Here is a 72,089-nt window from a genome sequence, read left to right on the forward strand (position 1 = left end):
AGATAATCAATGTGCAAAGTATAAATGAGAGATCCAAATAAGGAAGGAAATAAATCATATATCATCAGAGTACGAAAGGTAACAATAATGTCAAAATCATAAAGTAAAGTGAGGCGGAAATCTCACTCTACCAACAGCAGAATAGTAGTTCAGAAAGAAAAGGAAAAGAGATCAAAACTAATCCCAATAACAAGTGCAATGAGTAACTAAATCGTTTTCAATCTTATAGAGGACATCTCTATGAGTGAAAATCTCAAAAATAGCCCAAGGGTGCTTCCATTCTATCGACAGACTAAGCATTGTACGTAGCATGACCACCCGCGGAATCTTCAATGTAATCGTGGTAACCGCAATCACCTTCTTGGAGATATGCCTCCTCTCCCTACGCTTCTTCATATGAGCAATGATAATATTCTGAGTTGTAGAGTAATCTAACAAGACATAGCACCAAAAGGAGTGAGTTTCAAAAGAAACTCAGTAAAGCAGTTAATCCATAATAACATAAATGGCAGGATTTCAAAGCAAAGTATGATGCAATGTGATATGAAACATATGAGGCATTATGATTCTAACTCTAGGTATGTTGGTCTCTATTGGCAGACATGCTTTAAGTCATAGCACCGTACTTCTTTAGGAAGGTCTCATCACACAACGCCGTTTGGTAGTGGGTCTGACATCCCCCGGGACATTCCATGGCTGGGGTATAGGTCACCACTCTCTCACATCACCATTGGTCTAAGTACTGGCGCATGTCAAGGTAAAGCCTAGCCAAATGCAAGTTTTCTACTTAGTTACATCAACTCAGATCCAGATATGTCCATTCCTCGCCCCTGACAATCCTTTCTGGGATCCTTCACACTAGAGTCCTCATAGTCCCTGACTATGGACTCATCAACCCTATTGGTCATCCACATATGGTAAACGGGAAGCTCTCACGTCCTCTCACGGGTTAGTTACCGGTCTTGAGCGCTCGTGAGCCCAAGTCTATCCATATGCAAACCTACCAATGAATGGCCTCGTTCGAGTATCCACAATGTGATCCATGTCCTCTCACGGGTTGGTTACCGGTCTTGAGCGCCCGTGAATCCCCATTGCTACCACGGGTCGTTCGGTCTCAATACCCTTCCAACTAGGGTCTGATATAATGGAACATCCTAGCCAAACACTACTAGACAGCCCTAGGTATGACAACCAATAGTTTAGGAAGGTGTCAAAGGGTATCTCCGGAAACATCCCATAATATTCCCGTTGATGTCCAAGGACAAAAGTGTCAAAAGGACACCTCTCCTTTCCAAACCATACCTAATCAGTTACAATCATCAATCAATCACATCACAGATATAGTAACTCCCCATATGGAAAGTAATCAAGAACATGATCCAACTCTATATATATATAATTGGCAAGTAAAGTCATGCATAAACTAAATAATGTAAACAAGTAATGCTACTGTAATTAGTGTAGTTGCATCAGTAGTACATCAATATAAGAATCTATTTATGGAAATAAATCAGAGAGATTCAAATATGGAAACTAAATCATGCAATCTATGTAATTAAAGAAATAACTATCCTTACCTTAAATAATTCGTAAAGAATCTTGAGAATCAAGGAAGATCTTTTCTAAACTTGGAAGGGAATCCTAGACAATGTACATACCTTATTAGAGATGATCTCCAGAAGATAGGAATCAAATCAACCAAAAATAAACCAAGACAGAGGCTACTGTCTTCATTGGTCGATTGATTGGTCTACTGACTCAGTCGACCAACAGAGTCAGTGACTGACAAAATCAGAGATTTCTGATCCGAAATCCGAATTTTGTGATTCGAATTGCCACCAAACAAGAGGGAATATACAATGATAGTGTATTGGTATATAGGGGACTTCAAAACCCTAATAGCATCAAGTCTTCAAATCACAAAATAGGAAATAAAAACTTACCATAAATAGGTCAGTCAAGGTTCTTGGAGAAATCATGGCAAATTCATGGAAAAGAAACTAAAGAATGATGGACTACTAATCTAATAAAGAAATCATGGAAAACATGTATAGAACTTTTAGAAAAACAGATCTAAGATTGAAGAACCTTGAATCTAAAAAGGGAAAGAAGATGAAGGATAGGTTCCTTCAAAAGCAAGTGATGATCTTGATTAAGATCATCCATCAAGCCGTAAATCCTTAGGAAAAAGAGAAGATGAGAAGAGTGATGGTTGCAACAGAGATGCAACATCAACTCCACTTTTCTCAGTCAGAAAAGGAAAGAAAACTACAGAATACTAAAGATGGAGAAGAGAGGAGGATGATCACATACCTTGTGATGCAAATGCAAGAGATTTGATGAAGATCCGACAAGAAAACCACCAAGGATGCAAAGGAGATGACTTGAGGAGAGATCTGGTTCGTTCCAGGAAGTTTGGAGGCACAAAAGACGAATTAGACTCAAAGTTGGGCTTAAATAGAGAAGCCAAGACCTAATTCAACAAAACAGATCTCATTGGTCGATTGATTGGTCGACTGGCCTAGTCGAACAAGCAGTCGACCAATCAGGATAGCAAGTCCAAAATAGGGAATTGAAGGGTCAGATCAAATCCAAACTTGAAGGGGTTTTGCACACACACCAAGTGGCTTACCTAGTATGTAGAAATGCCTTCAAACCAAGTCAGAAAGTACTCCAAGTCCATCAACTAATCACATCTTCATCAGGGTGCAGTTTCCTTTTCATTCCTGAACAAGTTTCCATAAATGGAACATTGTCATCAACTTCCATGGATTCTAAGCCAGACACCAAGTCTTCCACTGAGATGGCCCATAGTTGACTTCTTGCTTTACTTCGGGTTGTCGGACCTACAAACAACAGAGTTTCCTAGTCAAGGTTAGGGCTGGATTTCACACCAGTTGGAGTTTCAGAAGCCCGAACGACAACAGAAGGAATCACATCTTTCTTGGTGGGCCGAATGGTCTCCATCATGGAAGAAGAGGCAAACGAGGCATCAACAAAGGCTATGGGATATGAACTTTAGGAGAATCACCAACAACAACTGCTTCGCGCTGAACAACCTTGTTCACCACTATAGTAGTCTTCTTAGAAGATTTTCCCAAACAGCATCCAAGTTAACTGTTGGAGGCACTGCAAGGAAAGACAAACGTTGCCCATTATAAGAGGTCAGCCAACAAAAAAAAAAAAAGAGAAACCCTAGATGTTTGAAGTTTAGATATCAAAAAAGGAGTTTCCAGCAACGAGCTTCCGGAATGAATAACCCCCAAGTATACTACTTTGGAGTTATTTAGGGAGGAGAAGCCAACAAACCAGAAAGAAAAATAATGAGAAAACTTACTTGTTCAAGTTTTGTTCAGGGTATCGTCAGAGTATAGGAATGCAAAGGCAACAAAGGACGAAGACAAGTTTTGCTAATTGAAAAAGGAGAAGAGAAAGTTATTAGATAAACAACTACTCTTGCAAAGGATGAAAGCAAGTTTGAAGCACACCTAAGGGGTTTAAATAGCCCAGGGGGTGATGCGACGGTTTAAAGCTCGTACGAATCAAGGGTCAAGGACGAGGGACTATTCGAATTTCGAAAAACAAATCCAAGATCAACGGTCAAGAGATAATGACTTTTCAAATTCAAAACTTAAGAGCTAAGTTCGTCCCAAGTCTCCACGTGGAGCAATATGCACCTGATACGAGAATGCGCAGCAAAAAACCAACCGTCGCACCAATATTAAATGAAAAAAATATTTTCAATTTCTTGGGAAGGACAACTTATACACAAATACGAGGAAATGCTTGTATTTCATCATAATGAGGGTGCAACTTGGAGGGTGCAACCGAATCAACGCAAAGGCGGGGGTGCATCCCAAGGTTACCGAACGTCAATCCCTTTGAGGTTCCCGAACGTTAGCTTCGACCAAGGAACAAGGTTACTTTAGGAAAAAGTTTAGTTCATTCCCGAACGTGATTTTGAAAGAAGGAAAGGAGAAAATTCTCTAAGTATGAAGAAAGTTCTACCAGATCAACACAACAAATATTGCGAGAGTTCGAGAAAAAAAAAGTAAAAATTCATTTCATTTCCAAGGGCCATGGGGGCCCAACCCTTACAAATAAAAAATATATATATAAAAAAAAGGAGAGAAACAGTTTCCTATTTTTCTTGGATGGGTTTTGCAGAAGGATCCGCGACTGGAGCAGGCTGCTGAGGTTCCTCGGGAAGAGGTGGCAAATCATTGAGAAACTCCTCAATGTTCGGATCCATCGGAACAAGATCCTCTTCTCCTTGAGCCCAATAGGGGAAAGGTAGCTCGAGCTTTTCAAAGACTTCTTTGTGGCAAACACCCTGAAAAGGAGTCGTATCAAAAGTAGGGTTTGCCTCAAGGATAGCCTTCCAAACATCATTTTGTCCCACTCGATAGGCTTGAAGGTTGTATGGAGTCATTAGTTCGCTGAAGGGGACGTTGTTCAGGTACTTCCGAATGTAGTCCCTCCGAAGATCTTGGGAAAGATGTTCGGGTTTGCAGGGAACGATCGCCTTCTTAAGACGATCATTATCAAGGCCCAAAATTTCAACCCTATCCATACATTCGGAGGTGTACAGTTTTTGTTTCTTCACTTCACACTCCAGAGCTCCATCACAACTAATGGACAAGTCAAGTTCTTTCTTCAAGGTGTTGACTTTGTCATTTTCCTCCTTCAACACTATAGCTTCCTTCTTCAACCGATCCACTTCAGAATTTGCCTTTGCCAACTGCTCTTCAACCCTTTGGAAGTAGGGAGCCACCACGACCAATCCGGTTCAAAGCCTCGATATGCTGGTAGAAATTCACCACAGCAGTCCTGAGAAAACAAACAATTATCTAGAAATCATAGAAAGGATTACAAAGAAAGTGACAGAAGACCAAGGAAACACAGTACCTTGTTGAGAGACAAACGAGTGTATCGTCACTCAAAGACTCAAGAGCTTGACGGTCGGCTGGCATCAAGCTAAGAGAGCTCCACTCAGCAACTTTTTCATGATCTTGCGTGACCTAATCCGACACACTCAACGTCCATTATGGAACGAAAATCTCCTCAGAGTCTTGACTCTTCTGAGATTTCTTCGGGACAAAAGCTTTGGTTGGGTCATGCTTCCTTTTGGTTCAGGCTGGAGAGGGGACTTCTACCTCTTCTCCGATTGGCTTCTTCCCTCTCCCAGAGGCTTCAACCACTGGTTTCAAATTCCTTATACCTTTGTAAGAAGGGTTCGGAGGAGGCATAGCAGCTATCTCATCTGTCGTCAGTGCCCGAGGAGACCGTTGCTCTGTAGCTGCCTTGGGCGCCTTGACCTGAAGGTTCTCTGGGTTAACTGTGGGAGGCATTGCAAAGAAGGATAGAAGTCAGAAAATCAAATAAGGTTGCAATACATTATAAAGGACAAATGCAACAGTTTGGAAGCTCACAATGAGCTAGCCCCCAATATTGAAGAATCAGGGTGTACTCCATCTCAAAACCATGTATCTCTTGGTACCATGGAATTGACTTGATCTTCTTGGCAGCTACTTTTTTGGCCTTAGATAACGGGAGGACTTGGTTACCCTCAGAATATGAAGTAAGCAGCTTCTAGGTGATCGGGAAGTTAAGATTTGATTGAGGCGCTCGGCATAAAAAATACCATCTGTGCCACCCCTTGTGATTGGAAGTATAGGTTCCCCTAGCAGGATACTGCCCGACCATCCAAGCTCAACCTTGTTACGCTTGGAAAGAAAAACCCAACCCGAAGGGTGGGAAAGAGACAAAGCATGAAAATGTATAAAAAGAGGGAGAGAAGGTTTGATGCTAAGTTCAAAACACAAACCCAAAAAGCCAACGATGAGACGCCAGCTATTGGGAAGAAGCATTCCGAGACAAATGTCCTTCAAAACAACAGAAAACAAAGAATGGAAGAACGGAAAACGGACTCCACTCTCCAGAGTATCTATATACAAAGAGAACTCATCGAGCAAGTTTGAATTGGCCCTTTCATCAAGATTGGGAGCTCTAAGAAAGTAGGAAGGAGGAAAGTCAAAAGATTCAATTGCAGAAGGAAGTTCAACTTCAATGAATGAGGAAGGAACAAAGCCGGGTTCATCCTTGGGTCTGCTAGGTTGCTTAAATTGTCGAGGGGCATCGGCAGTCACCTTAAGAGTTCTGGACTGCCCAAACTTAGGAGGCGCGGATGAAACTTCAATAGTTTTCCCTACATTTTTCGGATAACTCACTTCTTCGAACTCACCCCAAATGGCAGTCAAAGTTTGCTTGTCACTATCTGATTGTTCGACGGGGACAGAGACAGAAGTCTCACCGCCTGAGTCGCCCTTACCGGCGCTATGTTCAGAAGGACCTTCATCAAAAGTCCTACCACTTTTCATTACTAGAAAAATCTTGTTATGGTTTTCAATGGAAGCGGAGACGAAAGCAAAAAGAAAGATCAAGAAAAATAAGGATACAAAAGTGTCAGTGAACTTATTGATTCACCGAAGCAGAGAGCGTGAAAGCGAGAAGACTGTTAGGGCGCAAGGAAGACGATGAAGTTTCAAACTCCAGACAAAGAGAATGAAACATACGAAGACAACGAACATCATTTATGCATGCAAATAATCGAGGACGTGTACGATCAGGATAACATCAGGATCGACGATCATGATCGGGAAACGTTTCAAAAAAGTTTGAACAAATCGAATCAGAACAAACGTTTTGTAAACCTTCGTTTCGATTTCCTGAGCAATGATGATTTCGGCTGCAGAGGACACGTGGCGTCACCCCCATGAAAAATGAAAGCATTCACGAAACTCGATGAAAAAGTGATGCAGCAGCATAAAATGCGATTCGACATTTAATAAGCGAAGGATCATTCAAAACCATCATTTGATAAACGGGACTAGTTCAAACCAAGCCCTCGGAATCGCCCGAACGCTTGGTCTGTGGGGCTCGTGATATGGGAAAAATAATTATCTAAACGGGTCTGCCCTTGGTTCAACCCTCGACCCTGGTCGGGTAGAAACGGACGGACTCGCATCCAAGCGGTTCGGGTTTAAAGATAGCTTGCTGAGGAAGAAACCTAACTCAATCAACAGGCACACCCGAATCCGTAATTATCGGAGTGGACGAATCGTCAAGGAGACGGTTAACAGCACTTACGGGAGCAAACGATTGTGCTTACTCAGATAACTGTCACGCTATGATCGTGCAGTTATTAATTATCCCACCAACAAATGGATCTATTATCAACGGATCTAATCGTTAAGATCGGACGGCCACCAGAAGAAGGTTCAAGTAAATCCAACGAAGGAGATTTGAAGGTAAACACTATATAAGACATGACCTACGTACAAGAGAGGTATCTGAATCGTATTCCATATATTCGTATTCATACTTTTGCTCTGTACTCAAATAGAGCCTTTTATGATCAGTTCATCAACTGACTTAGCCTTCGGAGGTGGACTCCCGACCCCGCGGTCGGGCCACATCTGATGATTGTTTTTGCAGGTCATTCATCCATGATCTAAGGGCTGAGCGGATTTTGGATGCATCAGTGGGGATCTTAAATCAATGGTGAAGAGAATTATCATAGCTATTGATTGTGTTTAAGTACTTACCAACTTTTGGACTTAGAATTTGCATTTTGAGTTGAATTGGAATTTTGGGTGTATATTTACTAGAAGCACCTGCAAGACAAAACTCGTCATTTATGGGTAACCTAGTGATTTAAAGGTTTGTTGCACATGCTAAGAGAAACCAAATTCCTATGAAAGTGACTGAGGATTTTATACGTCTCATTTTGAAAATAAAATATGAAGAGTTTTAGATATAGATTTTATTAGTGATTATTTATCATATTGCCATCAAAGAATTGTTGAGACAGTAATTCTTCAAATCTTACTAATCCAAGTTGCTTCATGCAATAATCAATACCAAATTCCATCTCATAAACATTGTGGCGCTGCTTAATCCATTCGTTCTACACACAGTCGTTGCGGTAAACCCATATGATGAAGGCCTTCAAGTTTCACACAAACAAATCATTGCAAGTGAAATAATCAATGACAACAGATACAATCAGAGAATTCCTTCACGAAGGATTTCTATACTTTACACTTGAGAAATGGAATCACAAATTTTATAGAGGAGAAAAATATGGATTCCCTAGGGGCTGAGGGGTATCAGAATACTGATTAGTAGGTGGACCAAAGTTCTCAATTCCACAGAACATCAGTTTTGCAAAGACATCAAATAAACCTAGATGAGAGATCAATAATTCATCTCAAGCAAATGCTAGCAAGGATGTTATCTGATTGAATTCCCACAATTTGAAACAAGTCAACATATAAATATGACATCATAAGTCAAAAGTCTAAGAGGAAATATTAACCAATTGTTTTGGGGCTAAGACAACAAGTTTTTGTTCAGAGGTAACTCGTTTTGTGCACTTAATAACCACTATCTCTACCAACTCTGCATTTCCTCCACCTCCTACGTCAGTCCATTTTGTAGTCCACCTTATTATTGTGCCTTCTAGCCGTCACGTGATTCATCAAATCCATAAGAAACCCATATAATACTTCTCTCTAGCAAACATAATCAAAAAGAAAGCCAAGAAATAAAATTTTCTCCTTGTTTTTGAGAAGAAGAAAATTGTGAGATGCTAAAAAAAAAAGCAACAATAGCAATAATTAAAAAGAAAACCACGGGAGACAATATTGATGGTACCAAACTCATATCATTGAATTGGTGTTCCACCTGCACTTTGTATAGATATTCTTTTTTGGATCATATAGTTCAATTGCAACATAAATGACCATAGATTCAAAACAATATCTGGGAGCCTGACAAAGAACTATATGACATAATTAAAAACTGATGTGAAACCAATGTAAGAAGAATTTGAGACCTAGCAGAAAGAAAATGTACATAAATAAAATAAAATAAAATAAAAATCCACCGGATCTCATTTATCAAGCTTAGTTTTAATGTTTTTTTTTTTGGTAAATAAAATATAATATGAGTGAAATGCGCTAGAAGAAGGGCTTGAACCTTCGACCTTGTGGTTAACAGCCACACGCTCTAACCAACTGAGCTACTCCAGCAGGATGTTTTAATTTTCAAGCATCTCGTGTAGAGACAGCAAATTCTTAATTAAAACAAACAATCGATGACCTTCGTGCTTGATTTAGTTGATGTGCCATGCTTAGAATGGAGAAGGGAAGGCTCTAATTGACAAAGGAGCATAAGGAGAGGTGCTTAAAGTCTGAGATGAAATGCTTCTCAAGATAAACCAGTGAAGATGAAGAAGAGATTGCAGCACAAAACCTCTATCGTTGACAATGTTTCTTCTTCTTTTTTTTTTCCTCATTAGAGAATCACTAAACTCATAGATAGTGCTTTCAATAGTAGGCTTCAAGTTAGTCATTTTTCAATCTTGATTATTAGTGGGATCAGCAGAGGAGTCCAGGGTATTAGAAGGAGTACCAACCAACATTGAACTCTTTTCCTTATTTGAAGTCTTTTGAATTTGAAATGGATCACTTTCTATAGAGAGAGAAATATCAAGAGAAGAGATCTCGCCAGACTCAATCACCACATTAGAAGGAATCGACATTTTGGATTTGAATTTGAAGTTGAATTTGTTGAACCCTCATTGGTGAAATGGAGTCCTCCAATCCTGCATCCTCTAGAGCCACACGAATATGGTGTTGGAGCGAGCTAGGAGTCTGCACTCTCACACCTTTAGTGGGGTTCCCATTCACAATAGGATTTTCTACTGGAACAATTGGAGACTGAACCTGCAAGCCACCCACAAAAACATTTGAAGCAAACATACAATGAAGCCCCAAGTGTCCTTCCCAATTGCACAGTGAGCACCGCTGAATACCATCCTCAAAAATTACCTTTTGAATGAAATTAAAAACTCGATGAGTCCCTGGTTCAAGACGCTCAATCTGAACCTCATTTACTCTAACGACTTCAACCTCCAATTCGACCAAAATTCAAGCATAATGACCAACAGTGCCTTGACGAGTTCTTCTATCAAGAGAGACAGGTCTCTCGATAGACTTTGCAATAGAAAGAAGCACTTTTTCATGCCAATACTAGAGAGGTAAATCGGGGAAGCGAGCCCAGACCAACTTACCCGTTGGTTGAGGAGAGTGGATATTAGAATCCAACCTTTGTTGCTAAAAACGATACACTTGAGAAATGGAATCACAAATTTTAAGAGGAGAAAAATATGCATTCCCTAGGGGCTGAGGGGTATCAGAATACTGATTAGCAGGTGGACCAAAGTTCTCAATTTCACAGAAACATCGTTTTGCAAAGACATCAAATAAACCTAGAAGAGAGATCAATAATTCATCTCAAGCAAATGCTAGCAAGGATGTTCAGAGGTAAGACTCATTTTGTGCACTTAATAATCACTAACTATCTCTACCAACTCTGCATTTCCTCCACCTCCTACATCAGTACATGTAATACCCCCCGTATTTCTAACCCGAGATCCGTATTTCAGGTCCGAGAACTCGAAGGTCTAGTCGGGTGAACTTGTGAAGTATCCGGATTGAAGCCCATGATCCCTACCCAGGACCCATGGATCTGGATCCTTTATCTGAAGAGCCTGCCTGGTTGAAGCTGGGAATTTCCAGAAGTCAGATGTTGTTCAGAGATGTCCGGAATGAAGGTTAGATCTCCCCCATCTCTTAATTAGGGCTGAGTTGGCCTTGGGTATCAAGCCCCTAGTAAAAGCACCCTTGTATGGCAAATTACATGGGGGCGGTTACTAGTGGCGATCGCTCAACCTAAGCGACCGGCCCAAGCGACCGCCCGGTCTGTTTTCTAGGATTTTGCTCTATTTTGCCCCCTGACTTCTATATAAGGTAACCTCCGTCTAATTAACGAATACTTTATTCGTGGTTGCTTATTTGGGAGGTTAGACGGCTGCGGGGAAGATCCGAAAGAGTCTCTGGAGTACTGACAGTGACTTGGAAGAACAGTTCTTTTCTTCTCTAGCTTCCTAGTGTGAGGTATTGAACTAACCATTCGTTCTTTACTCTCTTTTTTCCGTTAGATTGGTTTTACCCTTTTTCCCTCGTCTCTGTGATTACCCCTTGGATATTTTTACCCTCTTTTCTAATCTACTTGAGATGGAATAACCGTAAACGGAACCCTCCTTTCGTGAGATGGTTAATCCAATCAAGGAGAGGGTTATGGGTAATCTATTGATGGTAATGGTTAATTTTCTCTCACCCTTTTGGCTTAGGGAGTGTTTAATTCGAGACTTAGGTCAAGATTACTCAAAATCCGAATTGAAATTGAGTGATCAGAAGCCTGAGTTTCGGATTGAAACTCACTGTTTTTGGGGCGGTCACTAGTGGCGGTCGCTTAACCTAAGTGACCGGCACAAGCGATCGGCTAGTAAACAATGACCAATTGGATTTCGGTTCTGATTCAAATTGATTCATGTGACTTATATATTCTAATAACCCTGTGTTTAGGTGATTACTGTTTAAAAGAAAAGTCTACTAATAGTTACTAGATTCCATTTTACGGACGTTTCAGTTATATGCAAGTAAGGACGGTCTATCTTATCTATCTACATATACTTGAACATGTTAATTTGATAGTTGTTAGTCTTAATTTCTATTGTTATATGCTGCTGTAGTTGTATTTATTTCTAATATACTACTGCTGTTTGCTTTGATTTCATAATTACCTGGTGAATTGTGAATGTTATATGATTATGGTAATTGGTATATGATTATGATAGTTGGGGTGTTCCTTTTGGGATATTTTGGCTGATAATATCAGAAGGCTGTGGAATGGGACACATGCCTGTTGATACCTTTAGCACTATCATGATTAATTGATGACATTGTTAGGATGAGTCTAGATTGCATGGCTAGGTACCCCACATGCTACTACCCTTTCGGTAAGGGGATTGAAACCGAGTGACCCGTGATGACAGTGATGTGACTTGGTGGTCCACTGTTGGTCATGAAATGGTAGGGTTGCATATGTTAGGGTTGGGCTCATGGATGTCCAAGGACCGGACCGGGTGTCGTGAGGAATCATGAGAGCATCCGCCCCAATAATATGTGGATGACCATAGGGTTAAGGAGTAGAGTCCAACAGAGGTAGCCAGTCCGTGAGGATTCTGACTCCTAGGTTGCGAAGGATACTAAACCGAGTTGGTTGGTGCCATAGGGGATGTATCTGGACTTCATGTAGACATGTAACCATTATGACCTTGCATTGGATTAGAAACCCCGACATGCGCCAGTACTCATTACCAATGGTCGTGGTGAGAGAGTGTGGACTTAACCCCTAACCATGGTTTGTGAGCCAGGTGTGGACTTTCCCTTTTTCCCTGGATCCCTACAAAGGTAACCAGTCCTTGCCGGATCGGGATCGATGAGACTTACCCGGAGGAGGGCTGGTGTTTATCTTAAAGCATGTCAACTATTAGAGACTTGCATAGTTAGAAATCATAGCATCATTCATATTTTGCATTCATTCATATTACTGTTGTATCATGGCATTTTTGGATGATGGATGAGATATATGATTATTTCTTACTGAGTTCTTTAGAACTCATTCCTTTATTCTTTGTATGTTTTTAGCCTATACAGAAGAAGGATTTATATCTGAAGATGGGCTTGTTTCCTATGAAGGAACCATCCCGTTTGAAGAAGATGTGGCATCGCCAGTGGGAGATGGAAATAGCATTTGCGGGAGTTCCTGCGGGTGCATGGAGTGCGCTTATCGCACCGGTTGATGGTCAGAGGCGAAAGGTGGTCAGACAGTTCGCACAGAGACTGGAGAAGAATTGGAGAACCCCTCACCTTATTAAACTGGGTCTAAGTTCATTGACTTAGAGAAACAAACTGGAAAGAAACTGATATAAATACTTTTGAATTATTCCGCTGCCCTCATTTTTGTTTTATCCTTTATTCTTTATTTCTTTCCTTTGATATTGGAGTATTTTGGGCTCCTGTAATTCATTTAATTCAGTTATTGAATATTCTTTGCTCATGATTATCTATATTTGTCTTAAATATTGTTGATAGACTAAAACCTTGGATCTTGTGACGGATCGCAACCACGGGTTGTAGGGCGGGTAACCGAGACCGACGGGTGGGGTGTGACAGAGTGGTATCAGAGCCTTGGTTTTATGAAGTCAATAATAATTAATACAAGAGTTAGATGAGCAATTTGAGTCATAGATCCAGAAGTGATTCAAAAGAATTAGAGTGAGTAATAGAACATCTTTCGTTAGAAACAAACTGATAAAGTAAGTGGACCTTATTTTGAATAACTTACAATAAGTCAAGTGAAATACATTCTCACATTGTAATTATCAAGAAAATGCATAAGAGACAATAATACAAGTGCAATAAACATAACTATATTTCATTAATAAGATAAAGCTTTACATAACTTGGAGCGTACTCTACGCTTTACAAAACATTAGGGAATGAAAATGTGCTGAATAAAAACTACAATAAACATATCTAAACCCTAAGGTCAGTACTGAATCAAAGTGAATCAAAACCTAGACCTATCTACTGCTGTGGTGGTGGTGGTGGAGCTAGTCTCATCGGCGGAGTATGTCAAGGCACTCGCTATCCGGCCCCTCATCTCTACCGCCCTCGCTCGAACTGGTCCATCCGAGTGAACAGACCCCTAGCCCAAGGTGGTGCGACCTCTGAAGTATCCTGAGTCCCGGATGTGCCTCCTGTCTCGAACTGGGAAGGTGGTGGCGAGTCTGCATGATCCTCATCATCAGTCTCTACATCGATGTCCTCTTGCTCGGCTGGCATCTCTGGTGAGTTTGGTCCACCCGTTAAGTGCATCTGAGCAACCAATCTGTGCCCTATCGTATCACCATGCCCAACTGGGACAGCCTCCTCTCCCTCGAAGTCGACCCCGAAGTGCTCAAAGATCCGTGTCAGAAGCCGCCCGTATCCAAGGTTTGCTCCCCCCGGATGTGTCACTCGGTAGATCATGGCATTTTGGATTATGTAAGCCAAGTCTATCTGGTAGCGAGTGTACACTGAAAAGGTCATCATAGCCTGCATGAGTGAAATCTCACTCTGATGACCTACCTTAGGCAGCAAGTTCCGTGCTATGATCCTGGAGATGATCCTGCATGAGGGATACAGCTCGGTCACTGACTCTACCTCGCTGCACTCCTGTGGACAAATGCTTAAGAAGACGAGAGCTCTCTCCTCCCAGTGTATGACATCGTCTGACTCAGCCCCCGGCTCGAACCATCTCCTGTCGCCGTGGATGTACGGCACGGCTAGGATGTGAGCCAGCTCCTCTGTGGTGAAGCGTATGTCTGTGGTCTTCACCCGACTCTCAATCACTAGCCTAGTGTCGTGCTCTCCATCCATCTCTCTATGGAAGGTCAGGTTGCTGTAGAATAACCTGACTAGCTTGGGATAGGCATCCTCGTTCAAAAACAAGGTACTTCTCCAACCCACAGCCTCAAATCTACTCTCGATCTGGAATTGTGCTACCTCTGAAGTCACTACTGATCGACCATACTCGATCGTACGATGACTGAAGTGGCCAAAGTATAGCTCCTGTGCCTCCAGTGATCTAAAGTAGTCTGGATGGACTGGGTCATGTGCATCACCTCTACCTCGACCACGACCTCGGCCGCGAATGGGTACTCTCCTACCTCCGCGGGCAGCCATCTAGTGAGAAAATCTGTTTTTAGGCGAAAAAGATGCAAAATGAGAAGCCATGAGATGTCTAATAATTACCTATTTGTCTAAAAATGCATAGTGAATAGTAGATCTATGCCTAGACATGTTATGAGATGTAAAAGAAACATTTTTGCACAAGAGAAAACCTAAAAACAGTTACACATTGTAGTTCTATCATGCAAACCATAGAAATGAAGGGTTTCATGAGATGATTACCTGTGTAGCGTGTATGCGTCGCGTGGGAAGTAGATCCGAAGCCAACGGAGTCTCCAAAATACCTTCCTAACCCTTTGCACGAAATCCCCAGAGCCCAAAATGCGTTTTGAGAAGTGTAGAAATGAAATGAGACCCAAAAACCGTATTTGAAACGTTGCTGTCGCGGGTATTTTGGGGCGGTCGCTACTGGCGGTCGATTGATTTAAGCGACCGGTCCAGTTACTGTTGCATAGAATTTTGGATTTTGGCTCTGTTTTGTTGATTTTTGGAATTTGTGCTTGTTGCTTCTTCTGTTTGTGAATGTTGGCCATGTTGTGGAGTAATTTTGACTTGTGGAATCTTTTCCGGACTTAATCATTGAGTGTTGCTAATCTCTGGAAATCTTTCGCAGAATGGTTCAATTAAGGAATCATGCTGTTAATGGTCAAGATGAAGAAGAAGGTAGTGGGAATCAGAACCGTGTTGAGATACCTACAGTAAACACTGGAACTAAGCCTCCCCGAGTTGAAATTCCTTCCACCAGTGGGAATCCTCCACTGGCACCGCAAGTAGTCTTTATTCAGGATGTGATGAACATTCTGGGAAATATGATGCATCAGCAGCATAATAAGTTTACTACTATGATGCAAGGTTTTGCGGTTACTCAGCAGAATGCCCAGGCAGCTCTTAATCCTAATGGAGCTGGTACTTCCGCAGCTAGTACTTTTGTGGACGGTTTTGCCCCTGGTCCGCTTGCAAGGTTGATGGAGCATTTCTTGAAGCTTCAGATCCCTGCTTTTACTGGTATTTCATCGGATGCACTGTTCCCTAATAAGTGGATCCGAGAGATGGAGAAAGCTTTTCGCAACCTCCATTGCAATGAAGCTCAGAAGATTCTTTGTGCAGAACAGAGACTGCAGCATGAAGCTGATGCGTGGTGGAATGCTACCAGACCTATTTTGGAAGCTTCACACCCGGTTCTTACTTGGGAAATTTTCAAGGATGCATTTTGCAAGAATTACTTTCCTGAGTCTGTGAGAGATGCTAAGGAAGCGGAGTTCATGGCCCTCACTCAAGGACCTAGTATTGTTCTGGAATACCAGAAGAAGTTTAAAGAATTGTTCTACTTTGCCCCTGATGCTTTCAAAGGTGACCGTGAGAAGGCAAAGAAGTTCTTCAAAGGTTTGAGGCCATCACTAAAGACTTACCTGGCAATTCATCCTATTGTGGATTATGCTGAGATGGTACAGAATGTGAAGAAGGTAGAAGATAATGAGAGAGAGAATTATCTGCTCCAGCATTCTGTTTCGAACAAGAATCATTTGGGTGACCGTAACCGGAGATTCTCTAGGCTTGCTCCTTATACTGCCCCTTTGTTTCAGCCTAGAGGAGCTAGTTCCAGTTTCAGCTCTGCTTTGAGCTATGGTTCTAATGGTGAACCGGTGCGTCCTGTTGCAGGTAGTTAGGGTACTGGACCGATCTATGCTAACCCTCGTCCAATGGCTAATAACCAGAGGCCTGCATATCCTTCTTCAGCAGCTCCTGTGAGTGGTAGGGATTTGATCTGCTTTAACTGTGGGAAACAAGGTCATTATTCTCGCAACTACACTCAGAAGCCGAATTCTCAGGTGTCAGCTTTGAAGCCTGTTTCGAGTGTTCCCTCTGGTAAAGTATTCAGTGTTGTCGGTTCTGAGTCTAAGATGGATCACGATGTTGTGACAGGTATTATTTCAGTATCATCTACCTCTGCTTTCGTATTATTTGATACTGGTGCATCGCATTCATTCATAGCATCTTCATTTGTGAGTCGTATTCCTGTTACACTTGCGAAGTTGGAAAGAGGACTAGTAATTAATACTCCAACCAGATCTATTGTTAGATTAGATGAAGTGGTTGAATCTTGTCCAGTGGTTATTGCTGGTAGAACCCTTGAAGCTCGTTTGATCAAGTTAGACATGTCTGATTTTGATGTGATATTTGGAATAGATTGGTTATCTAAGTATGGTGCAGTTATCCTTTGTTCGGAAAGGAAGGTATTGTTTCATCCTACGAATGATAGTCCGTTTGAGTATCAATGTAGTCAAGAGAAGTTGAGTAAGAAGATAGTGGCTGCGACTGTGAAAGTCAAGCAGTGGACTAAGAATGTTGGACTTCTTTCCTCTTCTGTGGATGTTTCGGAAGGTGTGAAACGGTTGTCTGATATCGAAGTTGTCAGGGACTTTCCTGATGTTTTCCCCAATGATTTGTCTGGTTTGCCTCCAGAGAGGGAGTTAGAATTTTCAATTGATCTAATTCCTGGAGCAGCTCCTGTGTCGAAAGCTCCGTATCCGATGGCTTCGACTGAGTTGAAGGAACTTTAGACTCAGTTAAATGATTTGTCAAGCAAAGGGTTTATCCAACCCAGTGTTTCACCGTGGGGAGCCCCGGTGTTGTTTGTGAAGAAGAAGGACGGTAGTATGCGAATGTGCATAGACTATCGGGAATTGAACAAGTTGACGATAAAAAATAAATATCCTCTCCCTAGGATCGACGACTTGTTTGATCAGTTGAAAGGTGCCTTGGTGTTCACGAAGATTGATCTGAGATCTGGGTATCATCAGTTAAGAGTAAAGTCCAGTGATGTGTGCAGGACTGCATTTAGGACTAGATATGGGCATTATGAATTCCGAGTTATGCCTTTTGGTCTTACTAATGCACCGGCAGCGTTCATGGATTTGATGAACCGAGTATTTCAGGATGTCTTAGATAAATTTATCATTGTATTTATTGATGACATTCAAAGGGCGAAGAAGAACATGTTGGGCATCTGAGTTTTGCCTTGTAGCGTTTGAGAGAGAAGAAGTTGTATGCCAAGTTCAGCAAATGTGACTTTTGGTTACCTAAAGTTATGTTCCTAGGTCACATCGTTTCTGCTGACGGAATTAAGGTTGATCCTGCAAAAGTTCAAGCTGTGACTGATTGGGACCAACCTAAGTCAATCACGGAGATTCGAAGTTTTCTTGGTATGGTAGGTTATTATAGGCGCTTCATTGAGAATTTCTCCTGAATCTCAGCACCTATGACAAAGCTTACCAGAAAAGGAGTCAAGTTTGAGTGGAGGGAAGCCTGTGAAGAGAGTTTTCAAGAACTCAAGAAAAGGTTAACTAACACTCCTGTGTTGACAATACCAGATGACTCTGGAGGTTTGACAGTGTATACCGATGCCTCTAAAGTTGGTTTGGGTTGCGTTTTGATGCAGCATGGGAAGGTTGTAGCTTATGCTTCTAGGCAGTTGAAGAACTACGAGCATAATTATCCTACTCATGACTTGGAGCTGGCAGCTGTGGTTTTTGCTCTGAAGATTTGGCGTCACTATCTTTATGGTGAAAAGATATCTATTTTCATTTACCACAAGAGTCTCAAGTATTTCTTTACTCAGAAGGAGTTGAATATGAGACAGAGAAGATGGCTAGAATTGGTGAAGGATTATGATTGTGATATTCAGTATCATCCAGGAAAAGCTAATGTGGTTGCTGATGCCTTAAGTAGAAAGAGTAATAGAGGAAGTGTGGTTCTGACGTGTCTCAGTAAGCCCTTATTGTTCTCCATTGTAAGGTTTGGACTTGAGATTTTGTCAGAAAGTTCTGGTACTATTTTGGCAGCTGTATCAGTTCGACCAAGTTTGAGGGGTCGAATTGTTGCTCTACAGTCGACTGATCCAGAATTGAAGAAGAAGATTGACTTGATCACTTCAAGGACTAAGGACGTGGAAGATTTCTTCCTAGCCTTTGATGGTGCTCTTGTTTTTAGAGGAAGAGTTTGTGTTCCTACGGTGGAAGACCTCAGAAGCGAAATCTTGACTGATGCTCATTAGTCCATCTTTACTATTCATCCTGGAAGCGTGAAGGTGTACCATGATAAGAAAGGGTATTTTTGGTGGTCTGGCATGAAGAATGATGTGGAAGATTTCATTGCTAAATGTGGGACTTGTCAACGTGTGAAAGCTGTCTGGCAACCTTCGTCTGGCCTTCTGCAACCTCTTCCAGTACCTAGTTGGAAATGGGAAGACATTGCTATGGATTTTGTCACTGGTCTGCCCCGGTCTGAAAAAGGGAATGACTCGGTGTGGGTGGTGGTGGACCGATTAACCAAATCAGCACACTTCATTTCGATTAAGATCACCTATTCTATGGATAAGTTGGCCCAACTCTATGTTGATAATGTGGTGAGATTGCATGGTGTTCCGGTTAGCATTGTGTCAGATAGAGACCCGAGGTTTACGACGCGTTTCTGGAATAGTCTGCAGAAAGCTCTAGGTACTCAGCTGAATTTGAGTACTGCTCATCATCCTCAGACCGATGGCCAATCGGAAAGGACCATACAGATTTTGGAAGATATGCTTAAAGCGTGTGTCATAGATATGAGTGGTAACTGGGATGACCACCTAGCCTTGGTGGAGTTTGCTTCTAACAACAGTTATTAGTCTACTATTGGAATGGCCCCGTTTAAAGCTATGTATGGAAAGACTTGTAGAACTCCTCTGTATTGGGATGAGGTTGGGGAAAGGCGTGTTCTTGGCCCTGATCTAATCGAAACCACCGGCACTATGGTGGATATGATTAGAGAAAGGATCAAAACTGTTTAGTCTCGACAGAAATCCTATGCGGATAAAAGAAGGTCTGACCTTGAGTTTCAAGCGTGCGTTTTTGAAAGTTTTGCCGATGAAAGGAGTCATGCATTTCAATGTTAAAGGAAAGCTCAGCCCTAGGTATATTGGTCCCTTTGACATTATTGAGAAGGTTGGACCAGTAGCTTATCGGTTGGCTCTGCCGCCGTCTCTTGCTGGTGTGCATGATGTTTTCCATGTATCTATGCTAAGGCAATGCTTGACAAGTGCAGAACAGCTGCTTCAGCATGAACCGGAAGGGTTGAGTGCGGATTTGACGTATGATGAAGAACCGGCTGAGATTTTGGATCAGAAAGACAAGCAGTTGAGAAATCGGACTATACCTTTGGTGAAGATCAGATGGAAGAATCACTCTTTTGAGGAAGCATCTTGGGAGAAAGAAGATGAGATGCAGTCCAAGTATCCTCATCTTTTTGGACCTTCAGGTACGTTGTAATTTCGGGGACGAAATTTCTTTTAAGGAGGGAGGAATGTAATACCCCCCGTATTTCTAACCCGAGATCCGTATTTCAGGTCCGAGAACTCGAAGGTCTAGTCGGGTGAACTTGTGGAGTATCCGGATTGAAGCCCATGATCCATACCCAGGACCCATGGATCTGGATCCTTTATCTGAAGAGCCTGCCTTGGTTGAAGCTGGGAATTTCCGGAAGTCAGATGTTGTTCAGAGATGTCCGGAATGAAGGTTAGATCACCCCCATCTCTTAATTAGGGCTGGGTTGGCCTTGGGTATCAAGCCCCTAGTAAAAGCACCCTTGTATGGCAAATTACATGGGGGTGGTTACTAGTGGCGGTCGCTCAACCTAAGCGATCGCCCGATCTGTTTTCGGGGATTTTGCCCTATTTTGACCCCTGACTTCTATATAAGGTAACCTCCGTCTAATTAACGAATACTTTATTCGTGGTTGCTTATTTGGGAGGTTAGACGGCTGTGGGGAAGATTCGTGGTTGCTTATTTGGGATATCTTGGCTGATGATATCAGAAGGCTGTGGAATGGGACACATGCCTGCTGATACCTTCAGCACTATCATGATTAATTGATGACATTGTTAGGATGAGTCTAGATTGCATGGCTAGGTACCCCACATGCTACTACCCTTTCGGTAGGGGGATTGAAACCGAGTGACCCGTGATGACAGTGATGTGACTTGGTGGTCCACTGTTAGTCATGAAATGGTAGGGTTGCATATGTTAGGGTTGGGCTCATGGAAGTCCAAGGACAGGACCGGGCGTCGTGAGGAATCATGAGAGCATCCGCCCCAATAATATGTGGATGACCATAGGGTTAAGGAGTAGAGTCCAACAGAGGTAGCCAGTCCATGAGGATTCTTACTCCTAGGTTGCGAAGGATACTGAACCGAGTTGGTTGGTGCCATAGGGGATGTATCTAGACTTCATGTAGACATGTAACCATTATGACCTTGCATTGGATTAGAAACCCCGACATGCGCCAGTACTCATTACCAATAGTCATGGTGAGAGAGTGTGGACTTAACCCCTAACCATGGTTTGTGAGCCAAGTGTGGACTTTCCCTTTTTCCCTGGATCCCTATAGAGGTAACCAATCCTTGCCGGATCAGAGTGATGAGACTTACCCAGAGGAGGGCTGGTGTTTATCTTAAAGCATGTCAACTATTAGAGACTTGCATAGTTAGAAATCATAGGATCATTCATATTTTGCATTCATTCATATTACTGTTGTATCATGGCATTTTTGGATGATGGATGAGATATATGATTATTTCTTACTGAGTTCTTTAGAACTCATTCCTTTATTCTTTGTATGTTTTTAGCCTATACAGAAGAAGGATTTATATCTGAAGATGGGTTGGTTTCCTATGAAGGAACCATCCCGTTTGAAGAAGATGTTGCACAGCCAGTGGGAGATGGAAATAGCATGTGCGGGAGTTCCTGCGGGTGCATGGAGTGCGCTTATCGCACCGCTTGATGGTCAAAGGCGAACGGTGGTCAGACAGTTCGCACAGAGACTGGAGAAGAATATGAGAACCCCTCACCTTATTAATTTGGGTCTAAGTTCATTGACTTAGAGAAACAAACTGGAAAGAAACTGATATAAATACTTTTGAATTATTCCGCTGCCCTCATTTTTGTTTTATCCTTTATTCTTTATTTCTTTCCTTTGATATTGGAGTATTTTGGGCTCCTATAATTCATTTAATTCAGTTATTGAATATTCTTTGCTCATGATTATCTATATTTGTCTTAAATATTGTTGATAGACTAAAACCTTGGATCTTGTGACGGATCGCACCCATGGGTTGTTGGGCGGGTAATCAAGACCGACGAGTGGGGTGTGACAGTACATGTTGTAGTCCACCTTATTATTGCGCCTTTTAGCCGTCACGCGATTCATCAAATCCATAAGAAACCCGTATAATACTTCTCTCTAGCAAACATTATAAAAAAGAAAGCCAAGAAAGAAAATTTTCTCCTTGTTTTTGAGAAAAAGAAAATTGTGAGATGCTAAATAAAAAAGCACATATCATTGAAAACCACGGGAGACAATATTGATGGTACCAAACTCATATCATTGAATTGGTGTTCCACCTGCACTGTGTATAGATTTTTTTTTTTTTGGGGGGAGGAGATCATATAGATCAATTGCAACATAAATGACCATAGATTCAAAACTATATCTGGGAGCCTGACAAAGAACTATATGACATAATTAAAAACTGATGTGAAACCAATGTAAGAATTTGAGACCTAGCAGAAAGAAAATGTACATAAATAAAATAAAAGGATCTCATTTATCAAGCTTAGTTTTAATGTTCTTTTTTTTTTTTTGGTAAATAAATTATAATATGGGTGAAGCGCGCTAGAAGAAGGGCTTGAACCTTCAACCTTGTGGTTAACAGCCACACGCTCTAACCAACTAAGCTACTCCAGCGAGATGTTTTAATGTTCAAGCATCTCAAGTAAAGACAACAAATTCTTAATTAAAAAAAACAATCGATGACCTTGGTGCATGATTTAGTTGATGTGCCATGCTTAGAATGGAGAAGGGAAGGGTCTAATTGACAAAGCAGCATAAGGAGAGGTGCTTAAATTCAGAGATGAAATGCTTCTCAAGATAAACCAGTGAAGATGAAGAAGAGATTGCAGCACAAAACCTCTATCGTTGACAACGTTTCTTCTTCTTTTTTTCCACATTAGAGAATCACTAAATTCATAGATAGTGCTTTCAATAGTAGGCTTCAAGTTAGTTATTTTTACCAGCAATATTGGAATTTTAGGAAAGTGTTCAATTAATATCTGAAATTATTTTTGTCAAGTGTTATTTATTTAACTTTAATTTAATTTTCTTAATTTTGGAGGTCGGTCAACCTCCATGTATTGGTGATCTAATTTCCAATCTTGCAACTCCCAAGTGTGCAAGTGAGAGCCAGGGATTCGTTTTTTGTTTTTTTTGAATCCGAAGAGTTTATATAGGGTGGGGAGAATATTACTAATATCGGTGCAGCCAGATGGGCGCGAACCTAGGACTTCCCCATGGGAGATTTGACTTTTAACCACTATACTAATAATAGTTTCAATCTTGATTATTAGTGATTTGATATTCCAATCTTGTGATTGTCAAGGGTGCCAAGTGAAACAAGATTTGTTTCATCTTTCTATATAACGATTTAAAAAAAAAAAGAAAAGAATATCAATGATTTTGATGAGATTTTACAAAAAATAATTTCCCTCTTTTTTCTTTTCCAATAAGTGGTTTTTTGGGGAATCAGGACTTCACAAATTCTTAAGATCAATTAGTAAATATCAATTAATAAAAATTATTTTATTATTTCTCTTAATTAGTATTGTTAATGACTAAAATGGTCATTTTATATCTCCCGGTCTGAACCAGCAGTTGCACGATCCGACCAGGTTCGCTACCTTGTAAAGTTCGACCAGGCGGTTCATGGTAGGACCGACCATAGTGACAAACACATCCGCCTAGCAGGATGAGGAAACCTCACAAGGGTAGAGTCCTACCGTCCAACAACTGGAGAAGAGAGTCAGCTAGGTAAAAGAACTCTTTTAATGAGTTACTTTCCTAGAACAACTCATATTAGAGTCACATCCCGAATAAACTCATATTAAAGTCATATTCCGAACATAACTCCATTATCATACGCTATATAAACACCTTAGGAAACACTATGGGGTAAGTATTCATATTCGGGTGATCAATTACTTGAATTCTCTATTGAGTAGTTGATATCATATCATTGGTACTGACTTGCTCGTCGGAGACGTACCTTGACACACAAGGTCGAGCTCGTATTCTAAATGTTCGGGACAGGGAAGGACGAGCGAGATTCCGTATCAACAAGTATTATATTTCTGAACGATAAATTATAGTCTTGGAAATAGTGATTAATTATATGTTTCTTAATTTTGGTTTAGGCTTCATTTTACTTTTTCCATAGGAAGGGGAAGAGTTAGGAGAAGATAAATACCTCAATGGACAATTTGGAGGTGAATTGAATTATTTATTGGTGATTTACTATTCTAATTTTGTGATAAGGATGCCAAGTGAAAGTCCCCCAAGATTCATTTTCATCTTCAATATAACAATTTTAATGAAAGGAATATCAATGATTTAGACGGGATATTACACTTTTTTCTCTCCTTTTTTTTGCCCAAAAGTGGATTCTTTGGGAATCAGTACTCGCAAAATCTTTTGAAGATCAATTAGTAAATATCAATTAATAAAAATTATTATATTGTTCTATTAATTAGTATTATATTTATGAATGATAAATTACAATCTTGGACATAATGATTAATAAATGATAATTATTATATTATTCTACTAATTAATATTGTGCTTATGAATTATAATTACAAATTAAGACATGTTTCTTAAATTATTTAAAGATCCAAAGAATTGAATAGGCAAGGGTATTTTGGGAAAAGAAAATGTAGTCATGCTCTTTGAATTCTCATAAGTTATATAGTTTCTTTTATGCATGTGTATATTCTTTGTTTTGATCAATGCAATTTCAATTTCAATTTTGATTTCAAGCTTTAAGTTTCAAGTTTCAAGTTTCAAATTCCAAGAGGATTCATTTTCCTCTTGGTCTAGCAATTGCAGATTTGGATCATTACAAATCTGATTGTTAGGGTTGGTTGAGATTCGAATTGATCGTTCAAGATTTATTTTTGTTACTCAAGATTCAATGATGTAGGTAAATAGCTTTCATCAATAATCTTCTCTCCCACCACCATTCCCGCTTTAATTTATTATTTTCCTCTCCCTTGGGTCATTGATCAAAGATGCCTACAGTCGTGTCTCTCTTTGGTTAAAGTTTCCCTTTGTATTTATTGCTTTGTTATTGTTGTGTTATTTACTTTCTGCGTTTTCTTTTTCTTAATATCCATTACCCCAATCAATGGACTGTAAGCTACAGAAAAGGGACCACGGTCAAAGTCATCCTAATTATACTCCCCTTCCCTCGATCCAAATCCAACACTTGGATCGCTTCCCTCTTTTTTAGCTATTTAATATTCACATATTTTATTATTGCCTTTATTTATTTATGCTTTTTTTATTAGATGATGAATGGTTAGGTTGTATCCATCTTATTTTTATTCTCAATTCGATTGCATTAGATGTATGTAATAAGACTACTTATTTAGATCCGTTAGCTTAATTAATTAGTTAGAAAAATTGAATTTTCACACTCTCGTGTTACCATTAAGAAGTTAAATTCTAAAATGATATTTCTCCCTAAGATCGATCCATTAGCTACACAATACCGTGTGCTTGCGGTTACTTTTATTTTGCAAACAAGTTTTTGGCGCCAAATACCAAATCCCTACCTATGCAAAAGTTTTGAAATATTTATGCACTCATAATAGAATCAATAGGGTTCCCAAAAGGCTTTATGGGCAGGTGATATTAGTTCCCTAATTAATTAACCTATAACAACCAAATATAAGGATCTAGGGAGCCTTACCATAGCTTGTGTCATTGGCAATACTGATATTGAGCATGTTTTACTTGATCTTTGTGCAAATATGAATCTTTTGCTTGGTCACATCTATAAGCAATTAAGATTGGGAAAATTGAAAGCAATTAGAACTACTATTCAGTTGGAAAATAGTCAACTAAGATTCCTAGAGCGATGATTGAAGATGTTTTACCTTAGGTGAGAGAATTTATCTTTTTAGTTGATTTTATTGTGTAAGACACTAAGCCTTTCTCAATCAATGATGAAATCCCAATAATTATAGAATCCCAATAATTATAGGAACAACATTTTTGGCTACTAGTAATGCATTAATCAATTGTCAGAATGACCTCTTACGGTTGTCTTTCAGAAATCAAACTGTGGAGTTTAATATATACAGGATAGGGAAGCAACCATATATGGAAAAATAGATCAATAAGCTTGAAGATTGTTTTGGATTTTCTGGATGATTTGATTACTAACTTTGATATTGATTTTGATTCTATATGGATATGTTGGATGATAATAGTGAAACTTTCTTTTCTGGAGTTTTAAATTTCTTTACACTACTTTAGAGCCTATTGGACCCCTATCCATCTCCATTCCTAAGCCATCAATCATTGAACCTCCTAAGCAAGAATTGAAAAAGTTGCCTTTTAATTTTATGCCATTTGGTCTATGTAATGCAATTACAATATTTCAAAGGTGTATAATAAGTATTTTCTCAAACATAGTAAAGGTGTTTCTTTAGGTCTTTAGGGATGATTTTTCTATTCATGGTTTTTCTTATTTGAAGTGTCTTCCCCATTTTAAATTGATATTGAAGATTTCTAAAAAAATACCAAAGCTTCACATAATAAGTACATAATAAGGCACTCCAACTCAAGAATCGAGGTTACTTGATTGAAACTCTCAGGAAGGAGATTATTGAAAAGAACTCTAGCATCACTATATATAGGGGCATATGCACAAAAGCAAAGCTACAAATAACGTGGGTTTCTGGTGTTTGCACCATCATGTTATTCAAGCCAACCATAGTAGAGTAGAGTGGAGTTCTTTTTCTTCTGCTAAAAGGGACTTTTGTAATAAAAAGCGAAAAAACCAAACAAAATCATACATTTAAGGAACCAACCCTGAATCCCACAACATTAGTTGCCCCTAGATACACCCAACCTCACAGGTTCCATCTCACATAAACATAGAAAAGAAGTCAAAATTTGAAGCAAGAGCGACCAGATGCCTCTAGATCAAGTTCACTCCAAATCGCTGTTGTCCAAGGTGTATTAACTTCTAAAGAACCCCATCTCACAACCTAATTTGCTAAGAAGTCAACAACCTAATTGTTTTCCCGATAACAACGGGAAATTTTCCAAGGATGACTGGCAGAAAGAAATCAACACCTCTCCAACGTTGCAAGAAAACCCAAGGGATCCTCCTTTGCTGAATCAATACCACATCAGCCACTGAATCACTTACAATCCATAGTCGTGGTATATCTAACTTTACTGCCCACTCTATACCTTGCATACGGACCTCCATTTCAGCCTCAAAATTAGTTTTAATACCTAGAAAAGAGCTGAAACTAAAGAACATCTAATGACTCATCTCTAAACAATCCACATGCACTAGCCATACCAGGAATGCCCAAAGAGCTGCCATCAACATTTAGCTTAACCCACCCAACAAAAGGCAATACCTAGAAAATTTCTTGAGGAGTAGGGCTCCTAATAGAAATTTTTAGACCCATCGCCCTCAATTGGGCAAAAACCATTGGGGAGACCTTTTTGCTATTGATTAAATAATCACGATGACTGAGGTCAAAGGAGATCAAACACAGTACCTGGTCTTTAGATAGTAGCACCTCCTCATATCGATATTTATTACAAGCAAACCACAAATAATACAAAACCAAGAAGCATCCATGAAACCACATAATTCCTAAAGGCAAAGTATTAGCCCGCTATCTCCACCACTTATAACTATCTTGAAGAGAAGAGATAGCCTTCCAACTCATACCGAACCATGCACACAAAGACTTCCAACAGCTACAAGCAAAAGAGCAATGAATAAAAATACGAGTAATATCTTCAAAGAGGCCCCTACACAAATACCACAACATGAAACCAATGAGATTCCTTTGGACATAACAATCGCATCAACTGGGATCTTCTTTCCCTAAAAGATATGCCAAAAAAAATCTGCTACCTAGGTAATAACTTCAAATTCCAAATCTTGTTCGCCCAATCCACAACTGCACCCTTTTTCCTGTGCATATCCCAAGCTGATTGATTGAGAACTCTCCTTGAACAGTACTAGTGCAGTGACAAATATCATCATGAACACCACTAGGAAGATGGATAAGACTTACTAACTCCAGAACTTCTTTCTATCGAAGGGATTGCACCCACGTAAAACACCACTGCCAATCAAGAAAATAGTCCGTCACTTTAAGTTTTAACTTGTCTGCCAAAATGAGAGGAACCTCCAACTGAGCAGCAACAGTAAAGTCTCCTAACAAGAGATCCTTCCAAAATTTTATTTTTGTCCCATCACCCACTATCTATCTCTCATGAGAAGCAACAAAATGCCAAACCTTTTTCAGCCCAAAAAAAATTGAAGAGCGATGCCTAGAAGTCCGCAAATTATCCTTATCATCAATCAACTTTCCTCTCAAAAATCTTGAAAAGAAAGAGGTACTATGCTTTGTTTTCCAGGCCAACCTACAGAGACAAGCAAAGTTGACCTCTTGCAAATGACGAAGTCCCAACCCACCTTCACACTTCAGAGCACAAACAGACTCCCATTTGACATTGATTTTCTTTACCGACTCTATATTTCCAGTCCAAATAATCCATGCTTCAACTTGCTTTATAATAATTCATGGCCACTAGTACACTAAAAAATTATGAATGGACATACTAGAGATGACAGAGCAAAAGAGTTCCACTCTTCTTGCCATAGAAAGAAGCTTCCCTTTCCAACCAGGAAGACGAATTTTGATTTTATCAAGCACAGGCAGCAACCTGGAGTGAGTTACTTTCCCTTTAAAGATATCAACACCAAGATACTTTTGAGGGAAAGAAGTTGTTGGGACCTGAAGAAGCTCATAAATTTTTTGCCTTGGCCAAGAAAGAGTTTACTTTTGTCAAAGTTAATATGTTGACCAAAGAAGTCTTGATATTTTCCCAAAAACTCCACTAATCCCTTGACATATCTCAATGGAGCATTTGCAAAAATGAAAATATCATCACATATAACAGAAAGGAAAGCACTTCCAAACACCTAGGGCCAGGCAAAGCCTTAAGATGCCTAGACATCATCATCGAGCGAAGACCTCTACACACCACTTCTTCTGCTAAAAGAAAGAGAAGAAGGGAAATGGAATCACCTTGACACAGCCCCCTCTCAACACCAAAATAACCCATAGGTCCCCCATTCAATACAATAGAAATTCTAGAAGAAAACAACATCTCATCATTTCACCCATCCCAGTTGTTAGAAAAGCCAAATTTCTGCAAGACAACAAAGAGAAAATCCCAGGATAAGGTATCATAAGTTTTATGAATATCAATTTTAAGACCCAAACCACCTCCACTAACAGAGGAAAACAACATATCGGTAAGCTCCGAAGCAACAAAAATACTTTCTGAAATAAACTTACCTTTTTGAAAAGCTCCTTGTTCGTCAGATATCCATTTGGGAAGAAGAATGAGATAAGAAGCCATACATTTGGACACCACTTTGCAAAAAAAGTTGCTCATGCAAATTGGCCGAAATTTATCCAAAGAAATGGCATTCGCCACTTCCGGAATCAATGTAATGAAACTATTATTAACCCCTTTATGGAGTTTCCGAAGCCAAAAAAAAGATTGTAACAGCAGCCCCAAAATCACAAGGTAATGATGTCCCAGCATTTTCTAAAAATACTGCCTTGAAAGCCATCAGGGCCAAGAGCACTATCAGGATCAAGATCCCACACCACCCTTTTGATTTCCTCCTTAGAAGGTAGCACCTCTAGAGACCGACAATCATTTTTAGTTAATAGCTTAAGTATCACAGCCAACAAATCCATATGAGGACTGGAAGTACCCTGTCTATGAAAGCTCTTAAAAAAAAGAAACAACATAATTTTGCAGCTCATCCTTCCCATATGTCCAAGATCCATCCTCCTTAAGAGACTTGAAATAATTTTTAGCTTTACGAATTTTAGCAGACAGGTGAAAAAGTTTTGAATTTCTATCACCGTCTTTAACCAATGTACCTTAGCCTTTTGTGAGAGCAAGGATCTTGCCATTTAACAGCTTGTAGCAACCTAGCTTTCTTTTCTGTCTCCTGAGAAAAAAGATTATGATTTATCCCATGATCATCTATTTGTTTTTGACTTGACTCCAACTCCACCTCAGCCTATTTAACCTCCAAAAAATTATTTGGGAATGTCTACTTCGCCCAAGGTTTAAGCGTGTTCTTTAGCAATTTTAATTTCTGAGCCAACATGAAGACGGGATCACCCACAATATGCTTCCCCCAAGCCACCCTAACCACTTCAAGAAAAGAATCATCAGTCATCCAAAAGTTATTAAATATGAAAGGAACATTTGATGGCTTCTCAAAATGCTCTACAGAAACCAAGATGAGGGAGTGATTAGAGGCCTGAGTCTTGAGAGTAACTTGCCTAGTATCACCAAATATCTCCAACCAGTCTACAGTACAAAAACTTCTATCTAATATTGATAAAACGTTACCACTTCGCTGATGGTTCGACCAAGTAAATTTTCTACCCAACAACAGCAGCTCCAACAAATTACAAGCATCAACCATAGCTTAAAAATCAGCCGAAGACTCCAAATTAAACCTTGTTGGGCCTTTCGTTCTGCAGACTGTAAGATAGCATTAAAATCCCCCAAAACAACCCACATCATAATAAAGAGCAGTTGACCAGTCAATTCCAACCACAATCTTTGGCGATCAACTCTAAGGCAACACCTGTGCACCACAAAGAGGCCAAATTGAACTCCTTTCCAAAAAAATTGCAATGAAATTTGTTGATCAAAGGAGCCAAGAAACACAGGATGTGGCAATTTTCTCTTCCAAAAAACCCATAAGTTGGGTTCTTTATTACTACAAAAATTATACACAAAATTTGAAGAGTATCCCAATCGATTAAGTAATAGAATTGAGCACTTTGTAACCTCCACCTTTGGTTCAGCAATACATAAAATGTCTAGTTAATGAGTCAACAGCATAGACCTTAAAGCCCTTCTACCAGCTAATTTACCAATGCCTTGAATATTCCAATAGAAGAGATTCATAAGAAGAGGTTAGTGAGCTAAAGAAACCTCCCTATCAGAGAGGCCAGTCTATTGAGTCATCTCTCTTAATAAAACATAATCAACTTGCTGCAATTCATCAGACACAGCCGATGCAATCGCAGTATTCTTCGCTTTAACCTTCCGATATTTCCTTGGGCGACAAGGCTTACGACGGAGAAAATCACCTTCCATTTGAGCAAGAACTCGAAGGAACAACGACTTCCAAAGTCTGTTGGACGTCCAAATTGAAGTTCACGGCCATTGTGGAGGCTTCCATTCTATCCAAATTCGGAAGGGCCCCACATGGCCCCGCTTGAAACTCATCTAACTGTTCAAGGAAACTAATTTCCCTATTGGCCAAACCAGGATAAAGTTGGTTAGTAGTGGGACCATCAGAGGTGTCCACTTGAAACTCATTTGACCAGTCAAGGAAACCAATTTCCCTATTGGCGAAACCAAGATTAAGTTGGTTAGTAGTGGGATCAGCAGAGGTGTCCAGGGTATTAGGAGGAGTACCGACCAACATTGAACTCTTTTCTTTATCTGAAGTCTTTTGAATTTGAAATGAATCACTTTCTATAGAGAGAGAAATATCAAGAGAAGAGATCTCGCCAGACTCAATCACCACATTAGAAGGAATCGACATTTTGGATTTGAATTTTGAAATGAAATTTGAAGTTGAATTTGTTGAACCCTCATTGGTGAAATGGAGTCCTCCAATCCCGCATCCTCTAGAGCCACACGAATATGGTGTTGGAGCGAGCTAGGAGTCTGCACTCTCACACCTTTAGTGGGGTTCCCATTCACAATAGGATTTTCTACTAGAACGATTGGAGACTGAACCTGCAAGCCATCCACAAAAACATTTGAAGCAAACATACAATGAAGCCCCAAGTGTCCTTCCCAATTGCACAGTGAGCACCGCTGAATACCGTCCTCAAAAATTACCTTTTGAATGAAATAAAAAACTCGATGAGTCCCTGGTTCAAGACGCTCAATCTGAACCTCATTTACTCTAATGACTTCAACCTCCAATTCGACCAAAATTCAAGCATAATGACCAACAATGCCTTGACGAGTTCTTCTATCAAGAGAGAAAGGTCTCTCGATAGACTTTGCAATAGAAAGAAGCACTTTCTCATGCCAATACTAGAGAGGTAAATCGGGGAAGCGAGCCCAGACCAACTTACCCGCTGGTTGAGGAGAGTGGATATTAAAATTCCAACCTTTGTCACTAAAAATGAATGTATTGCTTTCCAACATTCCAAAAACCTCTCCGCCACACCCCAGTCATATCTACCTCACTATGGAACTGATAGATGGCAAACCCTTTCCCCAATGAGTGTAAGATCACCCCCTAAGTCAGTTTCCAAGCGCTCCAAGAAAACTCTCACAATTCATCCATGGTGGTTAAGCAAAAATTAGCTTGCCCAATCAAAGAGAAATGGAATTGATTTCTTTGTAACTTGTATTCCTGTTGTGGGATTACAATCTTGCGATACATACCCGCCTGTATAAGAGAAGGGAGGGAGTCAATCTCAGGCAACAACGAACTCCCTACTACTCTCACATAAGATTTGTCCCCACCTACTATGGAAACAGCACCATTGAAAGGCACCTCAGGGGGCTTCAAACGCAGGAGGACCGATCCCTAGGCACCTCCAAATTCCCAATAGCTTCTCTCTCCTCCATTCTTCAAGCCAATCAAAACTTGCAGCTTTTCTAATTAATTGTTTGCCTACTCCAATGCTGAAAAATTACTCTCCATATTTCAAATTTTCCAAGTCCCCGAGTGGAGTTCACTACTCAAAAAGTTCGTTAAAAAAAAAAGTAGATGTGAGTGTCATCAATTCCTTGGTAAGAATGTTTGGTCAAAAATACTTCAAAACCTTAGTCCTTAGTCCCCTTATTCTATGAATGGTTTTGTCTAAAGGAGAGGTGTACTTGAAAGATATAAAGTGAGTCTTTGATTGCGATATATGCTTAGTCTCCAGAATCAATATGGGGTAAGAAAGTTTAAGTGTGGGGATCTTAAATTGATGGTGAAGAGAATTGTCATAGTTATTGATTGTGTTTAAGTACTTACCTACTTTTGCACTTAGAATTTGCATTTTGAGTTGAATTGGAATTTTGGGTGTATATTTACTACAAACACCTGCAAGACAAATCTCGTCCTTAATGGGTAACGTAGTGATTTAAAGGTTTGTTGCACATGCTAAGAAAAACCATGATTCCTACGAAAGTGAGTGAGGATTTTATACGTCTCATTTTGAAAATAAAATATGAAGAGTTTTAGATATAGATTTTATTAGTGATTATTTATCATATTGCCATCAAAGAATTGTTGAGACAGTAATTCTTCAAATCTTACTAATCCAAGTTGCTTCATGCAATAATCAATACCAAATTCCATCTCATAAACATTGTGGCGCTGCTTAATCCATTCGTTCTACACACAGTCATTGCGGTAAAACCATATGAAGGCCTTCAAGTTTCACAAAAACAAATCGTTGCAAGTGATAATCAATAACAACAGATACAATCAAAGAATTCCTTCACGAAGGTTTTCTATACTTTACACTTGAGAAATGGAATCACAAATTTTAAGAGGAGAAAAATATGCATTCCCTAGGGGCTGAGGGGTATCAGAATACTGATTAGCGGGTGGACCAAAGTTCTCAATTTCACAGAACATCAGTTTTGCAAAGACATCAAATAAACCTAGAAGAGAGATCAATAATTCATCTCAAGCAAATGCTAGCAAGAATGTTCAGAGGTAAGACTCATTTTGTGCACTTAATATACTAACTCTCTCTACCAACTCTGCATTTCCTCCACCTCCTACATCAGTACATGTTGTAGTCCACCTTATTATTGCGCCTTCTAGCCGTCACGCGATTCATCAAATCCATAAGAAACCCCTATAATACTTCTCTCTAGCAAACATTATAAAAAAGAAAGCCAACAAAGAAAATTTTCTCCTTGTTTTTGAGAAAAAGAAAATTTTGAGATGCTAAAAAAAAGCACAACAATAGCAATAATTAAAAAGAAAACCACGGGAGACAATACTGATGTACCAAACTCATATCATTGAATTGGTGTTCCACCTGCACTGTGTATAGATTTTTTTTTTTTTGGGAGGGGGGATCATATAGATCAATTGCAACATAAATGACCATAGATTCAAAACTATATCTGGGAGCCTGACAAAGAACTATATGACATAATTAAAAACTGATGTGAAACCAATGTAAGAATTGTAGACCTAGCAGAAAGAAAATGTACATAAATAAAATAAAAGGATCTCATTTATCAAGCTTAGTTTTAATGTTCTTTTTTATTTGGTAAATAAATTATAATATGGGTGAAGCGCGCTAGAAGAAGGGCTTGAACCTTCGACCTTGTGGTTAACAGCCACACGCTCTAACCAACTGAGCTACTCCAGCGGGATGTTTTAATGTTCAAGCATCTCAAGTAAAGACAACAAATTCTTAATTAAAATAAACAATCGATGACCTTGGTGCATGATTTAGTTGATGTGTCATGCTTAGAATGGAGAAGGAAAGGGTCTAATTGACAAAGGAGCATAAGGAGAGGTGCTTAAAGTCAGAGATGAAATGCTTCTCAAGATAAACCAGTGAAGATGAAGAAGAGATTGCAGCACAAAACCTCTATCGTTGACAACGTTTCTTCTTCTTTTTTTCCACATTAGAGAATCACTAAATTCATAGATAGTGCTTTCAATAGTAGGCTTCAAGTTAGTCATTTTTACCAGCAATATTGGAATTTTAGGAAAGTGTTCAATTAATATCTGAAATTATTTTTGTCAAGTGTTATTTATTTAACTTTTAAATTTAATTTTTCTTAATTTTGGAGGTCGGTCAATCCATGTATTGGTGATCTAATTTCCAATCTTGCAACTCTCAAGTGTGACAAGTGAGAGTCACACGATTCTTTTTTTGTTTTTTTTGAATCCGAAGAGTTTATATAGGGTGGGGGGAATATTACTAATATCGGTGCAGCCAGATGGGTGCGAACCCAGGACTTCCCCATGGGAGATTAGGCTTTTAACCACTATACTAATAATAGTTTCAATCTTGATTATTAGTGATTTGATATTCCAATCTTGTGATTGTCAAGGGTGCCAAGTGAAACAAGATTTGTTTCATCTTTCTATATAACGATTTAAAAAAAAAGAAAAGAATATCAATGATTTTGATGAGATTTTACAAAAAATAATTTCCCTCTTTTTTTTCTTTTCCAATAAGTGGTTTCTTTGGGAATCAGGACTTCACAAATTCTTAAGATCAATTAGTAAATATCAATTAATAAAAATTATTTTATTATTTCTCTTAATTAGTATTGTTAATGACTAAAATGGTCATTTTATATCTCCCGGTCTGAACCAGCAGTTGCATGATCCGACCAGGTTCGCTACATAGTAAAGTTCAACCAGGCGGTTCATGGTAGGACCCACCATAGTGACAAACACATCCGCCTAGCAGGATGAGGAAACCTCACAAGGGTAGAGCCCTACCGTCCAACAACTGGAGAAGAGAGTCAGTTAGGTAAAAGAACTCTTTTAATGAGTTACTTTCCAAGAACAACTCATATTAGAGTCACATTCCGAATAAACTCATATTAGAGTCATATTCCGAACATAACTCCATTATCATACGCTATATAAACACCTCAGGTAAACACTATGGGGTAAGTATTCATATTATGGTGATCAATTACTTGAATTCTCTATTGAGTAGTTGATATCATATCAATGGTACTGACTTGCTCGTCGGAGACGTACCTCGACACACAAGGTCGAGCTCGTATTCTACAAGTTCGGGACAAGGAAGGACGAGCGAGATTCCGTATCAACAAGTATTATATTTCTGAACGATAAATTATAGTCTTGGAAATAGTGATTAATCATATGTTTCTTAATTTCGGTTTAGGCGTCATTTTACTTTTTCCATAGGAAGGGGAAGAGTTAGGAGGAGATAAATACCTCAATGGACAATTTGGAGGTGAATTGATTTATTTATTGGTGATTTAATATTCTAATTTTGTGATAAGGATGCCAAGTGAAAGTCCCCCAAGATTCGTTTTCATCTTCAATATAACAATTTTAATGAAAGGAATATCAATGATTTTGATGGGATATTACACTTTTTTCTCTCCTTTTTTTGCCCAAAAGTGGATTCTTTGGGAATCAGTACTCGCAAAATCTTTTGAAGATCAATTAGTAAATATCAATTAATAAAAATTATTATATTTTCTATTAATTAGTATTATATTTATGAATGATAAATTACAATCTTGGACATAATGATTAATAAATGATAATTATTATATTATTCTACTAATTAATATTGTGCTTATGAATTATAATTACAAATTAAGACATGTTTCTTAAATTATTTAAAGATCCAAAGAATTGAATAGGCAAGGGTATTTTGGGAAAAGAAAATGTAGTCATGCTCTTTGAATTCTCATAAGTTATATAGTTTCTTTTATGCATGTGTATATACTTTGTTTTGATCAATGCATATTCAATATCAATTTTGATTTCAAGCTTCAAGTTTCAAGTTTCAAGTTTCAAATTCCAAGAGGATTCCTTTTCCTCTTGGTCTAGCAATTGCAGATTTGGATCATTACAAATCTGATTGTTAGGGTTGGTTGAGATTCGAATTGATCGTTCAAGATTTATTTTTGTTACTCAAGATTCAATGATGTATTTAAATAGCTTTCATCAATAATCTTCTCTCCCACCACCATTCCCGCTTTAATTTATTATTTTCCTCTCCCTTGGGTCATTGATCAAAGATGCCTACAGTCGTGTCTCTCTTTGGTTAAAGTTTCCCTTTTTATTTGTTACTTTGTTATTGTTTTGTTATTTCCTTTCTGCGTTTTCTTTTTCTTAATATCCATTCCCCCAATCAATGGACTGTAAGCTACAGAAAAGGGACCACGGTCAAAGTCATCCTAGTTATACTCCCCTTCCCTTGATCCAAATCCAACACTTGGATTGCTTCCCTCTATTTTTTAGCTATTTAATATTCACATATTTTATTATTGCCTTTATTTATTTATTCTTTTTTTATTAGATGATGAATGGTTAGGTTATATCCATCTTATTTAGATCCGTTAACTTAATTAATTAGTTAGAAAAATTGAATTTTCACACTCTCGTGTTACCATTAAGAAGTTAAATTCTAAAATGGTATTCCTCCCTAAGATTGACCCATTAGCTACACAATACCGTGTGCTTGCGGTTACTTTTATTTTGCAAACAAGTTTTTGGCGCCAAATACCAAATCCCTACCTATGCAAAAGTTTTGAAATATTTATGCACTCATAATAGAATCAATAGGGTTCCCAAAAAGGCGTTATGGGCAGGTGATATTAGTTCCCTAATTAATTAACCTATAACAACCAAATATAAGGATCTAGGGAGCCTTACCATAGCTTGTGTCATTGGTAATACCTATATTGAGCATGCTTTACTTGATCTTGGTGCAAATATGAATCTATTGCTTTGTCACATCTATAAGCAATTAATATTGGGAGAATTGAAAGCAATTAGAACTACTCTTCAGTTGGAAAATAGTCAATTAAGATTCCTAAAGCAATGATTCAGGATGTTTTACCTTAGGTGGGACAATTTATCTTTCCAATTGATTTTATTGTGTAAGACACTAAGCCTTTCTCAATCAATGATGAAATCCAAATAATTATAGGAAGACCATTTTTGGCTACTAGTAATGCATTAATCAATTTTCAAAATGACCTCTTACGATTGTCTTTCAGAAATCAAACTGTGGAGTTTATTATATATAGGATAGGGAAGCAACCATATATGGAAGAATAGATCAATAAGCTTGAAGATTTTTTTGGATTTTCCGGATGATTTGATTACTAACTTTGATATTGATTTTGATTCTGAATTTCAAAAATTTATGGATATGTTGGATGATAATAGTTAAACTTTCTTTTCTAAAGTTTTAAGTTTCTTTACACTACTTTAGAGCCTATTGGACCCCTATTCATCTCCATTCCTAAGCCATCAATCATTGAACCTCCTAAGCAAGAATTGAAAAAGTTGCCTTTTAATTTTATGTCATTTGGTCTATGTAATGCAATTAGAATATTTCAAAGGTGTATAATAAGTATTTTCTCAAACATAGTAAAGGTTTTTCTTTCGGTCTTTCGGGATGGTTTTTCTATTCATGGTTTTTCTTATTTGAAGTGTCTTCCCCATTTTAAATTGATATTGAATATTTCTAAAAAATACCAAAGCTTCACATGATAAGTACATCCTTTGGAAAGGTATAAGCCTCATTTCCCTTGTCCTTATGTTTTTTTCTTTTCATACATGCATTGAGAACACTGCATTAATTAAGTATGGGGGGGGGGGAACTAAAGTTTCTTTGGAAATTTTAATTTTTGCTTTTGGTTAGTGTACATACATTTTCAATTGATATGATGTGTGAAATAAGAGTGATTTTGGTACCTATCATATCTTTGTAGATTTTAATTTTGGCTTTTGATTAGTGCATATACCTTTTCAGCCGAGGGAAGAGAGGATTTAATCCATCATGAACACATAAAAACCGGAGAGGAATGAGGTGAGATAAGAGGCCCAACAAGCGGGACCATTTATGGGTTTGTGGGTCGTTTCTTTTGGTTAGGAGTTGAAACCAATTTTTGTATGGCATGACACCCAAAAAATTAAAGTTGAATCTTGCAATTGGACAAGGCACTCCAACTCAAGAATCGAGGTGACTGATCGAAACCTCGGGAAGGAGATTATTGAGAAGAATTGAGCATCACATATATAGGGGCAAGCAAAAAGCAAAGCAAAAGAAGGGAGGGGAAAACAAGAACAAGGGGGAGAGGGAGCCGAAAGGGAGAAAAAAGAAAAAAAAAAAAAAAAAGGAAAAAACGAAAAGGCCCAGAAACAAAGGCACCACAAAAAAAAAAGAAGAAAAGAAGGAGAGGAGAGAGAAAGAAAGGCAAGGGAAAAAAGAACCACCAAAGAGCAAGAAGAAAAAAGCCAAAAAGGGAAAAAGGAGAGGAAGAAAGAAAAAACCAGCAGCAAGAAACAGGGGACGGAACAAAAAAAGGAAAAAAACAAGGGGAAAAAGAAACGAGGAACAGCAAAAAGAAACCCAAAAAAGAGAAAAAAGAAAAAGACACAAACAACCACAGAAGCAAAGGAAGCAAAGAAGAAAAAGAAACCAAAAAAGGAAAAAAAGGAGAGAAAGAAAAAAGCAAAAAAAAGGAGACGAAAAAAAAAGAGAGGCAAAGGAGACAAAAGAGGCAGAAGAGAAAGAAAACAAGAAAAAAAAAAAAAAGAAGAAGCACCAGAAACAAAAAAGGAAAGAAGAAAAAAAGAAGAGAAGAGAAGAAAAAACAGAAAAAGACCCAACAGCCAACAAAAGAGCAAGAAAAAAAAGGAGAAAAAGAGGAAACAACAAAGAAACAGAGAGAAAAAAGACAAGGGACAAAAGAAAAAAAAAAAGGAAAAAAAAAAGGAAAAAGGGGAAGGAGAGAGAAGAAAGAAGAGACAAAAAAGAAAAAGGAAGAGGAAAGAAAAAAGCCAAAACAAGAACAAGAAAAACAGTTAACGAAAAGAGAGGAAAGGAAAAAGAACAAGAGATCCCAAAATTTTATGTCCAAAAACAGAGAAGCAAAAATGCAAACTCAGAAAAAATTGAAGAGCGTGCAGAAGTAAATTATCTATCATCAATCAACTTCTCTCAAAAATCTTGAAAAGAAAGAGGTACTATGTTTTTTCCGGCAACATAGAGACAAGCAAAGTTGACCTCTTGCAAACGACAAAGTCCCAACCCACCTTCACACTTTAGAGCACAAACAGACTCCCATTTGACATTGATTTTCTTTACTGACTCTATATTTCTAGTCCAAATAATCCATGCTTCAACTTGCTTTATAATAATTCATGGCCACTAGTACACTAAAAAATTATGAATGGGCATACTAGAGACGACAGAGCGAACAAGTTCCACTCTTCTTGCCATAGAAAGAAGCTTCCCTTTCCAACCAGGAAGGCGAATTTTGATTTTATCAAGCACATGCAGCAACCTAGAGCGAGTCACTTTCCCTAGAAAGATATCAACACCAAGATACTTTTGAGGGAAAGAAGTTGTTGGGACCCGAAGAAGCTCCTAAATTTTTTACCTTGGCCAAGAAAGAGTTTACTTTTGTCAAAGTTAATATGTTGACCAAAGAAGTCTTGATATTTTTCCAAAAACTCCACTAATCCCTTGACATATCTCAATGGAGCATTTGCAAAAATGAAAATATCATCAGCATATAACAGAAAGGAAAGCACTTCCAAACGCCTAGTGTCACATCCCACCCTAAATCCACCCAAGGGGTACCCTATCTAGGTTACTCGGGAGTGATCCACAGCCCAACAAGATCCAGTTTAGGAACGATCCTATCCATTTAGCACAATAATATAATCAAAAGCAAGAACAAATTATGGTATTCAAGTAATCTAATAATAAAAGTTAAGAAATGATCACAAAAGGATCACAAAGAACATCAGAGTGCGGAATAACAAGTACCAAATCAAAAGACAGCTATAGAGTATAGTGGAAATATACTCTACAAACGTGTGCGGAAGGTAGATCGAAATAAGGTAAAGGTTACAACCAGATCTCCAAAGAAGGGAAATAAAAAGGTAAGCAACTAAGTTACAGTTTATTTTAACTTATACAATGTCTCCTCAATAACATAATCATAAGAAACTAAGCCAGGCCGGATCTACTCCTGACAATATGAGTCTTGAACTGATAGCCTTCACCGATGTAGTCACCGTAGCCAAAGTGGTATGAGTCACCAACTTAGTCCTAAAAATGTTGACTGTCACAGTCAACAGTAGTAGTACCTGCAAAAAAGTCTAACAAAATATGTTGCAAAAAGGAGTGAGTTCAAAAGAACTCAGCAAGGAAAGTTATTCCATAATAACATAAATCATATGATGCACAACATAGCATGATGCAATATGATATGAGACAATGATGATATATGATTCTAACCCTAAGTATGCTAGTCTCTAGGGTAGACATGCTTTAAGTCGTAGCACCATACTTCTTTAGGTAGTCTCAGTCACTCATCACCGGGGGGAATTGGGACCTGCATCCCTCTCGGACAAATCCATGGTTGGGGGTTTCGGTCACCACTCTCTCACATCACCATTTGGTCTAAGTATTGGCGCGTGTCAAGGTAAAGCCTAGCCCAATGTAAGTCATCTACTTAGTCATATCATTTCAGTTCCATATACGTCCATTCCGCCCCTCTCGGGATCCTTTCTGGTATCCTTCACACTAGAGTCACGGATATTACCCACCAGACTCATCAACCCTATTGGTCATCCACAAATAGTAGACGGGAAGCTCTCACGTCCCCTCACGGATCATTTCACCGGTCTTGAGTGCCCGTGAGCCCAAGTCTAGCCATTTGCAACCCTACCAATAAATGGCCCCTTTCGGGTATCCGCAATGCAATTTATGTCCTCTCACGGAATGGTTACCGGTCTTGAGCGCCCACAAATCCACACTACTACCACGGGTCGTTCGGTCTCAATGCCCTTCAGATTCCGGTCTGATATGACAGGGACATCCTAGCCATACATCTAGACAAGTCCTATGTATGTCATCCAATGATCCAAGAAAGCGTCGATGGGCATCTTCGGAGAACATCCCATACTATTTCCTCCGATGTCCAAGGACAGAAGTACCAGTAGGGCACTCCCCAATCCCAAATCATACCTAAGCAATCGCATGCTTATTTCCATCCATTACATATCAACAATACATTAACTATTGAAAACATGTCATAACATCTCATAATACAGTGTATAAATAAATGACAAGAATAAGTAAACATGATAAACCAAGTAATTAAGCATGGTGCTACTGTCATAAGGTAACTACAGTAGTCATATGATGTCAAAAATCAACTAATAAGTTAAGTCTACTAAGTTACCAACAACAGTGTAAAAGTCATACAGTCTATGTTATATGGCAATAATCGTCCTTACCTCAAATTGTAAACAAGATGATCCGAAGTCACAAGAGAATGGTCCAATTATAGTCTTAAAACCCTAAACAAACATATATGGAGGATTAGAGAAGAAATCAGAACAATCGGAGATCGAACGAATCAAAACTAGGCAAAAGTTGCTGACAGCAACACTGTTGGTCGATACCTTGGGTTGATGGTATCGATCCACCGTATCAGCCCAAAGGGTCTCGGACAGCAAGTTGGGTTTTTGGCTCAAAGTTGGTCTTCCGGGTCTCGGATCGATACGAAACTTGGGGAGCAGCTTAAACACAATATAGAGACACTAATTATCAAAGAATTAACATCATCCAATGGTCAAATTAGAAATCCCCAAATTGGCATATCAAGTTCAGAGTTGGAATTCATGGTCTTCAATGGAATCAATTGCAAATGCAAGAGAGCTTAGGAATTTAATCAATAGAATGATGAGCAGCAGAATATAGACAATTACTAACATATAATCAGACCTCATTGCTAAAGAAAATCAGATTAAGAAAATGAACTCATGTTGCCATGAAGAGGAATCAAAGTAAGAGAGCAAGAACATCAAGTTTCATAATGAAATCAATGCAATTGCAAGGGAGATCAGGGATTCAATCAAGAGAATGATAAGCAATAGATTAGGAATGATTATTAACATATAATCAGACTTAGCATATTATAGGAATCAGTTTAGGAGATGAAATCATGTTTCTATGGAGGAATTTTATAAGAAAGACAAGGTTAAGAATCGATATGAGATACATAGCATTGATAGAATGAATGGGGGTTTATAGTAATCACAAGAGACATTAGAAGAGGTGGTTGCAATTGCAAGGTTGCAACACCTCCTTCATAGCCCCAACAGCAAGAATAAGGTGAGGTAGAAGTAGATTAGAGAGAGAGTGAGAGATCACATACCTTATAGAAGAGATTAGAGAAGAGAGACAAAGGATTCTTGTAGAAGATCAACACCCAAGCCAAGGAGGAGGCTTAGAGGAGCTTTCCCACGTTCTCAGATGTTAAAATGAGTGAAATAATGTTTTAGGTTTGAGGTTTCACTTAAAAGGAGGAAGGAATATCCAAAAGCACCTTTTTATTAGAATCTGGGCTTGTTGGGTCGATGCTCTTGGTTGATGGTATCGACTAACAGTATCGACCCAAAGTAGTTTCAACAGAATTTTCAGAAATAGTTCAGCAACTTCGGATGTGGATTCGGAGGGCTATACAAGGTCAAATTGAGTGTGGTTTTCTCCTACAAGTCAACAAAGAAGTATAGTTTCCAGAAATACCTTTGGATCAAGCATGGAAGTTCATTAGGTCCAACCAAATAAGCTCACCTTCTTCGATGCGCAAGCAGGATTTTCCAGACATAGTTCAGCAACTTCAGACAGGGATTTGGAGGGCTATATGGGGTCTAATTGAGTGAGGTTTTCTCCTACAAGTCCATCAAAAAGTCTAGTTTTGGGAAATGTATTCGGATATAGTACAGGAGTTCATTAGGTATTTCAACTAATTCACCCCTCTTCGGTGCGCAGATTCAAAACCAACACTGACAATGCTCTCAAGTGAGGGGCATCATCGTCAATGTCCATGGGCTTGGGTTTGGACACCAAATCATCAACCAAAAGGGTCCACAAGTCTCTTTTCCCCCCACTTCGGGTCTTTGGACCTACAAACATAACAGATTCCGGGCCGGGTCAGGGTAAGTATAAGGCCGGATTCCACAGGATCTACCCTAAGGAAAAGGTCGGACATGGCCTCCTAAGGCTTTCAAGGATAACAACATTGAAATCAAGGTCCAACTTCAAGGTCTAACATTAACACATCTTTCTTTATCCCAAAACAAATAGGGTGTCCTGGTTAGGTTTGGGCTGGATTTTACACCTATGGTCAGGCAAAGCCTTAAGATGCCTAGACATCATCATCGAGCGAAGACCTCTACACAACACTTCTTCTGCTAAAAGAAAGAGAAGAAGGGAAATGGAATCACCTTGATGCAGCCCCCTCTCAACACAAAAATAACCCATAGGTCCCCCATTCAATAGAATAGAAATTCTAGAAGAAAACAACATCTCATCATTTCACCCATCCCAGTTGTCAGAAAAACCAAATTTCCGCAAGACAGCAAAGAGAAAATCCCAAGATAAGGTATCATAAGTTTTATGAATATATATTTTACGACCCAAACCACCTCCTCTAACAGAGGAAAACAACATATTGGTAAGCTCCGAAGCAACAAAAATACTTTCTGAAATAAACTTACCTTTCTGAGAAGCTCCTTGTTCGTCAAATATCCATTTGGGAAGAAGAATGAGATAAGAAGCCATACATTTGGACACCACTTTGCAAAAAAAGTTGCTCATGCAAATTGGCCAAAATTTATCCAAAGAAATGGCATTCGCCACTTCCGGAATCAAAGTAATGAAACTATTATTGACCCCTTTATGGAGTTTCCCAAGACAAAAAAAGATTGTAACAGTAGCCCAAAATCACGAGAAATAATGTCCCAGCATTTTCTAAAAATACTGCCTAGAAAGCCATCAGCGCCAGGAGCACTATCAGGATCAAGATCCAACACCACCCTTTTGATTTCCGCCTCAGAAGGTAGCACCTCTAGAGACCTACAATAATTTTTATTTTAATAGCTTAAGTATCACAGCCAACAAATCCATATGAGGACTGGAAGTACCCTGTTTATGAAAGCTCTTAAAAAAAAGAAACAACATAATTATGCAGCTCATCCTTCCCGTATGTCCAAGATCCATCCTCCTTAAGAGACTTGAAATAATTTATATCTCTACGAATTTTAGCAGACAAGTGAAAAAGTTTTGAATATCTATCATCGTCTTTAACCAATGTACCTTAGCCTTTTGTGAGAGCAAGGATCTTGCCATTTAACAGCTTGTAGCAACCTAGCTTTCTTTTCTGTCTCCTGAGCAAAAAGATTATGATTCATCCCATGATCATCTATTTGTTTTTGAATTGACTCCAACTCCACCTCAGCCTATTTAACCTCCAAACCAATATTTTGGAATGTCTACTTCGCCCAAGGTTTAAGCGTGTTCTTTAACAATTTTAATTTCTAAGCCAACATGAAGACGGGATCACCCACAATATGCTTCCCCTAAGCCACCCTCACCACCTCAAGAAAAAGAATCATCAGTCATCCAAAAGTTATTAAATCTGAAACAAACATTTGATGGCTTCTCAGCATGCTCTACAGAAACCAAGATGAGGGAGTGATTAGAGGCTTGAGTTGTAAAATCCGGCCTTATCCTAACCCTGACCCGGCCCGGATTTTATACTGTTGCAAGTCCGAAGACCCGAAGTTGTGGTAGAAGAGACCTGTGGGCCCTCTTAGTGGATGATTCGATGCTTGATACAGAGCCTATGGACATTGACAATGATGCCCCTTACTTGAGCACATTGTCAGTGTTGAGTGAAAATCTGCGCATCGATGAAGATTGAATTAGTTGAAGCACTTCCTGGAACCCCGTGATCAATCCGAAGGTATTTTCTGAAACTAGACTTGTTGATTGACTTGTAGGAGAAAACCCCGCTTGATTTGACCCTGTATAGCCTCCCGAATCCACTCTTGAAGTTACTGTCATGGCTTGGTCGAGTGCTTGGTTGAGTGACAGTCGACCAGCCAATCGACCAAGAGTAATGGAATTCGAATATTCACTAAATCACTTCCCATTTTGCCCCTACCTTTTTGGAACTTGTGAATGAGGACCTAAATTAATCATTGGCACTCCAGAGCTCGAGGTTGGACACTCTCTTGGGCTTTTTCTTGATGTTTGGGAAGATCTTTGACTCAATTCATTAGTGTTATACATTAATCCTCAACTCAAGGTATGATTCCTTCTATTCTTCTTCTAATCTATTCATTTTCTATCAATCTATGATCTTGAGACCATGGTTGAAGTGCTGCAACCTTGCAAACACTTAACCATGAGTTTCCCCCTTTTCAATTCCATGATCCTCCCCCACTCATGCTATGTTATGATTCCATTGAGATTACTAGCACTTCATTACCTTGATTCTTTTCGATTTAACCTATTCTTGATTCAAAACTGATATGTAGATACATGTTAAGCTTAGATTACTATGAAATTAAGTTTTTAACTTGATTCTTAACATTCACTTGATTGATTCCCAGCATCCTTTGCAATTCCAATAAATTCCAATTTGATTCTTGATAATTAACATATAGAACTTAAGATTTCGAATTGGGCATTTCTGATTGGACCGTTGGATCATCATGAAAATTTGTGTGTAGTATCCTCTTACTGTTATAAACATGTCCTCCAAATTTCGTGTCGATCAGAGCACTGGAAGGTCAGTTTCGGACCAAGTTTTGATTCTGCCCTAAGGATAACAAGTCTTGGTCGACTGCTTGGTCGATTGACAGTCGACCAGCCAGTCAACCAAGATGTGAGATCACCCTGTTTGTGGCCGAATTGATTCGTTTGACCTCCGATTCGATTGCTTTCTTCCCTAATGCTACTTGTATGTTGTTTACGGTATCAACACTGATTTTTGGGACCATTCTTGGTGATCATTGAATTTATTTACAACTTGATTAAGGTAAGGACGGTCGTTAACTCAAGTATGTTAATTATATCAACATGCTTACATTATGAGAACTTAATGGTTATGTTCGTATATGTATTCCTTTACCATACATGATTACTATATGCTTTCTCATCAGTAGTAAAATGTTAACTATCATTTAGAATATCATGTTCAATTGTACTTTATGATTTTATATATATGATCAATCATGTTATGATGTGTCTTGCTTATATGATGAATCATTGATTTAGTATGATATGATGAGATTGAGCTTGTGATTGACTACGTATGACTTGGGATTGGGAAGTGTCCTTTCGACACTTCTGTCCTTGGACATCGGAGAGAGTAGTATGGGATATTCTCCGAAGGTGTCCATTGACGCTTTCCCGGGTTGTTGGATGACATGCATAGGATTGTCTAGGTGTATAGTTAGGATATTTTCCTTGTCGTATCAAACCCGAATCGGAAGGGTATTGAGACCGAACGACCCGTGGTTGAGTATGGTTGAAGGGCGCTCAAGACCAGTATCCACTACGTGAGAGGACTTCAACCATACTACGGATACTTGAAAGGGGCCATTTATTGGTAGGGATGCAAATGGATAGACCTGGGCTCACGGGCGCTCAAGACCGGTAACCAACCCGTGAGAGGACGTGAGAGCTTCCCGTTTACCATTTGTGGATGACCAATAGGATTGATGAATCCATAGTCCGAGTTGGTCGGTGCCATAGGATACGCTAACTCTAGTGTGAAGGATACGGAACCGAGTTGGTCGGTGCCATAGGGAAAGTATCCGGATCTGACATGATACGACTGAGTAGATGACTTGTATTGGGCTAGGCTTCGCCACGACATGCGCCAATACTTATACCAATGGTGATGTGAGAGAGTGTTGACTAAATCCCCAACCATGGCTTGATGAGGACTTTACCCAATTACCACGGCAGACCCAAGATATCTTATGATTGAGGGGGAGTGACAGACGACCCACTGAAGTATGGTGCTATGGCTTAAAGCATGTCTACCTTAGAGACTAGCATACTTAAGATTAGAATCATATTTCATCATTGTCTCATGTCATATTGCATCATATTGTGATTTGTATCGAATGAACTGTGTATTATGAAACGACTTGCCTTGCTGAGTTCTTTTGAACTCATTCCTTTCGTGCAATTTGTTAGATTATCCTGCAGGTACAGAAGACCTTGATGGCACGTCCTACCACCCGAGCTATGATTCCGCATACTACCCTTCAGGTCATGGCTAAGCTGAAAGTCAGGATTGCTATGCCGAGGAGGATTATGGTTCGTACCAGGGTTAGCCCCACCTTAGTGAGGGAGCGGCCACGTTGGGTTTACTTCATCCACACTTATGAAGAAGAAATCATTAGGATAGAAGAAACCTATGTGTAGGCCCCATTTCCCTGGATGATTGTAATCATTTGGATATCTTCTCTCTAGTCCTTATGGATTTGTTCTAGACACAGGTTATAATTTAACTTAATTAACCACTTTTCCGCTATTGCTGAAGGAGTGACTTCTGATCACTCTTTCTCTTTGAGATTACCTCTATGAGAAGTTGACATTTGATATTTCCACACTTTGATTAATTATCTTTTCTTATTCATTTGATCTATTTATTGCTTACTTTATACATTGATTATATTGTTCATGATTATGTTATCGTGTATGTGGGAGGCATGGCCGCTCGATCTGGATCTTCGGGTTGTGGATCACATCCCGGGTATACCAGATAGGATACCGGCTGGGTGGATGTGACATGAGTAGTGAGAGTAACTTGTCTAGTATCACCAAATATCTCCAACCAGTCTGCAGTACAAAAACTTCTATCTAACATTGATAAAACGTTAGCACTTTGCTGATGGTTCAACCAAGTAAATTTTCTACCCAACAACAGCAGCTCCAACAAATTACAAGCATCAACCATAGCTTAAAAATCAGCCGAAGACTCCAAATTAAACCTTGTTGGGCCCTTTCGTTCAACAAACCGTAAGATAGCATTAAAATCCCCCAAAATAATCCACGTCATAATAAAGAGCAGTTGACTAGTCAATTCCATCCACAATCTTTGGCGATCAACTCTAAGGCAACACCTGTGCACCACAAAGAGGCTTTCCAAAAAAATTTCAATGAAATTTGTTGATCAGAGGAGCCAAGAACCACAGGATGTGGCAATTTTCTCTTCCAAAAAACCCATAAGTTTGGTTCTTTATTACTACAAAAATTATACACAAATTTTGAAGAGTATCCCAATCGATTAAGTAATAGAATTGAGCACTTTGTAACCTCCACCTTTGGTTCAGCAATACATAAAATGTCTGGTTAATGAGTCAACAGCATGGACCTTAAAGCCCTTCTACCAGCTAATTTACCAATGCCTCAAATATTCCAAAAGAAGAGATTCATAAGAAGAGTTTAGTGAGCTAAAGAAACCTCCCTATTAGAGAGGCAAGTCTATTGAGTCGTCTCAACTTGCTGCAATGCATCAGACACAGCCAATGCTGTCACACCCCACCCGCCGGTCTCGGTTACCCGCCCGACAACCCGTGGGAGTGATTCGTCATAGGAATTAAATACAAATTAAATACAAATAAAGATAATCAAGAGCAATAAATGTTCAATAAATTAATTAAAGGAATTACAGGAGTCCAAATACTCCAATAACAATAATAAAAGGAAAGAATAATAAATAAAACGAATACGAGTTCAGCGGAAGTAAACAAAAGAGTTATATCAATTTCTTTCCAGTTTCCTTTTCTAAGGCTATAAACTTAGACTCAAGTTTCTCAAGGTGAGGAGTCCTCCAGTTCTTCTCCATTCACTGATCAAACTTTCTAACCACCTTCCATCTCTGACCATCAATAGGTGCGATAAGCGCACTCCATGCACCCGCAGGAGCTCCCACATAGGCTATCTCCATTTCCCACTAACGGTGCCACATCCTCTTCATATGGGATGGTTCCTTCATAGGAAACCAGTCCATCTTCCTATACAATTCCTTCTTCTGTGCAGGCTAATAAACATATACAAAATAAAGGAGTGAGTTATAAAGAACTTAGTAAGAAACAATCACAAATCCCATCTGTTGTAACTAATATATCCATTACCGGTTTATACCGGTCAAACCAACCTCAGCCGGGTTCAATTGAGAGATAAAGGTAAGATGATCGAAGACGTCCAAAGAGGAGCGATGATCTGATGACCATGATTGAAAGTGTATTATAAGCGGGAAAGCCAGTATAAAAGCGAGGGAAGATCCGTAAGAAGGTAAGTCTCTAGAATCAACCAAACTCTAAGCTCACTCTGATTGAACTCCATTACAAGCATTGTAGAAGCTCCAGAGAGCTCTGAAACACTATCTTGACCATACTGACTAGATCGTCGGAGACGAGACGCAGATCAAGACGATCGGCTCCATTTCTTACTGGTATTCTGTTTCTTTCAGGAGTGAGAGGTTGATCGATCGAAGAGCAAACCAGATTGAATCAGATCTGAGGAGTTCGGTGCGAAAAACTACGGTTCGAGGCGATTGGCAGAAATAGCACCAACATTTTGGCGCCGTCTGTGGGAAATCAGTCCAGAGCAAAAGCTATGGCTCAATCACCTGAGCGAGAGGAGGAATTACCGATAGAAATGGCGGAAACAAGCCAGAGGGAGCCGAGGAGAGTAAATCCAAAAAGAAGAACGAGAGAAGTGGTTCCGATACCGCAAATTCCAATGATGGAAACTCGACAGAGGTAGAGAATGCTGGAGGATCATTCACCTCGTCCAACTGATCAGTTTGAAAGGCAAGAGAAACAGTTAGCAGATACATTGGCTACATCTCGTCCAGGGTTAGATCCAAATCTGATCGCTAAGCGGTTTGAGAGCATGCAGCATCAAATACTGGAAACACAAAATCTGATGAGAACTTTCATCAAACAGATCGGAGTACATCCTGAGGAAAGAGTTCCGATTTTATCAGCTGGAAGATCTCGAACTCTTTCTCGAGCAAAAGCAACTTCTGTCCCAAATTCTCAGATTCAAAAGTCAGGAGGGAGCCAAAGAAGATCAATTCTAAAGGAAGGATCAGGAGAGAGTGCGGATCCAAACTATATTCCACTGGAGACCGAAGATCGAGGATCGTCCAAGGATGATCAATTAAGTCACATCTGGAGCAAAAAGAGTAGAAGCGTTGGGGATTGGAGAGATAAGAAAGAAACAGGAAAATCAGGAGATTGCAGATCTGAAGTCTATGGATTGGAAATCAGTAAAAGATTTCGTGTCCTCGATGATCAGATTCAGCGACTCGTGAACAAAGATGGCGGAGAAAAAGCTGAGGAAATAATGAACCAAAATCCATTTGCTAATGACATTATGTCAGCACCATTGCCGTGCAATTTTAAACTTCCGACATTCACGATGTATGATGGAAGTACAGATCCAATGGAACACCTGGCTCAGTTCAATTCTGTTATGATGCTAGCAGGTAACTCTGATGCTTTAAAGTGTCGTTCATTTCCATCTTCCTTGAAAGGATCTGCAACAACCTGGTTCTTCAGCTTATTACCAGATTCCATTAAGGATTTTAAGGATTTGACGAAAGTATTCTTATCAAGATTCCAAAGTAGCATGAAAAGCAGCAAAACTGTTGATAATTTAGCTGCAATCCGTCAAAAATCGGGAGAATCAGTTCGAAATTATATGAAGAGATTCAATCAGGAATCAATTCAAATTAAAAATTTGAATGAGGCGGTGGCATATGACGCTATGTTCAGAGGTCTAATAGATGAGCATCTTCTGGAATTCCTGATCATGAACAAGCCGGTGAATATAGCGGAATTGACAACTCGTTGTAATCAGTATGCAAATATGAAGGACATTCTCCAAGCAAGAAAAGAAATTGACAACAGTGGAGTTAAAAGGAAACATAATGGAGTTGTGAAATCTGATCAGAGAGATCAGAGAGAGCGAAGGAATAGCATGAGTTTTTCAAGAAATATTCCTGATCGTCAATATAGAAGGGACATCCCAAGACCATTCCAAGAAAACTACACTCCTCTCAACGCAAGAAGATCAGAAATTCTGATGCAAATTCAGCATCAAGGATTTATGAAATGGCCATTACCTATGATAGCAAAGGCGGATGAGAGGAATCCGAATAGGTTCTGTAGATATCACAAAGATCATGGTCATGATACTTATGACTGCAGAATTCTGAAAAATGAAATTGAACGACTGATCAGTCAAGGAAAATTGGACCAATATATTCAAAAGAGAAATGGGGGCAACAGAAGAAATGCCGCTGATCAGCCGAGAATGTGGAATAATCGAACACCAGCTAGAGAAGAACAAACCAAAGGATATTTTCATTACAACTCTCCAGAGGAAAATGCTAAACAGCAGGAAAATCGGCAGATTCAACAGAAGCAGTCCCCCGTCATGACCATCCTGGGAAGTTTGGACTTAAATTCAATTTCAAAGTCTAAGGCGCATGCCAGGTATGTGAATACTGTTGAATCTCATGTTACTCCTAGAAGAATCAAAATGATGAAGGAAATAGTCTTCACGGAGGAGGAAATGGAAGGAATTCAAGAACCACACGATGACGCCATTGTGGTGGTCATCGAGGTGGCAAACAGAGATATTCATAGAGTTTTTGTAGATACAGGATCATCTGTAGACATCATGTCTTATGAAGCTTTTCAACGATTGAAGTTAGATACGGTAAAGATAAAACCTTGCAGCACAAGGCTATTTGGATTTTCTGGAGAGTCTACTTCGGTAGAGGGGACTGTGGAGCTAACAATAACACTTGGAACACATCCACAAACGGTAACTACAGTTACTAAATTTTTGTTAATAAAAAGTCTATCAGCATACAATATAATTCTCGGGAGACCAACGTTGAATACTATTGGTGCAATAATTTCGACAAGACATTTGAATGTCAAGTTCCCAACAGATAAAGGCATTGGAGAATGCAAATCGGATTAGAAAACTTCAAGGCAGAGCTATACAACTTTTTTGAAGGATTCAAAAGCACAAGGTAAGGCACTCGCCTTTACTGTTGAAGTTACAGATAACAGGGATGAGGAAAAAATCCAAAGAGGTGAACCGGTAGAAAAGCTGGAAAAAATCTGTTTTGGTTTGAAGAATCCAGAAAAATAGACCATGATAGGAGCATATCAGAATAGTCAGGACAAGGAGCAATTGAAAGAATTTCTTCAGCAAAACGCAGATGTCTTTGCCTGGTCAACACAAGACATGCCAGGTTTAAGCAGAGAAGTGGTAGAGCATTGTCTATGGATAGATAAATCTATCAAACCAGTGAAACAGAGACGAAGGAATTTCTCGTCAGAAAAGCATGATGCAATTAAGGTTGAAGTGGACAAGCTTAGGAGATCTGAGTTCATTGAGCAAATCGAGTGTCCAAGGTGGCTAGCGAATGTGGTAATGGTGAAAAAGCATAATGGAAAATGGCGAATGTGTGTAGATTACACTGATTTAAACAAGGCATGTCCCAAGGATTGCTATCATTTGTCGTGAATTGATCAGTTAATCGATGCTACATCAGGTCAGCAAATGTTGAGTTTTATGGACGCCTATTCTGGTTATAATCAAATTCTTATGAAGAAAGAGGATCAGCCTCACACGGCATTCATGACCAATCGGGAAAGCTATTGTTATAAAGTTATGCCTTTTGGGTTAAAAAATGCTGGTGCAACATACCAAAGGGCAATGAACAAGCTGTTTGCTGATCAGATTGGAAGAAATATGGAGGTTTATGTAGATGATCTTGTAAAAAGTCAATTTAAATCTGATCATCTCGCCGATTTAAGAGAGTGCTTTGATGTATTGAGGAGAAATGGAATGAGACTCAATCCTGAGAAGTGTGCATTTGGAGTTTCATCTGGTAAATTCCTAGGTTTCATGGTCACACAGAGGGGTATTGAAGCAAATCCAGAAAAAATCAGGGCTATCTTAAATATGACAGCTCCCAGCAATATGAAAGAAATTCAAAGCTTAACAGGAAGAGTTGCAGCATTAAGTAGATTTATATCCAGATCAGGAGATAAGTGTGCACCATTCTTCAAGGCGTTGAAGAATCTAAATGCACTCAACGAATTCAAATGGTCGAGGACCCGTCGGAATTCATTTGAAGAGCTGAAGAGGAGGTTGACCAGTCCACCAGTTTTATCTCGACCAAAGCCCGGAGAGAGCTTGCAGATATATCTATCATCTTCAAAGGCGGCGGTAAGCGCGGTGTTAATCCGGGAGGAAGGTATTGTTCAAAATCCTATCTACTTTGTAAGCCATACATTGTTAGATGCAGAATCTAGATATATGGAATTTGAGAAACAGACTTTCGCCTTAATAGTAGCAGCCAGGAAGCTCCGACCCTATTTTCAGGCTCATCCAATTATTGTTCTTACTAACTGGCCTTTAAAGAAAATACTGCATAAACCTGATCTAGCGGGGAGAATGGTATCATGGGTAGTAGAGTTAACAGAACATGATATAGATTATAAACCTAGAACTACGATAAAGGCACAAGTTTTGGCCGATTTTATTGCTGAAAGTATTTCATCACCAGAGGAGGAAAAAGATTCTAGTAAGGTGTCTTCTGTGTGGACCTTACATGTAGATGGGTCAAGTCATTCGCAGGGATCAGGAGCGGGAGTGATTTTACAAAGTCCATTGGGATTTGTAATTCAAAATGCACTTCAGTTTAATTTTCATGCTTCAAACAATGAAGCAGAGTATGAAGCTCTTATTGCAGGGTTACGACTAGCCAGATCTCTCTGTGTTCAAAGCATTGAAGTAAAAAGTGATTCTGAGCTGGTGGTCAGTCAAGTCACGGGAGCGTATGGTGCGAAAGATGATCGAATGGTCAGCTATCTTAAAAAAGTATCGCAATGTAAGGAGTGGTTCGCACAATTCTCAGTCACGAGGATACCTCGAAATCAAAATAATGAAGCAGATTCTCTGGCAAAATTTGCATCCGCAAAGTCTGTTTCTATTCCACAAGCTGTATATTATGAGGAGCTAGATATTCCGGCATATTCAAGAGCAGAGATAATGGAAATTGACTCAGAGATATCTTGGATGGATCCTATTATACAGTATCTGAAGGATGGTATTCTTCCTGAAGATAGGGAAAAGGCCAGAACTGTGAAAAGAAGAGCTGCCAGGTTTATTCTAAAAAATGAGCTATTATATAAAAGAACAGTTTCTGGGCCACTTTTGAAATGTTTGGGACCCTCTGATGCTCTTTATGCCTTATCCGAGGTTCACGAAGGAATCTGTGGAAACCACTTAGGTGGGAAAGCTTTGGCGTATAAAATTTTAAGACAAGGATTTTATTGGCCACGAATGCAGTCTGAGGCAATTGAGTATGTAAGAAGGTGTCATCAATGCCAGATTCATGCACCAATTCAGAACCAGCCAGCAGAGCAGCTAACATCAATTCTTAATCCTCTCCCATTTGCTATGTGGGGTATGGATTTGTTGGGACCTTTTCCTGTTGCAACTGGAGGGAAAAAGTTTGTAGTGGCTGCAATCGATTATTTCACGAAATGGGTAGAAGCAAAAGCCTTGGCAACAACCACCACGAGTCAAATTGAAAAATTCTTCAGAAATCATGTCATATTCAGATATGGCCTACCAAAGATTCTACTGACTGATCACGGACCGCAATTTGACAATGAAAGATTCAAGGAATTCTGTGCAGACTATCATATTGAGTGCAAACACTCATCTGTGGCATATCCTTACTGCAATGGCCAAATTGAGGTAACAAACAGAACACTTTAGCAGGGAATAAAAAAGAGGCTGGATGAAGCGCATAGTATGTGGATTGATGAACTACCTCATGTACTATGGGCGTATAGGACTACGGTCAGGACCCCAACAGGTGAAACACCTTTCAGACTAGCATATGGGTCAGAAGCATTGGCTCCAGTGGAGGTTATGGTGGGATCAAACAGATATGAGGGATTTGATCCAATAACTAATGAAGAAGGACTGCGGGCAAACCTCGAATTTTTAGATGAAGTCAGAGAAAAGGCCTTATACCGTAATTTGGAATATCAGAGGAGAACAGCGGCGTATTATAATGCTCGAATCAAACATAAATCTTTCAGAGTAGGAGATTTGGTTTTGAGGAAAAAATCAGCATCAGATCCAAGGAACTGTGGAAAGCTTTCTGCAAACTGGGAAGGGCCATATGTGGTAACAAAAACTGTGAGCAAAAACACATATTGGCTGAAGGATTCTCATGGAAGTTGTTTGAAACGACCGTGGAATGTAATTCACCTTAAGAAATCTTATCAATAGAAAGAATCTTCTAGTATTCTTGGAGAAAGCATTTTATTAAACATGGTCATCCAAAATTTCTTCTTCATTATTAATCCAAAGGACATTTATGCGAACCAGTTCTTCTGATCAAGCCATTTCAACGCTGATCCAAGGTCATTCTTTCCGAGGATGATCCCGACTTTCCGAAGTCAGGCCCAAGTGGTCAGCCTTACGAGGTCACGTCATGCCTTTTCAACACTGACTCAGGATCACTCCTTCCGAGGATGATCTCGGCTTTCCGAAGTCAGGCTCAAGTAGACAGCCTTCCGAGGCGTGATTATGCTAGCTGATCCGGATCATTCCTTCCGAGGGTGATCCCGACTCTTCGTGAGTTAGGCTCAAGTAGCCAGCTTTCCGAGGCCTGGTCATGCTTTCCGAAGCTGATCACGGATCATTCCTTCCGAGGGTGATCTCGACTCTTCGTGAGTTAGGCTCAAGTAGCCAGCCTTCCGAGGCCTGGTCATGCTTTCCGAAGCTGATCACGGATCATTCCTTCAGAGGGTGATCCCGACTCTTCGTGAGTTAGGCTCAAGTAGCCAGCCTTCCGAGGCCTGGTCATGCTTTTCGAAGCTGATCACGGATCATTCCTTCCGAGGGTGGTCCCGACTTTACGTTAGTCAGGCTCAAGAAGCCAGGTCATGCTAAGCTAATCACGGATCATTCCTTTCACGAGGATGATCCCGGATTGTTCCTTCCGAGGAATGATCCCGACTTTCCGAAGTCAGGCTCCAGTAGCCATCTTTCTAAGGCAGCATTCGGATCGAGTACGACGGAATTAATCAATAAAATAACTCAAGGATCAGGTTACACCGAGGACTGTTAATCAAAGTTCAAAGATCAGGTATTAAATCAACATCTCAAGGTATCTGATCATGTATTAAAGTTCCTTTCAAATGCTTTTTCATTAGAAGTATTTCAGCAGAAGTCAATTTACAAAGTTTGATCAAAGATGTATACATCTAATCAATTATGAATTGGTTAGAAGATGATAGTTAACATTACGAAAGATACTATTATGTCAAAACTAAAAAACAACAACAGAAGGAAGGAAGAAAATTTCATTCATATAAAAGTTTGACAAGTTAAAAAACCTCATATGCAGAAGAGGTAGGCAAGAAAGAAAAAGGTAAGTTCATAAAGCAAAAAGAGTGTTTTCTTCAAATTTGTGATTTTGTAGATGGATCAACATCTGTAGCATTACCAGATGGATCAACATCAACAATATCATCAGCTGCAATCTCTTCATCTCCTTGAGCAGGTAAGTTATCATCATCATTGTCATCTGAACCACTGGCAGAATGATCTGGGTCAGAGCTGGAGGAATCACTCATGTCATTGTTAGAATCATCTTCTAATGAGCAATCAGAGTTGGGATACTTCAAATTTCTAAGATCAAAAAAGGTTCTAGAAGGGAGAAATTCTGGGGATAACAACTTGAAATCTAAACCAGGATGAATCTTAAGGATTTCTGAAAAAATTTGGTCAGAGCAATCCTTTACCATATTCTTGCAAAACCCTAGGAAAGTTGGATTATCTCCAACTTCCTTCATTGAGGAGGTAACTGAATTTAAGACTATCTGGTTTTCACTTTGTATTCTTCTCTTCTCAACTTCAAACTGTTTCCTCTCTGCTTCTAAATCTTCATGCAGCAAAGTTTTGAATTTTAAAGTTTCGTCCAGGAGAGCATGCAGACTTTCTTTCTCTTCAGAAACCAAATTAAAGGAAGCATCAAGATTATCCTTTTCTGCTATTATTTCATCAAGTCTTAACTCCAAGTCATTATTTTTATCCTCCAAAGCAGATTTCTCCAGCAGAATTGAACTGAAAGCTTTCACATGATACTCTTGAGCCAACTCTAAAGTTGTATTTAGCTTTTCAATCTCATTAAACTTTTCCTGGAGTTCATTCTTTTCTTTCTCAATACTTTGTGACCAGATCAAGGCTTTGGTTAGCTTTCCTTTAAAATCTTCTTTTTCACCTGTGGCAATTCTAGCCCTGTCAAGGGCATCATTCTTTAACATTTCAAGCTGAGAAATCTCATTCCTATAATTCAAAACGGCTTCTCTCAACATAGAAACTTCTTCCTGCAATTCAGCACAATGGTCAGAGCAAATGTCATAATCAGTATGCAAACTATCAAGATCATTCATCAAATCAATCTCTCTGAACTCAGGCGCTGTTAATTTTCTCTCTGAAGATCCCAATTTTCTTCGAAGATCCTGTACCTCATTGACCAATTCGAAGTTCTTTTTGATCAGTTCATCATTTTCCTGAGACAAAGTTTTTTCTCTCTCCAATACTTCAGAAAATGCATTGAAGACAGCCCCAAAACATCTGTTGATCAATCAATAAATATATATATACATTAAAAATAATATAAATAATAAAATCAATAGTAAATTAATTCTAAATAAAAGAAAGGGAAAAAGGTCTAAATCTTACCCCCACCCATGAGAATAAAGGTCAGAATCAGACATTCGTGCAGTATTCCTCTTGTCACGGGGGATTCTGCCTTTTGTGCCCCACTCTCTAGCAACCTCCCAATTACGGCTGGCCGTATGATTTTCTTTTAAAAACCACTCAGGGTGGAAAGGATTCCCGGAATCGGCATTGCTCATGGTATCTTCAACCTGATCAGGGGCTGGTTGGAGGTCAACTATCTCAAGAATATTCTCAGGATTAACATTTACTGCAGCATCATTTGAACCAGTCTGCATGATGATATTCTCTTGGTTTTCATGACCATTTTGAGGGTCAATTACCATGAGAGCTTCAGGTGGGGCAGGATTATTCTCTGGTAGAGCTACTTCATGAATTTCCTGGGAAATATTTTGGTTATTTTCCTCCAAAGGAAGAGCATCTTGATCACTTTTCTCAAAAGGGGGAACATCAGTATCTGGGGCAGCAACAACATCAGTATCTGGGACAGCAATATCCAACACAAGGATGGATAAAGGTAAAACGGAAACGGAAATTTCATTCACATGATCCTCGGCAACAACATCCAAGGGAGAGATAGGAACATCAGCATTTTCATCACATAATTAGTCAGCTATTTCCTCAATAATACCACCTGCAGCATGTATTAATATGTCTTCACCAATTCTCTTTAGATGGTCAGAAGAATAGTCAAATAAATCCTTACCTTGACCTTCGTCCTCAACCATTTTTTCTGGGAAGACGGAAGTATCGTGAGGAATTTCTTCATGTGGACTATCTTCAACAGTGGGAACTTCTGTGGGGGCAGTATGAATTTCTTTTCTTCTTTTCTTCTTCTTCTTTGAACCAGACGAGCCCTGGTCAGAAACTGGACCTGTAGACCTAAGTCTACATCTCAGTGTATTGGAGGTTCTGGAGGTCCTCATCTTGGGACCAGGGGTCTCACTTGCAACTGTTTTCACAATTTGCACATCGGTATCTTCTCTGATGGCACTTTCTGGATCCGGGATGGTTTTCTCCTGATCAGGGGAATCTCTTTTAACAGTTTTTCTTTTTGAAGGATGACAGGCAGTGTGTTTCCTTTTCTTGGAGGGTTTAATAACCCTAGAATCGGATTTCTTTTCCTCTGAAACACTTCTTCGGAGATCAGCAACATTAGGGATTGGACGAGCAATTACTTCTGATGGTAAAAATATATGATAATGAGTAAGGATTACAAAAAGAAAGAAAGGTATACAACAGTTATTATCTTTACCTGGAAAAAGGCCGTGACTAATGAGACCTGCATCTGTCTTCAACTTGGCCGCATCTATGGGAGTTCCAGTGGGAATCATACTCCAGGTTATTCGGTCATATTCAGTAAGTACAGGACGTACTTTCAGAGGAGATAAGGATTCCAAGGAATGTAGGCACCATCGAGACCGGAAGTTTGGATTTGGAATGGCACAGAAGAAGTACTTTTCCCGCCATTGCTTGTTGTCATGGGGAATGGAAGAATCAATGAAAATTTTGGATTCTCTTCCCAGTTCACTCACAATATAGGTTCTTCTGGCAAAGTGAAGGTATCCGCGTTCGCGGGATACTTTCAAGGTATAATAATTTCTGAAAAGGTCAACAAATGGGACACGATTCATCTGGAGAATAAACGCAAAAAACAGTAAACCAGTCTCCAACTATTTGGAGTAAGCTGAGAAGGACAGACATGATAATAGTCCAATAAAGATTGAACTACGGGAATCAGGGGGATTCTAAAACCTGAATCAAGGTGATCAAGGTAGATGGTGATAACACCTGGATCAATTGAGTAGGGATGGTCGGAGGAGTCAGGAACCCATATTCTAGCATCAGAAGGAAAATGGTAACTTTCCAAATAAGAATCCAGATGGGATTTCTTTATTTTGGTGGGATACCACTCGGGACCAGCATGCTTTGGGTCCATTTTTTCTCTGGACATGTTGATAGGAGTATAAAGAAGGATGGCTTCATCGTGAGCATACGTAACAGGTTTCCAGTCTGAAGGATTATGCTGAGAGGAGGAAGCACTAGACACGTTTTTCATTTGCTCGCTGCTTGGAGGTATATCAGGTTGGGCAGAGGTACTGGGTACTGAAGGATTGGAAGCAGGATCCATGGCGGAGACAAGAAAGGAAGAAGAAGAAAACTGGAAAGGTAAAATCTGAAAAAGAGTGATAAAGGAAATAGCAGATAGGTATGTTTGATGTTCGCGAAGAAGAAGAGCAGAGTACGGAAAGGAACAGGTGACAGTTGACAGATATAGATAAAGAATGAGAGAGGATTTCTTGAAAGGAGGGGGAAATACACGATGGTCCAAAATCAATGGTCATTACCTTTCGTAACCGACGCGTGGGATCAATCGGCTAACGTATGAAAACGGCAGTTGAAAAGAATGAAGATGATGTGTGAAAGGGCAAGGGAACAATATGATGGTAATGCATGGGAAAGAGACGAAATTAGTGATCAAGCGGCGGTAACGTTAAGGAAGTTAAAAAGTTATATTTGAAAATTCATAAAAGGTCTGACAAGACAGTGATTTCAGCCGGTTTTAAGATAACTTGAGGGTTGAGTACAGTAATATAATTTCAACCAATACAAAGGACATGATTTCATGAGGGACATGGTTATAAGCAGATTTTCAAGATAATGATGATATGATATGATAACTCGTCATCAAGGTTTTGAAGAAATCGAGGATTACCTGGGGAAAAGGCGTAATAGCTGGACAAGGAATACTGTATGATCTTGGTGAAAAGGATAAAGCCTACTGATCAGAGTCTCATTTAGATTCAACCTGATCAGCAGGCTTGGGGGCTTATGTTGTAATTAATATATCCATTACCGGTTTACACCGGTCAAACCAACCTCAGCCGGGTTCAATTGAGAGATAAAGGTAAGATGATCGAAGACGTCCAAAGCGGAGCGATGATCTGATGACCATGATTGAAAGAGTATTATAAGCAGGAAAGCCAGTATAAAAGCGAGGGAAGATCCGTAAGAAGGTAAGTCTCTAGAATCAACCAAACTCTAAGCTCAATCTGATTGAACTCCATTACAAGCATTGTAGAAGCTCCAGAGAGCTCTGAAACACTATCTTGACCATACTGACTAGATCGTCGGAGACGAGACGCCGATCAAGACGATCGGCTCCGTTTCTTACTGGTATTCTATTTCTTTCAGGAGTGAGAGGTTGATCGATCGAAGAGCAAACCAGATCGAATCAGATCTGAGGAGTTCGGTGCGAAAAACTACGGTTCGAGGCGATCGGCAGAAATAGCACCAACACCATCAATTATCCAATAAAGCATAAATACATAAATGATATGAATGAGTGCAAGGTATGCTTTAAGATATACACCAGCTCTCCTCTGGGGAAGTCTAGTCACACTGATCCGGCAAGGACTGGTTACCTCTGTAGGGATCCTGGGCAAAAAGGGAAAGTCCACACCTGGCTCTCAAACCATGGCTGGGGTTAAGTCAACACTCTCTCACCACGACCATTGGTAATGAATATTGGCGCATGTCGGGGTTTCTAATCCAATGCAAGGTCATACTAGTAACATGTCTACATGTAGTCCAGATACATCCTTATGGCACCAACCAACTCGGTTCAGTATCCTTCGCAACCTAGGAATGAGAATCCTCATGGACTGGCTACCGCTATTGGACTCCACTCCTTAACCCTATGGTCATCCACATATTATTGGGGTGGATGCTCTCATGACTCCTCACGACACCCGGTCCATTCCTTGGACGTCCATGAGCCCAACCCTAACATATGCAACCCTACCATTTATATGACTAACAGTGGACCAACGTCACATCACTGTCATCAAGGGTCACTCGGTTTCAATCCCCCTACCGAAAGGGTAGTAGCATGTGGGGTACCTAGCCATGCACTTCTAGACTCTACCTAAGAATGTCATCAAACAGTCATGACGGTGCTGGAGACATCAGCAGGCATGTGTCCCATTCCACCACCCTTCGATATCCCAAACTAAGATATCCCAAAAGAATACCTCTTCCATCATAACCATATACTAACCATCATCAATACATAACATTCATAATCAACAAAGTATATATGTAAACAAGACAAACAGCAGTAATATAACAAGATTAATATATAAGACATGAATACAACAGCATATATAAAGAAATACTAATTCTAACATACACTGGACTAGCATGTTCAAGTCTATTCAAAAGATAGGATTGATTGTCCTTACCTGCATATAAGTAAATTGTCCGTAAAAAGAGATCCATTAACTATTACAAGTCTTTCTTTTCAAACAGAGTATACCTAAACACAGTGTTACAATATTATATGAGTTAATTGAATCAAAGTAAATCATAACCAAAAGTCATTTGGTCACTGTTTACCAGCCGGTCGCTCGAGCCGGTTGCTTAAGTTGAGCGACCGCCACTAGTGACCGCCCCAAAAACAGAGAGTTTCAATCCAAAACTCAGGCTTCTGATCACCCGTTTTCAATCCGGATTTCAAGTGATCATGGCCTAAGTCTCAAATCTAATACTCCCAAAGCCAAAGGGTGAAGGAAATCCTAGCAATTACCATCATTGGGTTACCCAGAACTCTCCCCTTGACTGGATTATCCTTTTCACGAAGCAGGGTTTCGTTTTCGGATAAATCACCTCAAGTAGATTGGAAAGAGAGTCACAATGATCAAAGAGGGTAACCACCATGATGAGGGGAAGGGTTAACACTAAATTAACAGACAAAGAGGATAAAGAATGAAGGGTGATTATTACCTCACTTCAGAAAGCCAGAAAAAGGGAAGGACTGATCTCCAGATCACTGCCAGCACTTCAGATCCACTTTAGGAACTTCCCCGCAGCCGTATAACCTCCAAAATTAGCAACCACGAAAAAAAATTCGTTACTTGGACGAGGGTAACCTTTTACTGAAGTCAGGGGGCAAAATAGGGCAAAAACTCTGAAAACAGGCCGGGCGGTCGCTCCAGATGGTCGCTTGGTTTGATCGACCGCCAGTAGCAACTGCCCCCATGTAATTTGCCAAACAAGGGTGCTTTTGCTAGGGGGTTGATATCCAAGTACAACCTAGCCCTAAAGAAGAGATGGGGGAGATCTTACCTTCATTCTGGACATCTCCGAACAACACTTGTCTTCCAGAAGACCAACTACTAGGCAAGGCAAGCTCTTCAGACAAAGGATCCAGATCCATGGGTTCAGGGTATGGATCATGGACTTTTATCTGGACACTCCACAAATTTACCCGACTAGACCTTCGGGTTCTCGGACCTGCAATACGGATCTCGGGTTAGAAATACGGGGTTGTTACGGATGCAATCGCAGTATTGTTCCCTTTAACCTTCGGATTTTTCCTTGGGCGACCAGGCTTACGACGGAGAAAACCACCTTCCATGTGAGCAAGCAGATAGCTCGAAGGAATAGCAACTTCCAAAGTCTGTTGGACGTCCAAATTGAAGTTCATGGCCATTGTGGAGACTTCCATTCTATCCAAATTTGGTAGGGCCCCACATGGCCCCACTTGAAACTCATCTAACCGTTCAAGGAAACTAATTTCCCTATTGGCCAAACCAGGATCAAGTTGGTTAGTAGTGGGACCTGCAGAGGTGTCCACTTGAAACTCGTTTGACCAGTCAGGGAAACCAATTTCCCTATTGGCCAAACCAAGATCAAGTTGGTTAGTAGTGGGATCAGCAGAGGTGTCCAAGGTATTAGGTGGAGTACCAACCAACATTGAACTCCTTTCCTTATCTGAAGTCTTTTGAATTTTAAATGGATCACTTTCTATAGAGAGAGAAATATCAGGAGAAGAGATCTCGCAGGACTCAATCACCACATTAGAAGGAATCGACATTTTGGATTTGAATTTTGAATTGAAATTTGAAGTTGAATTTGTTGAACCCTCATTGGTGAAATGGAGTCCTCCAATCCCGCATCCTCTAGAGCCACGCGAATATGGTGTTGGAGCAAGCTAGGAGTCTGCAATCTCACACCTTTAGTGGGGTTCCCATTCACAATAGGATTTTCTACTGGAACAATTGGAGACCGAACCTGCAAAACATCCACAAAAACATTTGAAGCAAACGTACAATGAAGCCCCAAGTGTCCTTCCCGATTGCACAGTGAGCACCGCTGAATACCATCCTCAAAAATTACATTTTGATTGAAACTAAAAACTTGATGAGTCCCTGGTTCAAGATGCTCAATCTGAACCTCATTTACTCTAACGACTTCAACCTCCAATTCGACCAAAATTCAAGCATAATGACCAACAGTGCCTTGACGAGTTCTTCTATCAAGAGAGACAGGTCTCTCGATAGACTTTGCAATAGAAAGAAGCACTTTTTCATGCCAATACTAGAGAGGTAAATCGGGGAAGCGAGCCCAAACCAACTTACCCGCTGGTTGAGGAGAGTGGATATTAAAATCCAGCCTTTGTCGCTAAAATCGAATGTATTGCATTCCAACATTCCAAAAAACACTGCACCACACCTCAATCATATCTGCCTCACTATGGTACTGAAAGATGGCAAACCCTTTCCCCAATGAGTGTAAGATCACCCCCTGAGTCAATTTCCAAGCGCTCCAAGAAAACTCTCACAATTCATCCATGGTGGTTAAGCAAAAATTAGCTTGCCCAATCAAAGAGAAATGGAATTGATTTCGTTGTAACTCGTATTCCTGTTGTGGGATTACAATCTTGCAATACATACCCACCTGTATAAGAGAAGGGAGGGAGTCAATCTCAGGCAACAGCGAACTCCCCACTACTCTCACATAAGATTTGTCCCCACCTACTGTGGAAACAGCACTATTGAAAGGCACCTCAGGGGGCTTCAAATGCAGGAAGACCGATTCCCTAGGCACCTCCAAATTCCCAGGAGCTTCTCTCCTCCATTCTTCAAGCCAATCAAAACTTGCAGCTTTTCTTATTAATTGTTTGCCTACTCCAATACTGAAAAATTACTCTCCATATTTCAAATTTTCCATGTCCCCGAGTGGAGTTCACTACTCATAAAGTTCATTAAAAAAAAAAAAAAAAAAAAGTAGATGTGAGTGTCATCAATTCCTTGGTAAGAATGTTTGGTCAAAAATACTTCAAAACCTTAGTCCTTAGTCCCCTTATTCTATGATTGGTTTTGTCTAAAGGAGAGGTGTACTTGAAAGATATAAAGTGAGTCATTGATTGAGATACATGCTTAGTCTTAAGAATCAATATGGGGTAATAATGGGGATCTTAAATCGATGGTGAAGAGAATTGTCATAGCTATTGATTGTGTTTAAGTACTTACCAACTTTTGGACTTAGAATTTGCATTTTGAGTTGAATTGGAATTTTGGGTGTATCTTTACTACAAACATTTGCAAGACAAAACTCGTCCTTTATGGGTAAACTAGTGATTTAAAGGTTTGTTGCACATGCTAAGTGAAACCATGATTCCTACGAAAGTGAGTGAGGATTTTATACGTCTCATTTTGAAAATAAAATATGAACAGTTTTAGATATAGATTTTATTGGTGATTATTTATCATATTGCCATCAAAGAATTGTTGAGATAGTAATTCTTCAAATATTACAAATCCAAGTTGCTTCATGCAATAATCAATAAAAAATTCCATCTCATAAACATTGTGGCGCTGCTTAATCCATTCATTCTACACACAGTCGTTGCGGTAAACCCATATGAAGGCCTTCAAGTTTCACAAAAACAAATCGTTGCAAGTGAAATAATCAATGACAACAGATACAATCAGAGAATTCCTTCACGAAGGTTTTCTACACTTTACACTTGAGAAATGGAATCACAAATTTTATAGAGGAGAAAAATATGCTTTCCCTAGGGGCTGAGGGGTATCAAAATACTGATTAGCAGGTGGACCAAAGTTCTCAATTCCACAGAACATCAGTTTTGCAAAGACATCAAATAAACCTAGAAGAGAGATCAATAATTCATCTCAAGCAAATGCTAGCAAGGATGTTATCTGATTGAATTCCCACAATTTGAAACAAATCAACATATAAAAATGACATCATAAGTCAAAGTCTAAGAGGAAATATTAACCAATTGTTTTGGGGCTAAGACTATAAGTTTTTGTTCAGAGGTAACTCGTTTTGTGCACTTAATAACCACTAACTATCTCTACCAACTCTGCATTTCCTCCACTTCCTACATCAGTCCATGTTGTAGTCCACCTTATTATTGCGCCTTCTAGACGTCACTTGATTCATCAAATCCATAAGAAACCCATATAATACTTCTCTGTAGCAAACATAATCAAAAAGAAAGCCAAGAAATAAAATTTTCTCCTTGTTTTTGAGAAGAAGAAAATTGTGAGATGCTAAAAAAAAGAAAGCACAACAATAGCAATAATTAAAAAGAAAACCACGGGAGACAATATTGATGGTACCAAACTCATATCATTGAATTGGTGTTCCACCTGCACTGTGTATAGATATTCTTTTTTGGATCATATAGATCAATTGCAACATAAATGACCATAGATTCAAAACAATATCTGGGAGCCTGACAAAGAACTATATGACATAATTAAAAACTGATGTGAAACCATTGTAAGAATTTGAGACCTAGCAGAAAGAAAATGTACATAAATAAAATAAAAAGGAAAATCCACCGGATCTCATTTATCAAGCTTAGTTTTAATGTTCTCTGTTTTTTTAGTAAATAATAATAATAAATTATAATATGGGTGAAGTGCGCTAGAAGAAGGGCTTGAACCTTCGACCTTGTGGTTAACAGCCACACGCTCTAACCAACTGAGCTACTCCAGCAGGATGTTTTAATGTTCAAGCGTCTCAAGTAGAGACAGCAAATTCTTAATTAAAACAAACAATCGATGACCTTTGTGCTTGATTTAGTTGATGTGCCATGCTTAGAATGGAGAAGGGAAGGCTCTAATTGACAAAGGAGCATAAGGAGAGGTGCTTAAAGTCAGAGATGAAATGCTTCTCAATATAAACCAGTGAAGATGAAGAAGAGATTGCAGCACAAAACCTCTATCGTTGACAACGTTTCTTCTTTTTTTTTTCCTCATTAGAGAATCACTAAACTCATAGATAGTGCTTTCAATAGTAGGCTTCAAGTTAGTCATTTTTACCAGCAATATTGGAATTTTAGGAAAGTGTTCAATTAATATCTGAAATTATTTTTGTCAAGTGTTATTTATTTAACTTTTAGATTTAATTTTTCTTAATTTTGGAGGTCGATCAATCCATTTATTGGTGATCTAATTTCCAATCTTGCAACTCTCGAGTGTGCCAAGTGAGAGTCACAGGATTCTTTTTTTGTTTTTTTTTTGAATCCGAAGAGTTTATATAAGGTGGGGGGAATATTACTAATATAGGTGCTGCCGAATGGGTGTGAACCCAGGACTTCCCCATGGGAGATTAGGCTTTTAACCACTGTACTAATAGTAGTTTCAATCTAGATTATTAGTGATTTGATATTCCAATCTTGTGATTCTCAAGGGTGCCAAGTGAAACAAGATTTGTTTCATCTTTCTATGTAACGATTTAAAAATAAAAGAATATCGATGATTTTGATGAGATTTTACCAAAAATAAATAAATAAATAAATAAATCCCCCTTTTTTTTCCATTAAGGGGTTTCTTTGGGAATGGGGACTTCAAAAATTCTTAAGATCAATTAGTAAATATCAATTAATAAAAATTATTTTATTATTCTCTTAATTAGTATTATATTTCTGAATGATAAATTATAGTCTTGGAAATAGTGACTAATTATATGTTTCTTAATTTGGGTTTAGGCGACATTTTACTTTTTCCATAGGAAGGGGAAGAGTTAGGAGGAGATAAATATCTCAATGGACAATTTGGAGGTGAATTGATTTATTTATTGGTGATTTAATATTCTAATTTTGTGATAAGGATGCCAAGTGAAAGTCCCCCAAGATTCGTTTTCATCTTTCAATATAACAATTTTAATGAAAGGAATATCAATGATTTTGACGGGATATTACACTTTTTTCTCTCCTTTTTTTTCCCAAAAGTGGATTCTTTGGGAATCAGTACTTGCAAAATCTTTTGAAGATAATTAGTAAATATCAATTAATAAAAATTATTCTATTATTTTATTAATTAGTATTATATTTCTGAATGATAAATTACAATCTTGGACATAATGATTAATAAATGATAATTATTATATTATTCTACTAATTAATATTGTGCTTATGATTATAATTACAAATTAAGACATGTTTCTTAAATTATTTAAAGATCCAAAGAATTAAATAGGCAAGGGTATTTTGGGAAAAGAAAATGTAGTCATGCTCTTGAATTCTCATAAGTTATTTAGTTTTTTCTATGCATGTGTATATTCCTTGTTTTGATCAATGCAATTTCAATATCAATTTTGAGTTCAAGCTTCAAGTTTCAAGTTTCAAGTTTCAAATTCCAAGAGGATTCATTTTCCTCTTGGTCTAGCAATTGCAGATTTGAATCATTACAAATCTGATTGTTTGGGTTGGTTGAGATTCGAATTGATCGTTCAAGATTTATTTTTGTTACTCAAGATTCAATGATGTAGGTAAATAGCTTTCATCAATAATCTTCTCTCCCACCACCATTCCCACTTTAATTTATTATTTTCCTCTCCCTTGGGTCATTGATCAAAGATGCCTACAGTCGTGTCTCTCTTTTGTTAAACTTTCCCTTTTTATTTATTGCTTTGTTATTATTGTGTTATTTACTTTCTGCGTTTTCATTTTCTTAATTTCCATTCCCCCAATCAATGGACTGTAAGCTACAGAAAAGGGACCACGGTCAAAATCATCCTAGTTATACTCCCCTTCCCTCGATCCAAATCCAACACTTGGATCGCTTCCCTCTATTTTTTAGCTATTTAATATTCACATATTTTATTATTGCCTTTATTTATTTATGCTTTTTTTATTAGATGATGAATGGTTAGGTTATATCCATCTTATTTTTATTCTCAATTCGATTGCATTAGATGTATGTATTAAGACTACTTATTTAGAACCGTTAGCTTAATTAATTAGTTAGAAAAATTGAATTTTCACACTCTCGTGTTACCATTAAGAAGTTAAATTCTAAAATGGTATTTCTCCCTAAGATCAATCCATTAGCTACACAATACCGTGTGCTTGCGGTTACTTTTATTTTGCAAACAAGTTTTTGGCGCCAAATACCAAATCCCTACCTATGCAAAAGTTTTGAAATATTTATGCACTCATAATAGAATCAATAGGGTTCCCAAAAAGGCATTATGGGCAGGTGATATTAATTCCCTAATTAATTAACCTATAACAACCAAATATAAGGATCTAGGGAGCCTTACCATAGCTTGTGTCATTGGCAATACTTATATTGAGCATGTTTTACTTGATCTTGGTGCAAATATGAATCTTTTGCTTGGTCACATCTATAAGCAATTAAGATTGGGAAAATTGAAAGCAATTAGAACTACTATTCAGTTGGAAAATAGTCAACTAAGATTCCTAGAGCGATGATTGAAGATGTTTTACCTTAGGTGAGAGAATTTATCTTTTTAGTTGATTTTATTGTGTAAGACACTAAGCCTTTCTCAATCAATGATGAAATCCCAATAATTATAGAATCCCAATAATTATAGGAACAACATTTTTGGCTACTAGTAATGCATTAATCAATTGTCAAAATGACCTCTTATGGTTGTCTTTCGTAAATCAAACTGTGGAGTTTATTATATATAGGATAGGGAAGCAACCATATATGGAAAAATAGATCAATAAGCTTGAAGATTTTTTTGGATTTTCCGGATGATTTGATTACTAACTTTGATATTGATTTTGATTCTAGAAAATTTATGGATATGTTGGATGATAATAGTGAAACTTTCTTTTCTGGAGTTTTAAATTTCTTTACACTACTTTAGAGCCTATTGGACCCCTATCCATCTCCATTCCTAAGCCATCAATCATTGAACCTCCTAAGCAAGAATTGAAAAAGTTGCCTTTTAATTTTATGCCATTTGGTCTATGTAATGCAATTACAATATTTCAAAGGTGTATAATAAGTATTTTCTCAAACATAGTAAAGGTGTTTCTTTAGGTCTTTAGGGATGATTTTTCTATTCATGGTTTTTCTTATTTGAAGTGTCTTCCCCATTTTAAATTGATATTGAAGATTTCTAAAAAAATACCAAAGCTTCACATAATAAGTACATAATAAGGCACTCCAACTCAAGAATCGAGGTTACTTGATTGAAACTCTCAGGAAGGAGATTATTGAAAAGAACTCTAGCATCACTATATATAGGGGCATATGCACAAAAGCAAAGCTACAAATAACGTGGGTTTCTGGTGTTTGCACCATCATGTTATTCAAGCCAACCATAGTAGAGTAGAGTGGAGTTCTTTTTCTTCTCGCAAAAAGGGACTTTTGTAATAAAAAGCGAAAAAACCAAACAAAATCATACATTTAAGGAACCAACCCTGAATCCCACAACATTAGTTGCCCCTAGATACACCCAACCTCACAGGTTCCATCTCACATAAACATAGAAAAGAAGTCAAAATTTGAAGCAAGAGCGACCAGATGCCTCTAGATCAAGTTCACTCCAAATCGCTGTTGTCCAAGGTGTATTAACTTCTAAAGAACCCCATCTCACAACCTAATTTGCTAAGAAGTCAACAACCTAATTGTTTTCCCTATAACAACGGGAAATTTTCCAAGGATGACTGGCAAGAAAGAAATCAACACCTCTCCAACGTTGCAAGAAAACCCAGGGGATCTTCCTTTGCTGAATCAATACCACAACAGCCCTTGAATCACTTACAATCCATAGTCGTGGTATATCTAACTTTAATGCCCACTCTATACCTTGCATCAAGACCTCCATTTCAGCCTCAAAATTAGTTTTAATACCCAAAAAAGAGCTGAAACTAAAGAACATCTAATGACTCATCTCTAAACAATCCACATGCACTAGCCATACCAGGAATGCCCAAAGAACTGCCATCAACATTTAGCTTACCCACCCAACAAAAGGCGATACCCAGAAAATTTCTTGAGGAGTAGGGCTCCTAATAGAAATTTTTAGACCCATCGCCCTCAATTGGGCAAAAACCATTGGGGAGACCTTTTTGCTATTGATTAAATAATCACGATGACTGAGGTCAAAGGAGATCAAACACAGTACCTGGTCTTTAGATAGTAGCACCTCCTCATATCGATATTTATTACAAGCAAACCACAAATAATACAAAACCAAGAAGCATCCATGAAACCACATAATTCCTAAAGGCAAAGTATTAGCCCACTATCTCCACCACTTATAACTATCTTGAAGAGAAGAGATAGCCTTCCAACTCATACTGAACCATGCACACAAAGACTCCCAATAGCTACAAGCAAAAGAGCAATGAATAAAAATACGAGTAATATCTTCAGAGAGGCCCCTACACAAATACCACAACGTGAAACCAATGAGATTCCTTTGGACATAACAATCGCATCAACCTGGGATCTTCTTTCCCTAAAAGATACGCCAAAAAAAATCTGCTACCTAGGTAATAACTTCAAATTCCAAATCTTGTTCGCCCAATCCACAACCGCACCCTTTTTCCTGTGCATATCCCAAGCTGATTGATTGAGAACTCTCCTTGAACAGTACTAGTCCAGTGACAAATATCATCATGAACACCACTAGGAAGATGGATAAGACTTACTAACTCCAAAACTTCTTTTAATCGAAGGGATTGCACGGATTGCACCCACGTAAAACA

General features: G+C 39.0%; 4 non-coding genes across 4 annotated transcripts; all 4 read right to left on the minus strand.

Moving 5' to 3' along the window:
- Positions 1 to 9,021: 9,021 nt before the first annotated feature.
- Positions 9,022 to 9,095, minus strand: TRNAN-GUU (transfer RNA asparagine (anticodon GUU)). The gene has a single exon. It is a non-coding gene; the product is annotated as a tRNA-Asn (tRNA).
- A 13,315-nt stretch (positions 9,096 to 22,410) lies between these two features.
- TRNAN-GUU (transfer RNA asparagine (anticodon GUU)) lies at positions 22,411 to 22,484 on the minus strand. Its single transcript has one exon. It is a non-coding gene; the product is annotated as a tRNA-Asn (tRNA).
- An 11,733-nt stretch (positions 22,485 to 34,217) lies between these two features.
- TRNAN-GUU (transfer RNA asparagine (anticodon GUU)) lies at positions 34,218 to 34,291 on the minus strand. Its single transcript has one exon. It is a non-coding gene; the product is annotated as a tRNA-Asn (tRNA).
- Positions 34,292 to 67,037: 32,746 nt separating this feature from the next.
- TRNAN-GUU (transfer RNA asparagine (anticodon GUU)) lies at positions 67,038 to 67,111 on the minus strand. Its single transcript has one exon. It is a non-coding gene; the product is annotated as a tRNA-Asn (tRNA).
- Between the last annotated feature and the right edge of the window lie 4,978 nt (positions 67,112 to 72,089).

Source organism: Hakea prostrata, unplaced genomic scaffold, assembly GCF_041222555.1.
Source record: "Hakea prostrata isolate BN-2017 unplaced genomic scaffold, UWA_Hpros_2 contig_21, whole genome shotgun sequence".
Taxonomy (NCBI): domain Eukaryota; kingdom Viridiplantae; phylum Streptophyta; class Magnoliopsida; order Proteales; family Proteaceae; genus Hakea; species Hakea prostrata.